The sequence below is a fragment of the Primulina tabacum genome, chromosome 10, assembly GCF_025594145.1.
Source record: "Primulina tabacum isolate GXHZ01 chromosome 10, ASM2559414v2, whole genome shotgun sequence".
Lineage (NCBI taxonomy): Eukaryota > Viridiplantae > Streptophyta > Magnoliopsida > Lamiales > Gesneriaceae > Primulina > Primulina tabacum.
In genome coordinates, this window is record NC_134559.1 from 10,167,086 (window position 1) to 10,239,174 (window position 72,089).

Here is a 72,089-nt window from a genome sequence, read left to right on the forward strand (position 1 = left end):
GGACTTGTGACTGAGAGGATGTATTAGCTTTTCCTTTCACAAAGACGGTGGATTTTGAAGATTCACCAATTTCAAACACATTGTTTCTGAAGCCTAAGCCTTTCTTGTCACCTCTTCCCATCAAAAGTATGGAATCAAGCTTGGATGTACTCGAGCTAAACTTGGACAGTGTCTCAGTTGTATTTTGAAGCTCATCCTTGATCTTGCCTAGTTCCAAATTCTTTTTGCTCAAAATTACCTCAAGTTTGGCAACCACGGCTTTTAGATCGGCGTTCTCCTTCATAAGAGTTGAGTTGAGCTTGTTTCTTTTGATCCTAATCCTCAAATAGCTCTTCATAAAGTTTCTGCACGCTTTCAAGAGTGATTTATTCATCATCCACTTCCAATTCATCATCTACACTCGAATTTTCAGAAGCTGTAGATTTTAAACAAACTGATTTTTCACACATGTTGTGGCCAAGAGTGGCAACACCTAGGGCAACACCTAACGGATTCACCTGCAGCCAGCGATTTTCTGTCAATAATGCAGTCAAGGAGGTATGGTTATCTTCATCAGTAGACTTCTCCTCAACATCAGATTCTTCATCGCTTAGAGAAACATTTTAGCTTTTATTCTTTCGTAGTCTGTTAGAACATTCGTTGGCATAGTGACCAAAGCCATTGCGTTCTCTACACTGCAATTAATCATACTTCTTTGAATTTGATTGTCCTTTGCCTTCATTCCTTGGTTGAAATTGTTGCTTGGCAGGGAAATTTTGTAGCCTTTCAGGTGCTGGAAGACTTGGAAACCTTGATGGTTGCTCAGACTTCTTTTTGTCCCTGATTCTTTTCAAATAATCTCCAAATTTCTTTGTGATATAAGCAATGGAATCCTCACAAAGGTCTGATTCATTGATCTCTTGCGATATTTGAAGCAGATCATTATAAGAGTCATTTGAGACTTGGAATGCAATCGTCTTTCTCTTATCCTTCTTCTGCATGTCCATGTTCATTTCGAAGGTACAAAGTGAACTGATTAGATCTTCCAGAGCCATATGAGATGTGTCCTTAGCCTCATCGATTGCACAGATTTTTAAGTTGAATCTCTCGGGTAAAGAACGGAGAACCTTGCTAACTAATCGTTCATTGCAGATGGGGTCTCCAAGACTGAACGCCTCATTAGCAATTTCCAGTAGGCGACGATCATAATCCAGTATGTTCTCAGATTCTTCCATCCTCATCATCTCGAATTTGGAAGTAAGCATTCTTAGTCTAATTCGTCGCACTCTCAGAACCTTCACAGTGTCTTTGGAGGATATCACATGCATCCTTAGCCGAGATACAATTAGTAATTAATCCGAACATATTCATATCAACTGAGGAAAAGATCGCATTCAGTGCCTTTGAGTTATAGTTAGAAATTTGCACTTCATCAGGTAGTCCAGTCACTTTCTGGTTTTATCAGACTATCACCATCTTCGTCCAGTCTCCTTGGTGGAGTCCAACCGCCTGTAACTCTTTGCCATGCTCTCTCATCTATGGATTTTATATAGATCTTGATTTTGACCTTCCATAGACTGTAATTTGTCCCATCTAGGACTGGTGGTCGAAGTGTTGTATTTGCAAATGATGTATCCATTCAAATAATATTGTCAAACGAAACAAAAATCAGAATCATCACTTAGTATATCAATTGTAGGCTCTGATACCACTTGTTAGTAACGTTGTTCGACAGATGCAAGTATATATAACATTATTAGTATAAGATGTAAATTTGTGTTTTATCAGAATTAAGTGTTGTGCCAAATGTTACAACATTTGAGGCAACATGCAGCGGAATATTAAAGTTTGTAACACAAATTCACTTTAAATAAACAGATGGACAATATTAAATTTGCACAAGTATAAATACTTGTGTGGTGCCTCAGGACAAAAATTAATCACTAGAAAACCGAAACTTCTATACAAAAACCAATCACTAGTGATCAAGACTAAAATCAATTTCCTCAACACGTTGAGAAAATTAAAGCTTTCTAAAAACAAATAATCAGAATAAAACTTATTCAAGAAAGTAACAAAAATGTGAGCCAAAAACTAAATCAGCAAAACGATCTCCAGTCAACTTCGTCAGGGATGTTGTCTGCAGATGTCTCCAACATTCAAGGCAACACGCGATTTCTGCACACTTCAAAACAGCACGTCCATTGACGAAATATTTCTCTGAAATCTATGACGTGCACAAGTACGTGTATATTTGATCGAGAGAAGAGAGTATATGATTGATCTTCAGTTGCCTACCTTGACTATCCTCCTCTTCTCTTATTTATCAAATTCCTTGCTATCAAATCTATAAGATAAGGAAGGTTTAAAATTTGATTAGTAAATCAACTCCACTTTTAAACATCATATCATATCATGATAAAACTTATTATACTTATCTCATTATCTAGAAAGGCAAAATCTCAATAAATATTTTACACAATCAACTCAACAAGGAAAAATAATATTAAGAAAATATTTAAAATAAGAAATTATATCACTTAAATAAAGAAAATAATTTTTTCCTTTTACTCACGTTTTACCTTCTTCTCATTTTTAAACTCCAATAGCACAACAGTTGTTGGTAGATTTTTCTTCTTCTAAGATTGGACAGGTGAGAAATTTATCGACTTAATAGGGTGGATTTTAGGAACATTCACTAGATTGATATTATGTTGTTCCAGAAGATAGCATAGTGGGACTGCAAACCCATGATATTGAGTCTATCCCTTTACCACGTCAATGAAAATCTTGTAAAAGAATGTAAGACCAGTTAACATTTACAAGTGAAGTGATGGTTTCCATGACCATAAATTTCTCCGTTGTCACTTTGTAGAAGGCTCTAGCCTTTCCAACAGAGACTTGCTCACAAAATAAGTGAGTAGCATGTATTCCTACTTCAAGTCTTTCTTCAAACAAGTGAGAGATGACAAAAGAAAGCATGATAGAGAAAATCATACCCTCCAGTGTGCAAAATTTCCTTCCGGAAGCTCAGAACATGCATTAAGACTGTTGGATGATAAGTCGATGGTATCCACGAATAACTTCTGGGAGATGATGATGCTGGCTCCTTGGATGGTGCACATAACATATCCATGTTCAATCTTGACTGATGTGAAGAGCTCATAGAGTATCAGTTTAGATACCCTGGTGCTAAAACCTGGAAACTTGTGTAGGCTACAATGGCCTCATCCTTCATAGCGAAGAATGATTCGAAGTGAATCACAAAGTATTGGTTGAATGGATTGTCATTTTTTTATATAGATTTTGGTGAAACGGCTTGAATTGTTTCGGAAGAAATGTTAGGAAGCAAGAAATCAAAAAGGTATGCACAGAATTTCGAAGTGTGATGAGGGAATAATGAGAGAAAAAATGGAATGTATATACGATTTTATATGATTGACATGACAGCCCACACTTCTTCATGTCACATACTTAAATTTAAAAAAAAAATCGAAAATTCAAAAACTTACTTTATGTGATTTATGTATCAACGTATTACTAAACACATTTTAGATGTGGAGATTAACCAATTAAACAATAAATACATAATTTAAAATAATTCAAACATTTGAACTTTTAAACATATTGAATCTTTCGGAAGAATTAATATATTTTAGAGGAAAAACGGATATAGATATGATGAAATAAAGTTTCCACGAGCTTCAGCCAGAGCAGTCTGAGTTGAATATCAGCTTGACATATTGTGTCACTGGTTCGATTTTAATTTCTCCTAAATTTACACATTTAATTAAATATACTAAACCAAGTATATTATTTAAGTAAGAAAATTTAGCGTCTAGTAGTGGCTTATTGAAGATGTCAGTGACTTGTTGATCTTTCGAGATGTACTCTAACCGGAAGTCCATCTTAATCACATGATCTAGAATAAAATGATGTCATATCAATTGAATGGTCAAAGAATTCAATACAAAGTTGTAGGTGATTTCTATAGCACTTGTCACAGAAAATCGAAGATTCAACAACTTGATCATCATAGTCTCTTAATTGTTGTTTAATCCATAATAATTTTGCACAACTTCTTTCTGTGGCTAGATACTCAGCTTCAGTTGTTGATGTAGCGATTGATGTGTTCTTTTTGCTGGATCACAATATATGTATGTCTCCAAGAAATTAACATGATTCACTGGTGTTCTTTCTATCAATCTTGCGATCTACGTAATATGCATATGAATAGACAATCAAGTTAAAACATGGGTTTTTGGGATACCGAAGGCCCACACAAAGGGTATCATTTAAGTATTTAAGAATTATTTTGGCTGCAATATAATGAGATTGTTTATGATTAGGCTGATTAACCCTCTATACATGGTTATGTCCACTGAAATTTCCCTTTCATTTTTATCTTACTTGATTGATGAGCTTATATGGGTGGCAGCAAAACACAATTCTCTACGCAAAACGCATTTTTATCTTACTTGATTGACTGAAATTTCCCTTTCATTTTTATCTTACTTGATTGTTTATGATTAGGCTGATTAACCCTCTAAGTACTTGACTTGCAAACCCAGAAAAAATGTTAATTCTCACATCATGCTCATTAAAAACTTTTCTTACATCAATTTGGAGAATTTCTCACAGATTTTAGGGTTAATGGAACCGAAGAAAATGTCATCAACGTAAATTTGTATTAATAAGGCATGATCACCCTTGGTGAACTTTACTAGGGTTTTAACCAAAGTTCCAATAACAAAATCATGGTCAAACAATAATTTGTACATTGTATCATACAATGATCGAGGAGCATGTTTTAATCCAGATAAGGCTTTATCAAGTTTATACACATGATTAGAATTAATATACTAACAAAGTCAGGTGGTTGTTCGACATATAATTCTTTATGCAACAAGCCATTAAGAAATACAGATTTAATATCCATCTGATATACTCTAAATTCTTTATAGACAAAAATGTAATGAATATTCTTAAGGCCTCAAGTCTAGCTACAATAGCAAATGATTCATCAAAATATTTATCATCTTCATGTCTATATCTTTGAGCAACAAGTTTAGCTTTATTCCTTACAACTAAGACACTTTAATCTAATTTGTTTCTAAACACCCATCTAGTTCCAACTATATGTTGATTAGAAGGCCGGGAAACTAGGTGTCAAACTTTGTTTCTCTCAAATTGATTAAGTTATTTCTTGCATTTCATCCATTTAGTTTGAATAGTCCACATCCTCATCTATCTTAATAGGTTGAAGTTGAGAAATAAAGACAATATGCATGAATTCATATTTCAATTGTCCTCTAGTTCTAAGAGGTGTGGTTAGGTTATCGATGACCATCTCAAGTGGGTGATTCTTATTCCATCATAGGCATGGTCCAAAGGATTTGGTTCTTGATGTTGAATCATTGGATCTTCATTTGCATCTACAATAAACTGCTCTTGAGGTATTTCTGGCTGGTGATCACTCCAAATAGTGATCCTTAGTCCTTTGTAGTTGATGAATTCAGATTGCATCTTGACATCATTGGTCATATGTCTGGAGCATCCACAGTCCAGATACAAGATTTCTTCTTTGAAAAACTACTTCTTTAATGTTTGCATTCATTCAAATAAGCTTTTGATACCCAAATATAGTCGAGTCTTGGTCGGATTCACTCTTTTGAGACTCATACTTGTATTAGCCTAACTGTTTTATTAGTGTGTATATCCAAAAAGTGTGAGCATGTGTATAACCATGTGAAGTTGTGTGTTTGTTTTCTATCTCACTGAATGTTGTTTAAGTTGTTCGTCCTTCCCATTCAATCTGTACCTCTTTTGAATTGGCTTGCAATTGTGATATCTCCTAGGTGGATTTGGCTTTCTATGAGACGAATTCGAGCTAGTGCGACCAGGTTGAATTTGTATGTATTTTAGCAATGTTCGGCATACTTAAAAATCTTCGGTTTAACATATCGAAAACCTTTATGCTTAGCCTTATTCTCAAAAGTTAAATTTTGACTGGTTTGAACTTCTGTCTGGTCATATTCATATATTGTGTTGGACTGGACAAAGTTTATTGTTTTAAGCTTGTCTTTCTCCGGACACGATTGAGTATTTGTCTTTGAAGTGTTGCAATCACTATTTCCAAACCCTAAGTCATTTATGTCTCCGACTAGTTTTTGCATTTCATGCATCTTTTCAATTGGGACAGTAGACTTGTTATGAGGATTGACTAATTGCAGCAATCATTTATTCTCATTGATAGTTACCTGAAACACTCTTTTCAAATAATCATTCTCAGTCACTAGCAGATTTAGTTTCACCTTTAGACTATCAAGTTCTTTTCTCTGTGAGCAGCTAAAGTCGCTTGACTTATTTGTTAGGCTATTATTTTCTACCTTGACTTTCTCGAATGATTGCGATAGACTTTTAAACTCTTCTACTATGATATGCAGTGCCGTGACAAGATTTGCTCGTGTAAATTCATCGTAGTCAAAGTAAAATACCATATCATTGGCAATCTCCAGCTCGACATATGTGATCTCCAGCTCAACAGCTTCCATGATACATTAGGCATTCTATTCATCACTTTTACTAGACGAAGTTTCTGAGGATGAGGGGTATGAGTTTGAATCTGCCCACTTGTTTTTGTTATTCTCAACTACAAGTACTTTCTGATCCTTCTTCATCTTAAAAAATCTCTTTTTCTTTCTATAGTTAAAACAAGCTTGATCATCATTATCTTGATAATTTTTACAATAAGAATTAAACTTGGATTGATTATTTCTCATAAATTTGTTAAATTCTTAACAAATAAAGACAATGCTTCATTGTTTATCTGGTTAGCAGATTTCTTGTTGAAAGACTCTTCATCGGCTGTTAGTGTAGGTATTGTGGAGGCTAGAGCTTTGGTGGGTTGAGCAGTTGAAGGTTCTTCTTCTGTCTGATCCTTAGCTCGAACTCATATGTCTTTAAATCTGAAAACATGTCATGCAACTCAAGTTTGTTGAAATCATTGAACTCCATCATTGCTATCGTATTCTCATCTCATTCTCTGAGCCACGCTCTCATTATCTTAAAAGCAATTTTCAGTTGGAGTATTCTTTTCCAAGTGAAGCAAGTTCAATTATAATATTACTAAACCGTTTATCAAAATCATTTAAAATATAGTCGGGTTTCATCTTTGTATTGCAAATTTTTTTAATTTCCATGCTCAGCTTGTTCTCATTCGTTTGATCATTTCCCTCCCAAAGCTGGGTCAACTTTTCCCAGATCTCCTTGGCAGTTGAGCAAGTCTTGTTATTGCTGAACATGTTCTTTTCGAGGGCCTTGTAGAGGATGTCTTCGGTCATGTTTTCCAAGTTAGCTTTTTTATCTTCAGTGGTTAATTCTGACCAATGTTTTTCCACAAGTTGTGGTGCACCTTGTTATATGGCTAGGGATGTAATGGCTTTAAGAATCTTCATTGGACCATCGGTAATAACGAACCACATGTCATCATATTATGTGGTTAGGTGTTCCTGCATTCGTATTTTTCAATCATCATAATATTTTTTTGAGAAATATGGATCTTGTTAAAAGATGTCATTCGAATATATGAATATCAGAGTTAAAAAAAAACATGCTCTGATATCACTTGTTGGGATCGATAATTGTTTAAAGGGTTAGAGTTGAACGGATTGACTCTGAACACTTCATTGATAAAGCGGTCCGGTTAGAAAGATCTAAGTGATGATCTTCTGAAGATGTCTACAGCTTGAGCTTCTGATCATGCGATGAGCAGCTTGACTTGTCCAATAGCTGGAACCTGTTAAATATATAATAGCGGCAACCAGACCCTGAAATAGCTCGATGTTTTTATCATTATCAAAACTAATGATATTTCAAACTTTAACAAAATATAATTTATTTTTGGAATCACATTTTATAAAATCCATTCATCAACTCAATTTTACATTATTTTTTAAGAAATCGCATCTTGTTCCTAATAAACATGCCGGAATCAAGAAAATTAACAACGATTACTTTGTCGTAATTGCAATGTACTGCACATCATAGAAGGGGGTGTAAATTTTTTAGATCTGATGTGATTCTTACAATGAACCATACATTTAACATAAACTACAAACTATTTCAATGGCTTTGATGCTTTTCGATTCGAAACTTGAGTGATCATCCTTGTATATTAGCATGCATGGAATGTGACGCCCATGTATAAATTTATACTAAGATTCTTACCTCTTGAAACTTTTGCAAATTTTTAGACCTTAGTACCAAGTAGGCTAAAATTCATCGACAAATTATGTATTTCAAGTGTGTGCAAATTTTGTATCCTCGTGAAACTTTGTGGGTGACAACATGTTAGTGTTAGAGTAGGTGTCCAGCAAACCAATTTGTAGTTTGAACTTTTATTGACTCTAAAGTTAAACAATCTTTATTTTAATAATATTTTACGATTTTATACAATTATGGCATTATACTTTATCTGTATACCCATGCAACCTGTATAGATAAAGTTCTTGAATATACAAAAGGTACCATGAGGTCTGCCTCTCAACGTAAGATCGTGAAACTAATTAGGAAGTGTACTGCATATTCTAAACAGGTTCCTAATCGAATAAGCCGCCAAAAACAAAGATAAAGGTCGTTTGAGCTCGAGACTAGCATCTGTGATGTGAATGCCATGTTTAATTGGCAAGGTGTAACGTACCGTACTTTAAAATGCTTAAAATTTGCGGAAAATAAAAAATTTTCTTAAATAATTAATCATCTCTTAAAATACACTTGTAAATAAAATGCTTGATCAATTATTTGAAATGTAAATGAACTTGCAACAAGTACTTGTTTAAAACAACATCAAGTAATTCGTTAAAATCAGAGTAAATGAGTTCAACATACATAAAAATCCTTAAAACTTAAGCGGTCCTCGGGTTAGTCCTCCGCCCAGTCCGAACCATCTCACTAGTCTCTGCCTCTCGTCTACTCAAACTCGTCCTCACTTGCATCGATCAAGAGTGAGTCTAAAGACTCATCATTTATAAACTGAGAATAGCAAGTAGTATATAATAAATTTGCATGCATTTTAAAGTAGCACATACATATTTAAACTTTGATCATACTTACATAAACATAGACGTGCCATCAATTCATAAACGTGATTGCATCGTACATACTTAAACATTCATAATCATCGTCATTTTGCGTAGGGATATGTTTCCAAGCAAGTGACTCATACATATTGCGTCTGATCAGACTAAACCATTGTACTGGACTGGCAGGGATATCCACTGCCACATACATAAGATCCCTGGTCATGTTTTACCAGGTGGATTGGTCTCTGGTCATGCTTTATCGCTTCCCAATCCTGATCATAACCCGGTCATTCTTTACCGGGGTGGAGAGGTCCCCGAACACGTTCTCCGGCTTCCGAACCCGTTCATAATTGGTCACAAGACAATTCGCATACCTCAAAAACATAAAATATTTTCTTTACACGTCGAACATACTAATACATTATGCATGCCTGCCTAAGACAAAATTAAAATTTTTTTTGCGGAAAGCTTGGTGTTCAGGCGGTAAAATCTTACCGCTCGGGCGCCGTCCACTTGGTTGGGCTCGAAAATCCTAAAAAAACCACATTTTACACAGTTCGAGTAGTCACACAAAAATGATCATCACTCACTCGTTTCTCGTCCGAAAATTATGAATTTATTGTCAAATCGAAGATATCAAAAAGTACTATATTTTATATTTTGAAATTTTTTCCAGAAAACCGACCGAAAATTTTCAGGATTCGAAATGACAGCAGATTTGGTTTTTGAGATCAAAAAATCATTCCAAAATCGTTTCAAACATTTTTTGCTCAAATTTTGAATAACATAAATGGATTTTTACACACAATATACATCAAAATATTTAATATTACAGGATCGATACAAAAAATAAAAGAATATACATGTCTTTGTGTCTAAACGCTCGAAGATAACGAATACCAACGCGGTAGATTACGGGAGATGATCGGGAGACGCTTGCTACACGATTCTTGCTAGAAAAAAGATGTAAATCTCCAGAAATTTTGCAAGGGAAAGGGGTTTAGATGATGGCTACTGAAAGAGGCTCAAGAACTCTAACTTCTCCTCAAATTCAACGTGTATGTGTGTGTGCATATTTGTGTGTGTGTAAAGCGTGTAAGTGTGTGAGTGATGATTAGAGAGATATTTAGGGGTTATTTAGCTTTAATAAAAATACTAATAACCAATTAATATGCTAAATAAATTATTAATCACCCTAATTTTAAATAAAATACAACATGTCAAATTTTCAAGGTTTAAAAAAATCCCCAACTAATCAAATTAGTATTTTGAAAAGCTTAAAATCTTAAAATCACCTAATAACTTAAATTAGGCTTTAAAATGCTTAAAATTTCGTAAATCAATTAAAATATCAATTTTCTTGACTTGAAATAAAATACCATATTAATCGTAGATCGCCTAAATTGTCAACGGTCTCTTTTTCCGATACTGTATCGAATATTTGCCTGAAACATAAAACTCAAGAAAACATTTTAACGTGCTTCAGATAAACATGTAATAATTTAAAATAATGTAAATCATAAATCATGCATCGTAAAAAAATCATTTTAATAATAAATATGTAATTTAACAATTTAATAAATACATGGGTTTACTTGTACTGATTTCGGGCTCTACAATTCCTCCCCCACTTAAATAAATTTCATCCTCGAAATTAAATCTTACCAAACAATTCCGGGTAACGACTCCTCATATCTGCTTCGGCCACCCAAGTGGCGTCCTCCAGCCACTGGACTTTGACCAACTTGGTCACTTTGTTCCGAAGTCTCAGCTCATGTCTGTTTAGAATTTGGACAGGTCTTTCCCCATATGACAAATTTGGAGCAAGCTTCAACAGCTCATAACTCAAAACATGCGAAGAATTTGCCATATACTTCCTCGGCATCGAAACATGGAATATATTGTGTACTCCAGCTAGATTCGGCGGTATAGCTACATGATAAGCAAGTGTCCCAACCAACTCTGTCAAGAATTTCGAATGGCCCAATGAATCTCGGACTCAGCTTGCCTCTCTTTCAAAACCTCATAACCCCCTTCAGGGTGCTATCTTCACGAATATGTGATCTCCTACAGCAAATTCGAGATCCCTTCTCCTCTTGTCACCATAACTCTTTTTGTGACTCTGGGCGGTCTTCATCCTGTCTCGGATCTTGACCACCACGTCTGCAGTATTCTGAACAATCTCTGGGTCAAGTTCTGATCTCTCACCAACTTCATCCCAATGAATCGGCGATCTGCACTTCCTTCCATAAAGTTCTTCGTAGGGAGCCATACCTATAGATGATTAAAAACTGTTGTTGTAGGTAAACTCCACCAGGGGTAGTTTCGATTCCCATTTCCCATGGAAATCGATTACACATGCTCGCAACAAATCTTCCAGTACCTGAATCACTCGCTCAAATTGGCCATCTGTCTGAGGGTGGAATGCAGTACTGAATAGCAACTTCGTCCCCATAGCAGAATGCAAATTCTTCCAAAAGAACGATGTGAATCTCGGGTCCCTGTCAGACACAATAGAAACTGGGATCCCGTGCAATTTGACTATCTCCCAAATATAGATCTTTGCATACTGAGTCATGGAGAAACTCGTCTTCACCGGTAAGAAGTATGCCGATTTAGTAAGCTGATCAACTATAACCCAAATAGCATTAGATCCCCTAACTGACCTCGGAAATCCAACAACAAAATCTATGGTGATAGTCTCTCATTTCCACTCGGGAATAGGGAGCGGCTTAAGCATCCCTACTGGTCTTTGATGCTCTGCTTTCACTTGCTGAGAAGTGAGGCATTCAGATGCAAATCAGGAGAATGTCCTGCTTCATCCCTGGCCACTAATACAGCATCTGTAAGTCCTTATACATTTTGGTACCCCTTGGATGGATAGAATACGGAGATGTATGTGCCTCTGTCAAAATATCATCTCTGATTGAATCAACACTAGGCACCCACATCCTTCTCTGTATCTCACGATACCATTGGACACTACATAGAGTACACTGTCCTTGCCTTAATCCTTGCGTCTCCATTTTTGCTATTGTTCATCTGAATGCTTACCTCTACGGATTCGATCTAGCAAAGAAGCCAGGACTGTCAGATTAGACAACTTGAGAGCTCTACCCTTAGGATAAAATTCTAGGCCAAACCTCTGAATCTCTGACTGAAGAGATCTCTACGCTGTGACTGCTACCTTCCTGCTCAAAGCATCTGCCACAACATTATCTTTCCTTGAGTGGTAGCTAATTTCACAATCGTAGTCTTTTACTAACTCCAACCACCGTCTTTGTCTCATGTTCAGTTCTTTCTGCGTGAAGAAGTACTTGAGACTCTTGTGATCAGTGAATATCTGGCATTTCTCGTCGTATAAATAATGTCTACATATCTTCAACTCAAAGACAATGGCAACTAACTCGAGATCTTAAGTCGGGTAGTTCTTCTCATGCACTTTCAACTATCTGGAGGCATATGCTATAACCCGACCATGCTGCATCAATACTGCGCCTAAATTGAGCTTAGAAGCGTCGGTGTATAACATAAAATTACCTTGCCCTGATGGCATGGTTAAAACTGACGTTGTGATAAGAGCTTGCTTCAAAGTATCGAAACTCTTCAGACACTCGTCACTCCATAGAAATTTAGAATTTTTCTTAATCAATGAAGTGAGTGACACTGCAATCGAGGAAAACCTCTGAATAAATTACTTATAGTAGCCTGCTAAGCCTAAGAAACTACGGATCTCTGACGCGATCTTCGGCTCAACCCATTCTCTTATTGCGGCCACTTTAGCTGGATCCACCTCAATGCCACTGCTAGATATAATATGTCCAAAAAATGATACTTTCTCCAACTAGAATTCATACTTACTGAATTTTACAAACAACTTGCGACTATGCGAGACTTACAAAACTGTACCCAAATGCTGACTTATGCTCCTCATGGCTCTTCAAGTATATAAAAATGTCGTCAATGAATACTATGACGAACTGATCTAGGTCGGGCTAAAATACTCGATTCATTAGGTCCATAAAAATCGCTGGAGCATTCATCAGTCCAAATGGCATCACTAAGAATTCGTAGTGCCCATATCTAGTTCTGAAGGCTGTCTTGTGAACGTTTGCATCATTTACCTTCAGTTTATGATACCCAGAACATAGATCTATCTAAGAGAACATTGTAGCTCCCTGCAACTGATCCAATAAGTCCTCGATCCTTGGTAATGGGTATTTGTTCTTGATCGTTACCTTGTTCAATTCTCGATAATCGATACACAACCTCATGCTTCCATCTTTCTTCTTTACGAAGAGTACTGGTGCGCCCCATGGTGAGAAACTAGGGCGTATGAATTCCTTGTCTAGGAGCTCCTGAATTTGCTGCTTGAGTTCTAATATCTCTGCTAGAGCCAAATGGTACGGTGCCGTAGAGATTGGCACAGTGCCTGGCACAAGGTCAATGGTGAACTCCACCTCTCTCTCTGGTGGAAGGCCTGTGACGTCGTCTGGGAAAATGTCAGAAAAATATCTGACAATTGGTACATCAGATATCGACGGGGTGGGTGCGTCAGGTGTTGAAATAATATTAGCCAAGAATTCCTGACACCCCTTATGTATAAGTCTCTTTGCCTGCATGCAAGAGATCATGCGAGAGAAACTTCTCCACCTGTCTGGCTCAAAAAGAAATTGCTCAATACCCAACGGTCTTACCAACACTGATCTTTTCTGAAAGTCAATTAGAAATTGTTCTTCATCAACCAGTCCATTCCCAAGATCACATCAAACTCTGGCATTGGCAACACAATCAGATCGGCATAAAACAGGTGGCCCTGTAGTTCATGATCGATATCTCTGACCACGCTAGTAGCTGCTAACTCCTCCCCTGATGGGACTGTCACGGAGTAGTTCACGTCGAGTCCAATGGACTACATTCAAATAATTAGCGAATGTCTCTGAGATAAAAGCGTGAATGGCCCCGGAATCTAACAAGGCCTTCGTGGCTATTCTCTTTATAAAGATATTTCCTGAAAGACGTTAGCACGACACATAAACTTATACCCCAAAATACTAATCTTAGCCTCATGCATAGTTGTAAATTTCTATCCATGCATGACCAAAAATAAACACTGTGCTGAATTAAATAGGTTACCAGTCAGTAGGGTCGTGTCTGGGTTCGCCTCCTCGGCATGCATGGCGAACACTCTCCCTTGAGTTGGCTGCCTCCACTGCGGGCAGTCCTTCAGCATGTGATCACTGGCTCCACACTTGAATCATTTGCCCGAGCCGCATAAACACTACCCCATCTGTTGGCGATTGCATTTCGGGCACACTGGATACTCACCAGGCTTCTGAGGAGCCTTCCCTTATGGTATATGACCTTTGCCTTTCGACGGTCCTTGAAACGGCCTCTTTCCCTGCTATCCCTGGAAAGGCCTTTTGAATTGCTGTTGTTGATGCTGCTGCTGCTATTGTTGGGGTGCCTGATAGGGCATCTTGCTAAGCCTGTCATTCTCAATGTCTTTCTGGTCTTGCTCTGCCGCCAAGGCCCTCGACACGGCAACAATATAAGTAGTAGGACCAGCCACTCGAACATCACGGCGCAAGATCGGCCGTAAACCATCAATGAAATGCCTCAGCTTCTCCCGAGCACTATTCGCAATTAGGTGCACGAAGTGACACCCCTTCTCAAACTTCTTTACAAACCCGGCTACACTACTGTCTCCCTGTCACATAGTCATAAACTCCATGGTCAGTCGGGAGCGTACTTCCTCAGTGAAGTACTTGGAGTAAAACACTTCCTTGAAACCCTCCCAAGCAAGGGTGTGCAAATTCACTGACACAGACGCGCTCTCCCACCATAGTCTGGCGTCCCCTATCAACAGAAAGATGGCACATCTGACTCTGTCTGCATCCTGCAGCTCCATAAATGTGAATATAACCTCGATGGACTTAATTCATCCCTCAGCTATCATCGGGTCAATATTCCCCGACAACTCCTTTGGATCCATCCTCCTGAATCTCTCATACACCACCTCTGGCCTGGGCCTCACCCCCGTATCTACTCCAGCATTGTTTCCCTCAAACTGTGCGAAGAACTGAATCATCCATGCAAGCATCTGTGCCTGCATATCTGGCGGTGGGCGAGGAGGAGTGGACCTCTCCTCATCCCGAGCCTCTCTATCCTCTTCAACTGCTCCCCATGCAATCATACATCTTGGAGGCATAATGTTCCACAATTTACTCAACACGTAAACCAACATGCATGAAAATAATATCCATATCATCATAAGATGAACGTAAATCAAACTTAAACATGTACATGCTGAAATCATGACTTTGATGCTTACTACATGAAAGAATTTTTTAAAACTTTAAAACTTACAGACTTGATGCGTGACTTCGTGAGCTTCTCGCAACTGGCAGTAGGCATAACCCTTACAAGAACACCGCTCTGATACCAACTGTAACGTAACTTACTTTAAAATGCTTAAAATTTGAGGAAAATAAAAATTTTTCTTAAGTAATTAATCATCTCTCAAAATACACTTGTAAATAAAATGCTTGATCAATTATTTGAAATGTAAATGAACTAGCAACAAGTATTTGTTTAAAACAATATAAAATATTTCGTTAAAATCAGAGTAAATGAGTTCAACATGCATAAAAATCCTTAAAACTTAAGGGGTCCTCGGGTTAGTCCTCCGCCCAGTCCGAACCATCTCACTAGTCTTCTCCTCTCGTCTCCTCAAACTCGTCCTCACCTGTATAGATCAAGTCTAGTGAATTTAAAGACTCAACATGTATAAACTGATAATAGCAAGTAGTAGATAATAAAGCCACATGCGTTTTAAAGTAGCACACACATATTTAAACTTTGAACATACTTACATAAATATAGACGTGCCATCAATTCATAAACGTGCTTGCATCGTACATACTGAAACATGCATAATCATCATCATTTTGCGTAGAAATATGTTTCAAAGCAAATGACTCATACATATTGCGCCTGATCAAACTAAACCACAGTACTAGGCTGGCAGGGATGTCCACTGCCACATACATAAGATCCTCGGTCATGCTTTACCGGGTGGATTGGTCTCTGGTCATGCTTTATCGCTTCCCAATCCTGATCATAACCCGGTCATGCTTTACCGGGGTGGAGAGGTCCCTCGACACGTTCTCCGGCTTCCAAACCCTTTCATAATTGATCACAAGACAATTCGCATATCTCAAAATCATAAATAATTTTCTTTGCACGTCGAACATACTAATACATTATGCACAAAATTATTTTTTTCAGAAAGCTTGGCGTTCGGGCGGTAAAATCTTATCGTCCGGGCGCTGCCCACTTGGTTGGGCTCGAAAATCCTAAAAAAACACATTTTACACAGCAGTCACATGAAAATGATCATAACTCACTCATTTCTTGTCCAAAAATTACGAATTTACTGTTAAATCTAAGATATCCAAAATTACTACATTTTATATGTTGAAAGTTTTTTCCAGAAAACCAATCGAAAATTTGCAGGATTCGAAATGACAGCAGATTCGATTTTTGAGATCTAAAAATATTCCAAAATCGTTTCAAACATTTTTGCTCAAACTTTGCATAACATAAACGGATTTTTACACACAATATACATCAAAATATTTACTATGACAGGATCGATGCGAAAAATGAAAGAAAATACATGCATTTGCGTCTAAACGCTCGAAGATAACGAATACCGACGCGTTTGATGACGGAAAGGACTGGGAGACGCTTGCTACACGATTCTTGCTAGAAAAAGGACGTAAATTTTCAGAAATTTCGCAAAGGAAAGGGGTTTAGATGATGGCTGCTGAAAGAGGCTCAAGAACCCTAGCTTTTCTCCTCAAATTCAACGTGTATGTGTGTTTGCATATTTGTGTGTGTGTAAAGCGCGGAAGTGTGTGAGTGAGTGATGATTAGGAAGATATTTAGGGGTTAATTAGCTTTAATAAAAATAACCAATTAACATGTTAAATAAATTACTAATCCCCCTAATTTTAAATAAAATACCACATGTCAAATTTTCAAGGTTTAAAAAAATCCCCAACTAATCAAATTAGTATTTTGAAAAGCTTAAAACCTTAAAATCACCTAATAAGTTAAATTAGGCTTTAAAAAAATATCAATTTTCTTGACTTGAAATAAAATATCTTATTATCGTAGATCGCCCAAATCGTCACCGATCTCTTTTCCTGATCTCGTATCGAATATTCGCCTGAAACATAAAACTCAAGAAAATATTTTAATGTGCTTCAAATAAACGTGTAATAATTTAAAATAAAATAAATAATAAATCATGCATCGTAAAAAAAATCATTTAAAAAAATAAATAAGTAATTTTACTATTTAATAAATGCATGAGTTTACGTGTACTGATTTTGGGCTCTACACAAGGCCATGTAGATTTCCATTCATAGATACGAGTGATCATATGATGATGCACTGAACAAACCTTCCTCGAACTGTCCAAGTGGTTCTCAATTATCAAATAGAATAGTCTGCGGTTATGGTTGTATATCATTAGTCCTTTGACCCGGGACAATGTAGGGGCTATACATACTAGCATGCACTTTTATCCGTTTATTGGATCTATTGAGGGTCATCAGGTAGCGAGGTTGTGTGTAGTTTCGAAATACGTAGGAGCAAATGCATTGTAGTCAGGGATTCATCGTTTTCCTACGGGTAAAGATGTCATATGTGGTCTGATGAGTTAATAGAGCAAAACATGTGCAGTTTGGAAAGGTGTTTCCTCAGTTGCGCATACCATGAAACTATTACTCAAAGATAAATAACATCGTTATCGAATTCATATGCAACTCTAGATATACCAATGGTTGCAGATTCGATCGGGATATATGAGTTGAAAGGACCGTACTGCATGCTAACCATGACTAAATGTTCTTGTAGACACTATCAACGATATCTAAAGGATCATGGGGTGATGCTACTAGACGTTCTTACCATGATCCTATGGGTGCAATCAGAAATAAGTTCTGATATTCTTGATCAAGGAGTTGATGAAAAGCATGAGGTTAATTAGGGTAAGCCCGAATAAGAATAAATGTTATTCTGAATCACATTGAGATGTGAACCAACGGCTAATGTATCCCTTAATCATTGAGAGCTACACAAGTATCGGATTCTGTGTTCCCGTTGAGAAAGTCAAAGTTCAAAGAGTTAAAACTCGGCGACTATAGTTTGATGGAGATTAAACAGGATGCTTATAAAAGAGTTTATAAGTTGGTTCCATAGGATGGAAGAAATGGAAGTTAACTTAATTGCTAATTAAAGAATGAGAGTAGAACTGCCTGTTTTGGTGAATGAGTTCCTATACTGATAGCCATCCAATATGGTAAATAAAAATTTGGATCTTCAAAATTTTCTTTTTTATTGTATGAACAAGACTTGTATACTTGATACATCACAAGTCTAGGTGAACAAATTCTCGGCCACATCCTTTCTCCCAACGCCGCGCCTCCGTCGCTGCACCATCTCCGGATTTTGGAAATTTGAGGCTATAGTCTCAGCGCACAAATCGCTTGTGATTTCTAGTGCAATCCAAGTGAGGAAAACGGTTTCCGATCGTGGACCTAATTAAACGATCAAAACTGGAGTTCAGTTCGTAAGAAATTACAAAAAGTCTATATACGCTTAAAAACCGAAATAGTTTGGAGTCCAGCGTTTTATACAAAAAGTATAATTCTAAACGTCCTATGAATGACCTAACAAACGTACGATGCCCAAAGACCGTTTCGATTGTCGAAATATAAAAATTTTAAACTTTCAATGCGTCTTGAATACGATAACATGATGTCTCAACAAATAGCTGCGATACATAAAAGAATCCATTATAAGTTACTATAAAAGCGTATTACTCAGAGATGGACACTCTTTCTCACATCAACAAAGTAAATTATTCATATTTTCAAAAGAAAGCGACCTAACCCAGAGTCAGCCAAATTTTGTAAGCAAGCATTGTTTCGAAAAGAATGCAGGTATTGTAAATATGAATAGTGAGTCATAACTTCTCAGAGAAATATAGTGACTCTAGCAAAGGTCTTTTACTACATTCGTACTTGTACTCAATCTTCAGTATCCCGTTCCAAGAATCTAAAATATATGGAAGTCTAGATTCGTGTTCGACTACAACAGACTCGATCTCACGGTGCTGGCCAAAACAATAAGACAGAATGCATAACTTTAGTTGATAATTGAAGCCAAAGCTTTTTAAATAAAATGGCACACACAGCTCTAACGGGCTTTTAGTTCCTCCTCAAATTTAAGCAGTCTTTCCTGGAGAGGCTTCAAAAATGATTTCAAATCCTGACTGATCCGCTGCTTCTCTTGGGGCTTAAAATCTTTGTCTTCGCTAAGTCGTACTTCAACCTGCAAAATAAGACATAAATTTCACCAAATTGGGATCTTGTTTCAATTGGCTTAAGAGAAAAGAAGATGAGAAACTTTTATAGTAGTATCACTGTTCCACGACCACATGGGATTGTGAGAAAAGTTCTCAATGATTTATATCAGTATACATAAATCAACAATTTACAAAATTGTTGCTAATTGATCTTATCCCATAGAGTCTAGCTAGAGCAGAGCCTGAACATTCCATTTCTCTATTGTTCTGAGTTCCTTCCAACAAGGTTAAAGCATTTATGTATAGTTTACCTGCAAGTCATCTAATTCACCAAAAGTGAACTCAGGAACGTCTAGGTGCCCTTTGACCTTCTTATTCTCACCTCCGATATGCCATTCCCCTAATTTCATTTTTTTTCATAAATGCAGATGTCAGAGATAGTACGGGGGGAAATGAAAAGGCATGAAATAAGAATTCAGAATTTCAGATCAAATCCAAAATAGTGAAATTTTAAGAGTTACCTTTCACATTTAGTGTCAGCTCATAGGTGTAGCCAACACGTTTTTTATTTCGAACAGTGACCAAGAAGGCCTGCGTCACACATTTAGACATGATAAATAATTCTGTTGGTCGATCTCAAGAGTCAGGGAATCAAATAAATATCATCTCAGACATCTAATAATTTTGCAAGAACTAACATCACCAAAGCATTTTATAACTTCTGTAATTTCTGCTCTGCCACCAGAGAACTCCAAGGACCCCACAGATACGAGCAACTCCTACAATCAAAGAAGAATATTATAATGCAACAGCACAGGGTATCGAAATATTGGCAAACCCTATGTAGTTTTTAAACTAGAATAAAAAGTTGGAAATGAGTACTGAGGATAAGCCAAAATGGTTGTGTTACATATGGGTGGTGGCTTCAAGAACTTGCACTGGATTTCAAATAACAATTAAAAATCTTAAAAGTCAACAAGTTTAGCATATTTGTTTTAAAAAGATGGTTTTTCCAAGATTATATAAATTTATTTTTGATACGCATCACAGTATCTGATATCATCATCAATGGATATCACATTTTCAGTTCAACCTATCATCTTAAATCTTAGATAAACACAGAGACTGATCCATCCCACCAATGTCGATTACAATTGGCAGCAAGTTCACATAGAATTTTTTATAAAATTGATGGATATAAGAAAATTTACTTGTAGTTTGTGACAAAATCAATATATATGTTAGAAAAGGTTTATAAAACTTAATATATCCAAACCTTAATCCTATCACTTGCCCATGTATTTAGATTTTTCTCCTCCCATGTTCCAGCCTGCAAACAGAAAATAAAATTTAGAAGTATGAAACAAACAAAAATGGTCTTTTAAAATCCATAGACAAACAGCAAGGCAATTCTTATTGATTTAACAGAAAGCATGAGACCTAAAGCCTGAATATTCCTTTGGCTAACAACAGAAAACCTAGACCTATGGCATCAAACAATAGCAACTGCAACTTAAAAATGCACCCAAGGTTACGCTAGGCAGTGCAGGCAGGTGCAGACGCCTATATTCTGTTGCCTTCCGCTTTCTCTGGGTCCCTTTTCCTGATCTTGGGATGTGATTGGGATCAGACAGTCACGTCCCTGTTGCCCCCTCCTTGGGGTTTTTTGGTTATTATGCTGGATTGCGTTTGCCTGTTGTTTTTGCCTACCGACTTGTTTGCACATTGACTTTCCAGTAGTTTGCGTTTTTTTTGGACACAGCTCTCGTACATATTTTGACGGATTTGCGCAACCCAGGATCGATGCTTAATGCTTGTTGAAGGATCTTCCTTTGACCTTTCCTGAGTTTATAGTTGCTGCTGCCGATATCTGACTTGCACAGGATGACCCTCTGCTCTGCTCCTCTACACTGTAGTTGTAGATCTTTTGACTATTTCGCATTTTATTTAGGGCTACCAGTGGATTTATTAACTCACGTTGCCCTAGTTTGGCTGTTATTATGATTTTATTTTTATAGCATTTTGAGGAGGTCTTGACCTAGTCTCCCTCTTCCTTTGGGTTTTTCAATTAAGCTCTTTTATGTTGATAAACCCTCCACCATACTGGCGGTGTTTTCTATAAAATAAAATAAAAATGCAGCCAAGGCTACAAAAATGGATGTTGAAGGGTCAGTTACATGGGCCATTACACGTATTGCATATGGAGGACAAACAGATATTAATTGAATATCCTTGTTTACGCCGTAAAGGATTCAGATAATATATGGCCATTGGCCAAGAAATAACCAACACCACGGACCATCCAAAAAAAGAAAACGGAAAATATAAAAGTCCAAGCGGAAAAAATGGTCACGGCACCAAAAAGGACTCCAAGTCTCTGTAGACTGGAAAGTAAATAAATGCAAAAATTCACATTCATTGATAAAACGCAAAGGAGAAAGAGATGAATGACCCCCAAGGTAATTCAAGTTCTTTATGGGCAAAAACAGCTATCAAGGGACATTTCCATGTCCTTGTGCTAGTTCAGATTGAAATCTAAAAGTATCAAAAGATCATCTTTATATTTTGAAGTCTTCATTTTAAACTATCAAGGATACAGCTAAGCATATTCTTGTAAGATTCTGAATAATCAAGTGTTGTAAAGGATTCTTTCATCCTTTGTATCATAAAAGAGAGCCATAACTTGCTAAACCTATGGGATTTCGTAGCAACAAAGATTGAAAAATTCTTTTTTTCTTTAGACCAACATATTCAAACATTTTAACACTGCTTCGGGGGGGATTGAGAAAAGTGCAAATTCAAATCAGCAAAAGTTTTGTTACATTTCACAAACATTACCTTCGATTACCAACTAACACCAACTGAAATTCTCAAATACTTGAAGCCCACAAAAGAAATCAACAAAGCATCAAACAGAACAAACATGAAAAATAAGAGCTCGTGTTCTATGTAAAAGCATACCCTATTCCAAGCAGACCCGAGATGGGTTTGGCTGGTTTGCTTGCAAAAATCCGCCGGGTCAATCTTCTTGGGCGTGGGCAAAGGAGCAGCATCGCGGCCAGCCTCCCGCACCCAGTACGTGTAGGAAGCTGATTCCGCCTCCTTCTCAGCCGAAACCGCCGCCGCGCCTCCCTCCATTCTCACCGATCAAATATGGATCAAATGTTAATCGAAATGAATGGTAGATGAGGCAGTTGATGGATGATTACAAGAAGATAATTCGAAATTTAGATCAATCAGCTTGAAATGGGATGATCTGAGGCTAGGGAAGCAGGAAACCAGAATGCATGCCGCCGATTCCAAGATTTGTGGTGCGATTTTGACTCGCTGCGAATTGCTGACCAAAAAATTGTAGTGCTGACTGCTGAGGGTTTTCTGGAAGTTTCGAGTCGGTCTGTTTTCGGCCCAAATTCAGAATAGAGGGTTGAACCAAATTGAATAGGCTTGAGACGGTCTCACGAATTTTTATCTGTCAGACGGGTCAATCTTATCAATAATCACAATAAAAAGTAATATTCTTAGCATAAAAAATAATATTTTTTAATTGATTACTCAAATAAGATATTCATCTCACAAGATACGACTAATAAGACTGTCTCACACAAATTGTTGTCAATAAAAATTTCCACAAATTTTGATTTATTTGAGTGAAATAAAAAATTAGGTATAGTAGTTTTGTTTTGCATGGAAAATTGAATATGTTAGCAAATGTTTAATTAAAATTTTGTATTATAAACATTGGATATTTATGGAATATTAAAACAAATACACCAAAATTAGTTGATTTTAATATAAATAATAATATATCAACAATCGGATACACGTGTTACATGTGTAAAATAAACATAAATATTATGAAATTTATGTGTGATAAATATATTTTTTTTGTGAAAAAGTAAAAATTTATGGTAAAAAGTAAAAATCTCAAACTCTCCAAATTTACCAAACTACACACTTTATAATATTTTTCTCTCTACTCAATTGTATCAAATCTTTACAAATTGAGACCTATTTATAGGATTTCTTTGGAAAACAATCCAAAAACAATTTCATCATTACATACATCATCACACACTAATTTTCAATATTCAACACCTAATTTTACCTAATTTTCAACATTCAACATTATAATTGTCAACACAAATATTTTTCATATTTTCAACACTCCCCCTTGTGATGATGATCATTATACAATGATGTCCTCATTACGTGATTTTGTACTGCCTCGTTAAAAACCTTACTAGGAAAAACTCATTGGGATAAAAACCATAGTAAGGGAAAAAAGTTCAGTCACGTAAACTCCCCCTCATGTTGACATTAACAATTCTTCACAAATTTCGTAGATTGCGCATCTCAATATTATATATGTGTTTTCTTAATATTGTCGTAGGAAGTGCCTTTGTGAAGAGATCTGATGAGTTTTCACTTGATTGAATGTGACGAACATCAATACATTTATTCTTCTCAAGCTCCTTGGTGAATGCGAAGAACTTAAGAGAAATATGTTTAGTTCTATCGCTTTTTATGTATCCTTCTTTCATTTGAGCTACACATGCAGCATTATCTTCATATAGTATCACAGGCTTCTCGTCGAATGATAATCCACATGAGATTTGGATATGTTGGCTCATTGATTTTAACCACACACATTCACGGCTTTCTTCATGTAGTGCAATAATCTCGGCATGATTTGATGAAGTTGTTACAAGCGTTTGTTTCTGTGAACGCCAAGAAATTGTAGTTCCTCCACGAGTAAATACATATCCAGTTTGGGAACGTGCCTTGTGTGGATCAGATAAGTATCCAGCATCGACATAACCAATTAAACTTGGATTAGCATCTTTTGAATACAAAAGTCCCAAGCCTGTCGTTCCTCGTAGATAACGGAATATATGTTTAATTCCGTTCCAGTGTCTCTTTATTGGATATGTGCTAAATCTTGCCAACAAATTTATGGCAAAAGATATATCAGGCCTTGTACAATTTGTAAGATACATAAGGGCACCAATAGCACTTAGATATGTTACTTCTGGACCAAGAATATCTTCATCATCTTCACATGGACGGAATGGATCCTTTTCTATGTTTAATGATCTAACATCCATTGGAGTACTTAAAGGATTTGATTTATCCATATTAAAACGTTTAAGGATCTTTTCTGTATAATTTGTCTGGTGAACAAATATTCCACATTCTTTTTGTTCAATTTGTAAACCCAGACAATACTTGGTTTTTCCAATATCCTTCATTTCAAATTCTTCCTTCAAGTATGACACAACTTCTTGAATTTTCTTATTCGTTCCAATGATGTTTAAATCATCAACATATACAGCAATAATTACGCATCCGGATGTTGTTTTCTTAATGAAAACACAAGGGCATATTGAATTATTTACATATCCCTTTTTCATCAAGTGATCACTTAGTCGATTATACCACATTCGACCGGATTGCTTTAACACATATATTGATCTTTGTAATTTCACAAAATAACATTCTTTGGGTTTTGAACTTTGTGCTTCAGGCATCTTAAATCCTTCAGGGATTTTCATATATATATTACTATCAAGTGATCCATATAAGTAAGCTGTAACAACATCCATAAGACGCATTTCTAAATTTTCAGATACCGCCAAGCTAATCAAATACCGAAACGTAATTGCATCCATCACGGGAGAATACGTTTCTTCATAATCAATTCCAGGCCTTTGAGAAAAACCTTGCGCAACAAGTCGAGCTTTATATCTTACTATTTCATTTTTCTCATTTCGCTTTCGAATAAAACCTCATTTGTATCCAACAGGTTTTACACATTCAGGTGTAAGGACTATATGTCCAAAAACATTACGTTTATTTAGCGAATCCAATTCAACCTAGATGGCTTCTTTCCATTTTATCCAATCCTGCCGATTTTTACATTCACCAAAAGATTTTGGTTCATGATCTTCATTATTATTTATGATGTCGATTGCCACATTATAAGAAAATATATCATCAATTTCTTCTATATCTTTTCGGTTCCATATTTTTCCAGTATTAATATAATTGATAAAGATTTCATGATTCTCGTCAGTTTGTGGTTCTGACAGAACATTTTCATCATCATGTGTTTCTTCAGGAACATCATTCTCTATTTTGTGATCATCATGTGTTTCTTCAGGAACATCATTCTTTATTTTGTGATCATCGTGTTTCTCTATGAATTTTCTTTTTCGAGGATTTTTATCATTGGAACCGAATGGCCTTCTACGCTTCAGGCGTTTAATGACATCATGAGTATCTTCAATTTGTTTCTTCGTAATTTCAATTCGAGCAGGGGCATTTGCAGCATGTATATATGATTTAGTTACCCCTTTTGTGTCTGCAAATGCATCTGGTATTTGATTTGCTATTCTTTGCAAGTGCACAATTTGTTGTACGTCTTTTTCACATTGTTTTGTTCTTGGATCCAGTTGTAACAATGATGAAACAGACCATGTAATTTCTTTTTCGGTATGTTTCTGTTCTCCCCCTAACATTGGGAAGATTTTTCCTCATTAAAATGACAATCAGCAAAACGTGTTGTGAACACGTCGCCTGTCTGAGGTTCAAGATATCGAATGATTGATGGACTATCATAACCGATATAAATTCCAACCTTTCTTTGAGGTCCCATTTTCTTTCGTTGCGGTGGTGCAATAGGCACATACACCATACATCCAAAAATTCTCAGATGAGAAATGTCTGGTTCTTTACTAAATGCAAGCTGCAATGGGGAGTATTTATGATATGCACTTGGTCTGATGCGAATTAATGAAGCAGCATGTAAAATTGCATGTCCCCATATAGAAATAGGGAGCTTTGTTTTCATAATCATTGGTCTAGCAATCATTTGCAGACGTTTAATCAATGATTCAGCAATCCATTCTGTGTATGTACATGAGCAACAGGATGCTCAACAATGATTCCCATAGACATACAATAATCATTGAAAGTTTGGGAAGTAAATTCATCAGCATTATCAAGTCTAATTTTCTTGATTGTATAATCGGGAAATTGATTCCTCAATTTTATTATTTGAGCAAGTAATCTTGCAAATGCAACATTCCGAGTTGACAATAAACATACATGTGACCATCTGCTGGAGGCATCAATCAATACCATAAACTATCTGAATGGTCTACATGGTGGATGGATTGGTCCACAAATATCACCCTGAATACGTTCAAGAAACATTGGTGATTCAGTTTGGATTTTGGCTGGTGATGGTCTTATAATAAGTTTTCCAAGAGAACATGATTTACATTGAACTTATTATTCTGAAAGATCTTCTGGTCTTTCAGCGGATGACCGTGTGTATTTTTTATAATTCTTCGCATCATTGTTGAACCAGGATGTCCTAATCGATCATGCCAATTGGTTAATATTGAAGAATTATCAATTACCATGTTTGATTCAATGGGACTTATATGTGTATAATGCAATCCACTAGGGAGCATTGGTAGTTTTTCAATCACATATTTCTTTCCTGATTTATATGTGATAAGACACATATACTTCTCATTCCCTTCATTCATTGTTTGAGTATCATAACCATGGGAATATATATCATTAAAACTCAACAAATTTCTTTTCGATTGTGGTGAATATAAAGCATCATTGATCAAAAATTTTGTACCATTAGGTAACAAAAATTGTGTTTTACCACATCCTTTAATCAAGTCTACAGGACCTGATATTGTATTCACCGTTGTTTTTGTTGGTTTTAGTTCCAAGAAATATCTTTTATCTCGGAGGATAGTGTGCGTTGTACCACTATCGGGTATGCAAACTTCAGCTTTGCTTATAGCATTTTCCATATTTGAACTTCAAAAAAAAATATGCAATGAAATAAAATTACTGACAATACATATGTAAATATAACACATATCATAATTGTACAATAAAATATTATTATATGAATACATGAAAAATAAATTATTGTACATTTATATTCTACCATTATATTGTTCATTTTCAGAGAAATCATTGAGAAAATCTGTGGCATCAATATTGTTAATTTCTATCCCACCAACATATTGATCATTTCCAGATAATCATTCATAAATCAGCAGCATCAAAATGAGTTGAATCACTCAAACGGTCACTTCGTTCAGTGAAGTTGGTCTCTTTTTCTTTCCCATTTATCGATTCTTTATAGAGCTTGCAAAGGTGCTCAGATGCTCGACAAATACGAGACCAATGTCCTGGAGTGCCGCATCTGAAACAATAACTTTCCAATCTTTTCGAGTGATTTTCATTAACACTCATGTTCTCATGATGCCTTTTCTGTGGATGGTTCGTGACGCCCTTTTGAGATGAGTTATAAAAATAACTATCTCTATTGTCTTCAAAACCACGGCCTCGACCACGACTACGATCAATTCCACGTCCACGTCCACGACCACGACCTCGACCTCGACCAAAACCTTGTCTTTGGATTTGATTTTGGTTTTCAGGTTTAAATTCATTTTTACTCACAGCATTTACTTCTGGAAATGCTGTTGATCCAATGGGTCGGGACTGATGATTTCTCATTAATAGCTCATTGTTCTTTTCCGCCACAAGAAGACAGGCGATGAGTTCAGAATATCTCGCAAATCCACGCACTCTATATTGTTGCTGTAAAGTTATATTTGATGCGTGAAACGTGAAAATGTTTTTTCAAGCATTTCCGATTTTGTAACCTCATGTCCACAAAATTTTAGCTGCGAGATTATTCGATACATCGCTGAATTATAATCACTGACTTTCTTAAAATCTTGGAATCTTAATATATTCCATTCATCACGGGCGGTCGGAAGTATAACTTCCCTTATATGTTCAAATCTTTCTTTCAATCCTTTCCACAGAGCCATGGGATATTTTTCGATGAGATATTCACATTTTAAACCTTCATCAAGATGTCGACGCAAAAATATTATAGCTTTTGCTTTTTCTTGTGATAAAGATATACCATTTTCTTTAATGGTCTCGCTTAGACACAATGACTCAAGATGCATTTCTACATCGAGAGTCCATCGCATATAATTTTTTCCCGTGATGTCGAGCGCAACAAATTCGAGCTTTGTCAAATTTGACATGGTGGTACTAAAAAATTACGATGCATTTTATTAGTTAATGAATATTGCAATACAAAGTAATGGATAAACAACAAGTACAAGCATTTGTAAAAATAAAAAAAACACACGAGGAGGATATTCTCCGATAAATAAAAGACTCGTGAGTATGATAACCAAAATAATTAAAAATAACCTTGAGAAAGCCATCTTCTTTTTTCGTCGAAAATTTGATGAAGAATAATTTTTAGAGAATAGGAGAAAGTTGGAGTGATTGAAAGAGTTTGTGAGATCATATTTATAGGGCAAAAACTAGCCGTTTTGTTACCGTTTATGACCGTTGGTGTACAAAAAATTAAATGTATGTATTTGTATAATTTTATGGTAATAATATGGTGTATATAATATTAGTCATGTTTAAATAATTATGTATATCATATCACATTATTATAATGAAGTGTCATAAGTTATTTTGTTTAAAAACCTTATAGGCTTTTATACTTGTCGTATCCCTTACCGGGAGTGTGGGATGTCGTCTTAACATCCTCCCAGGATTTATAACAAGTTTTTAAAAAATTTATTTTTATTATTTCTAATAATAACATTATATTATATATTAAATATATACACAATAAATAAATAACAGTAAAATAAATATTATTACTTTTGTTACCTTTTTCTTCTGTTTGGAGCTTGGAAAAGTATGGATGACTTTTAGAGCTTCGTGCTGATGACGTGTTGTGAAAAAGTAAAAATTTATGGTAAAAAGTAAAAATCTCAAACTCTCAAAATTTACCAAACTACACACTTTATAATATTTTTCTCTCTACTCAATTGTATCAAATCTTTACAAATGGAGACCTATTTATAGGATTTCTTTGGAAAATAATCCAAAAATAATTTCATCATTACATACATCATCACACACTAATTTTCAATATTCAACACCTAATTTTACCTAATTTTCAACATTCAACATTATAATTTTCAACACAAATATTTTTCATATTTTCAACATTTTTAAGTATTAAGTTTGGTTAATTTATTTTTACTTAATCATCACGATACGATTGAAACTGATCAAGAAAATAAAAAAGTTAAAGAGATATTTAAGAAAAATAATTTTTAAAAATAGTTTTTACGTTTATCTAACTAATCTTTCTCAATATTTGAAATTTATTTTGAGATAGATACTGAGTAAAATATGGAATTGAGCGGTCAAAAGACATTTTTCGAATTATAAAAAAGTTTCACCAACATACAAAAATTGATTAGTATAAAAAGTTTTAAATAAGTTATAATGGATAGATGGGAAATTTTGATAACGATCATGCCAAGGCAAAAACTTGTGTGAGACGGTCTCATGGGTCGTATTTTGTGAGACGATCTCACGGGTCTTATTTTGTGAGACGGATATCTTATTTGGATCATCCATGAAAAAGTATTATTTTTTATGCTAAGAGTATTACTTTTATTGTGAATATCGGAAGAGTTGACCCGTCTCACAGATATATATTCGTGAGACTATCTCACAAAACACCTACTCTGACCAAGTTAGTAAGTAGGAACTGATGGATAGATCTATGCTAAATACAAGAACCGCAATTTCCTTTTCATGTCTCAAATATATAATTTGGTGTCTACTTTTAGTACTATTTTCTTTATTGTTTTTTCTACTATAATTCATTAAATAAATTAATTACTTCCAACAATTTTTTATGTACAATCAAAAACACTCGTTAAATGAGGATAAAGTGTAAAAAAAATTTACATTTCCAATATTTTTTTAAATCTGTGTGAAATATTCTTAGAATAAGCTTATAAGATACGTGTGTTCGCGTGTGCACGCTTTTTTGACATATGTGATTTAGAATCATATTTAAAAACATAAAACTAGTAATTGTGATATATGTGTTAATACTCAAATTTATAGAGATATGCTTGAAAGCAACATAAATTTAGAGTGATTATAAAAAACAAATTTGTTATCATTAGTAAAAGATGGATATTATTTATGAAATAGGCTAAGGTTAATATTTTGTATTATAAGAGAACCAGATAGTTTTTCGTTTAACTGATTATAATACATTAACATATACAGCTATGGTATCGTTTGTTTCGTGATATAAGACAAATAATATGGAGATAAGTAATATTTTTTAATAATAAAATATATAAAAATGATAGTTAACAAAAAGTTTGATTTGATAGATTAGTTCGATTAAATTTGAGATAATGTGATATTACTGTTTTGTCTATTTGAAAATATTAATAATATTATTTATTAAGGGTAATATTGTAATTTCAATTCAATAATTTGATTAATGTGAGATAAATGATTGATGATTTCATTGATGCAAGATAAATGATTAATAGATGGATAAATATTATGGTACACCAAACATGAGATTATATTGGATAAAAATGAAATGACCCTTGCTTTTTAACTTTAAATTTCTACTAAATTTTTTTTTATTATTATAAGCAAGATTTCGAAAATCCACAATTTAAATAATTTAACATTTCCATAAATCAAAATACTTTAACATACGAAATTTCAAGTAGCATAAAAAATCCCTAAATCGTTAATTAACCAAAGATCTTACGTCGATCTTTAACAAGATCCACTAACATCAAAATAAAGTATAAAATAATATTTCTAATAACTCATTAACAAAAATCTTGAAATCTTTTAATTATCAATCTAATGCGGAAAATAAATGGTCATCGAGAGTGTACTGCCGGACTCGATCCACTCAAGCGTCAGCGTCTCCCTCAATAACATCATCACCTGCAGCATTCAACCCTAGTGAGTCTAACGATTCAGCACGTTCTAAACAAGAGTAACAAATAATACATATACAAGCACACGCACTGAAAATCATACTTTTATCTAAAATACTTTTAAGCATAAATAAGTCGTAAATCGTAACTCATAAAGCTTTCAAGCATTTATCATTTTGGGTGAAGTTTGATCCTTGAAAGTGACTAGCCTTTTATCCTCTGGTCGACTGATTAATCTTAGCTCACCATTGCGCATGGGGACAAGCACTAGGCACTATTACGATCGGTCGGCTCCCTAAGGGGCCTTGTCCTGTAAACGGGCTCTCTATAGGGCCTTCTACCTCACGATATTTCCAAAAATCATATATCATCTTGTTCACAGTCAATTCACATCCTTCAAAATATTTTTTCTTTCCTTTTTATTTCATAAAATATCATGACTTTCCCAAAATAGCACTTTTACGGTAAAAATTGCACAGCTTTATCATAAATCACAAAATTCCATATTTTCATCAAATTCATCATAATATATATTTTAACATGTGTTATGACCCTTCGAGACACTGCCAAGTCTTTTCGTACTACCCAAGTGTAAAATGGTCATTTTGCTCTTGAACGTAAAATTTCTTGTTTTTGACTTTTCTTACTTTCGCTGACTCTAGATCATCCCAAATAATTATTTAAGATTAAATTAAATTTTTTAATATTTTTATTTTTCTTAAATTCGAGGCTTTCGTTTTAATTCTTTAATTACTAATTCGAAGTGCATTTAATTCCCGAATTATTTCAAACTTTAATATTTTCTTCCCAAATTTTAAATATAGACTTTTTATCCCTAAATTACTCTCGTGAACCATGAATCGACCCCCGTGGACCATGGTTCGACCTTTTCTTTCCCTAGCCCTAGTTCGAACCCTAAGTTAACTCCATCGAGCCCTCTTTCGTTTTTTCTTGACCATGGTCGAGCCACCTTGAGACATCCCTTGACCAGAACTCCTAGGGACCCTATAGAACCCCCTTGGACCATGCACGAGCCCCCCACAGCAGCATCCTTCTCTTCCAATTTCTTCGAGTCGCCATGGACCCAGCGGCCCCAGCCTCTGTCCCAACCCTTGATCATCATCCCTAGACCCTACTGGACCATGCCCTAGCCCCTGCTCGCCAGCCTAAGCCAGCGCCGAGCCCTACGTGCACCTGCACGTATTCGCAGAGGAGTCCCTACTCTAATGGACTCCTCCTCTTCCTAACCTATACACACAGCCTTCACCAAGCCCCTGACCAGCCATGGCTGAGCCCTGGAGCCCCATCCCTCATAGCCGATCCCTAGGACTCATGAAAACCCACAAACCCTAGGTTCTACCCTTCCACCATGCACAGCTCCTCCCATGATCGTAGAGCCCTCGTATTATCCCTCAAACGACGCCTTCCTAGCCCTTTAACATCCTAAATTGGTAGCATACTCGTTGAGAATCATAACACGTTCATATATACGTAAAAAATTTCAAAATTTTAAAAATAATCGTCAAAATGTTACGACATTTAAACGCCAAAATTTTTCATGCAAAATAAACAAAACATGCATATTATGGATTGAATGATTTTTCAAGGGAGTTTAGAAGCGTGCATTTGCGTTTTAGAACGCTGGAAAATACGATCGTCGGCGTGGGGTGTGAAAAAGATCGAACAGGCGTCGAAGACTCCTAGTTTTCTTCCCCTCCAATGTTTTGAATTTTAGTGTGTGTTTTCGGTTGATTATGGTGTAAAAGACCTAGGTTTTCTATTTTATAGATTTTGATTTGCATGTTAATGGGCTTGGGTTTTGAGCTTTCAATTTAGGAGCAATTGGGTCTACTCATCCTAGGTAAATTTAGGCTCAATAACACCTATTTAATTGAAAAAAATAAATGTTTATAAAAATTAGTTTTCGAAAATAATACATTTGATGTTTTAAAAGTCCTTCGTTTGTCCAAAACCGGTTTCCCGAATAAAATCGAGCTCGTCTCGTAAAATATTTTGAATTCTATCATTTTTAGAAAAATTTAATCATATCAGTAAGCCTTGAAAATATTTATTTTATCTTGGTCGTCCACGATCTCCTTTCCTCAGCCTATTATCGAATATTCGGATAAAATGCTTCAATTTCATGAAATCATGCACTTTAAACATTTAAGCATGTAAAATATATCTATCAAGTATTTAAAATCAATTAAGAAAAATAAATATGTAATGTAAATCATTTGTATACATGCAGTTTATATGAGTTGACTTTTGGATATTACAAAAAATGTGAATAAAAATATAGATAATTAATATAATAAATAAAACAGTATCTATATGTACTAAATGAAGAAGAAAGATGAATAAAAAAAGAATGTTAATTCAAACATCGAATTACGTACGGTGAGACCAAAGATTCCTTGACCGGGCACCAAACCCATGTTGTCTTGAATTTAAATTACATTTGTGTGACTAGTATTTAATTTAGGGAGGAAAAAAAAACCTCATCCCCATTTTATCAATAAAAAAAATTACTGTAAGTTGGTGTGGTTAGACAATAATTATTAATAGTAAAAACTTTTGTGAGACGGTCTCACGAATCATATTTTGTGATACAGATTTCTTATTTGGGTCATTCATGAAAAAATATTACTTTTTATGTTAAGCGTATTACTTTTTATTGTGAATATCGATAACATTCATCCGTCTCACAGATAAAGATCCGTCATACCGTCTCACAAAAGACCTACTCATTATTAATTATTATAAATTATAAAAGTTAAAAGACATGCAAACTCTTTCCATCAAAAAAGAAAAATAGATGAAGCAACTTGTTAGCTATGTTAACCGTAAAATAATCGAAAACAAACTTTTTTCGATATTTGTAAGAAGTGCAAAGTAACCAAAAATGTAGTTCTCAGAAGGTTGTTAGTGATGGGAAAAATAAGTATCCCAACAATTGCAAGAAAATGCAAAATTCTCCGAGAAGCTTTAGCGCTAGATACCGATATGTGAACCCTGTCCTAAACTTAGGAATAATTGTACAAATCAAGTTGCTATCATCAGATTCGATTCGGGTTCGTACATGTTTTGACAATTTTCCTAGGCTGACCCCCTCTTCCTCTCAGGGTATATGCTGTGGTAGATTTGGCTTAGAAAGAGAATCTTCAATACAAGAAAGGTCGAATGAAGACTCTTCTTCCCTTGTTGGTGTCCACTGGAGATTCGCCTACGTAGCATTACAGCATCCAGTAGCGTTAGTTGATCTTCGGCTTCGGTCTTCTGGGCTTTAATACGATCCAGAGTACAACTGCAACAACCAAGAAGGCAGGTATCGTGGTCATGTCAAACTCTACATCCACTTTTCTCTGCTTGGTGCAGTGAATTGGATGGAGACTTGCAATGGTAGAATTCACATAATCAGCAAATCTGCAAAATAAAAAACGAGAATAAGAGAGGACACAATCAAACTGGAAGTTCATAGCAAAATCCCCAACTATAATTCCAGTGACTCACAAGAAACACTCTAAGCTTTAAAGAAGAAAAAAAACTATAATTCCAGTGACACTAAAAATATGTAAAATTTATTATGGGTCAGCATTAGATTCGCTGAAATAGATTACATTGTTATAGTTATTTCCTATAGGAGATTCATATATGATGTCAGTACTCTAGGCTTCAGGGTTAACCAAGCGAATTCTTATAAATCCTCTCAAAAAATAAAATAAACTTTTTCATTATAGTACTTCAGGGTTAACCAAGCGAATTCTTATAAATCCTCTCAAAAAAATAAAATAAACTTACTCATTATAGTACTTCAATGTCATGAGAGTATGTTAGGTTTGAAAAACTAATTGTTCAGTTTGCCTTAGATTAAATTTGACGTATGGCCACTATTAATAGCCCAAGCATGTCAAACATTTGGGCGCCGCCTCAACTCCAAATAAAATTTAAAGACTAGGATTAAATAAATTATATAAAAAAACTAATTTAAACAAGACATCATGGATTAAAGCAAGATGGTAATTCAAACTTGCTGACCCTTTAGACGCATCCTCTAGAGTGTGCAGCAGTCTTAAGGCATCAGTATAACTTAGTTTCCCGGTAACAGTTGAAATCTGAAAGAATACCGAAAACAAAATTTATACACAACTATCCCAAACTAATTATGAAAAAAGGTCAGGAAAATATTCGATATAATGCAGTAAATGACACTTACTCTTTTCCAGAGACTAACAACATACTTGTACTTGTTCATCAACTCACGTTCATGGGAATAAAATAGTTTGAAAGTCTGTTCCGCTGGTTCTCATTTAGTCAAAGAAAGTATTTTCTCGATGAAACTAAATTTAGGAGGAATCTTCATTATAAAAAGCCAACATATACTCTTTAAACCTAATTCGATTTAAAACCCACACATTATTTTCCATGACATCATCAGAGTGGTTAAATAAAATGGCTGATGAACGGTGTGATTCCCAAATTTGCAAAAACTCTGCCTACAACCTACCTTAGTCGTGCAAATGGATGCTTAATTAATTTTTTAACAAGAAAAGGTATCAGGTGCTATTAAAGATCTTAATACAGCAAAAAAGGATACATGTACGCTCCATGACAAGAAGATGAATGGCTGAGTTCACAAGTTGTATGGTTTCCTCGAGAGTTGTTAATATATAACTCCGAGCTATGGTATCAGACTGGAACTGGGAGACATGCCAGCCTTGGGAGGTAACAGACAATGGGTTGCAACCTACTGACCATATCCAATCCTGTTGCAAATTGAGATGTGTTAAAATAAATGTATTACGAATACAGTAGATAAATATCCAACTCTATTCCCCAATATAGAGTTGACATCATCATGTCTAAATGATATTAACAAGCAAACAAAAAAAAAATCCAACAAAAGTTTTACAAGAAACGTGAAGTATGATGCACCATCACTTCAGAGCAGAGTTCAAACGATGAGTGAAAAAAGGTGGTACTTGGTCATTCTTATGTGACTGGAAGAGAATGAAGAGAATTTAGCAAAGCCAGACATAATGTACAAACGAGAACAAGGAGATAATTGAAATTTATGTTCTAGTAAATAATTCTGCATGACATATACAATAAATTCAAAGGTATATCTACAAGGAAAAAATTTCTCTCAAACCCCGAAACAGATAATAAGAAGGCTGATAAGAAGGTACAGACAACAAACTAATGTTGAAACATCAGAGTCAATTTTGAGTGACTTCCAAGTTTTAACAGGGGAAACTAATTCTCGGTGACTAACTCCATTCTTTGGGGTGTCCAAAGTTTCTCTATTATCAATATCAAATCCACTAGGACAAGCAGCTATAATAATTGTATTGGTAGCATGAATTATTACTTCAAACAGAACCACGTAATTATGCATTACAAAAGTACAATCATACAGACAATTATGCTATTATCCACCCTAGACCTACTGAGTTAAGAAGCAGATACCTAATTGGTACCTAAGCACCTAAACCATAAGATTTCTAGAAGATCTAACCCATTAAAAGGACCAAGTATGCATTTAGGAAATATGTATTTTTTTCATGTTCACTTTAAGATACCATTTCCACACAACTTAATATCTAGATAGGCCTAGATCCTTGTTTTAACTATTTTTTCAAACCTTGGAAGCAGAATTTTCAATCTTTTCTAGGAATGTCATAAATCAGGGTAAGCTGTGGTAAACAATTTACAACCTCAATGGCAGATTCATGGGCTTGACTGTAAACAAGATGAAGAGGAAGCAATCCAGCCAGGTGTTCTGAAACAGCAGCCACAGCAGCTTTTGTAGGTCTCCTGTATAATAGTAGATATTTTAACTTTTTGTGCGCCAATAAAAGCTTAACTAAAAATTTCAGGACATTTTAATAAGCAGCAATTTCCATGGCTTTTTTGGGTTGTCTTTGCGGAACGCAGAAACTAATTGTTTAAATTATTAAAATGCAGGATTAATCTTTGAGAGATGCAGACACTAATTGTTTAAATTATTAAAATGCAAAAGAAAAAAGAAAAAACAAACCCAAAATTTAATCACTGATTAAGCAGCTAAAACTTTTGAGTAAGTTCTCAAAAAAAAAAAAAATTGAGTAACAATTATAGTGGGTGCAATGATCAAACTTCTTCTGCGTTTAAAATAAAAAGAATATGATTAGGTGCTGATTATTAGAACTTGATAGAGATTCAAAAGGGACTAACATCAGGCAACTAAGAGTGTGACTACCATGAAGATATATGCATGACAATCTCGCCATCAGTGCTTATTTCTTCCATGTTGACACACAAAATATCAGTGTAGGATGTCTAGATAATCTACATGCTCATGTAACTTATCTAATAAAAAATATTTCAAATTTTAGGAGTAAGAAATGAAAACCATCAAGTACAAAGCCAGCAATCATAAAATATGAATCACTATTGTCAACATAATTCATCACCACTGTGCATTAATTTAACCTCATGTCCCAGATAAGTGACCGCCCATTGCATTGCAAATGGCTTTCCCTTGATGATGACTCCGACTGAACAACAATAACCATATCAGACAGTGCCTTTGCTTGATAGTGCTTGTCAATTAACAGAGCATCACCATGAATGAACCAAAAAATAGGGATTTCCAGCATAGACCTTCTATGTGCATGTGAGCCTACATCATCAAAGAGAAGGTATAAACTAACAAAACATTTTAATCTAACTTGAATGACACAAATGAAAATTTTTTGGCTGTTGCCAACAAAGGACAGTTTGATATAACACAATTTAGGCAAGTTAACATTTTAGGCATTTATAAATGTGCAACTATCAACAGCACAATCCTTGAGCATATGTTCATTATTTTACCTGGCTGATGCAGTATATAATTATATAAAATACTCCAGAATTATAATGCAACAGTAGAAATCATTTTTAACAGGCATAAAAGCAATCCATGTTCAGTTTGGGGTTATGCGAGCCTATTCACAATCTGTGGTTGAGAAAATTCAAGATTTTCAATGTCCAACAATGTATATATTTTGGATCAAAGAAGTTCAATTTTCAAAAAAATTGAAGCAATACAAGAAGTTGGAAGGCTATGCTTGGAAGTTTAAATTTTTATTAGGCATGAACAATTATGTATATTAGTTGAATGTTGTTTTGTTAGTTTATATTCATCAATTTTGTTTATTTTTTCTAATTTCATTATTATTTTTATAAGCCAAGAATTACCATAATAAAGCTCATTTACTATCTTCAGGTAGGTAGTTTTGTATAAATATATCTTTTAAGTGAGATTTTTAAGAAGAAAAAAGGAATTCATTATAATCAAATTGTAACTTTTTCTCCAAGCTGAGATTTTTTTCTCTTCTTCTTCTTAAACAAAGAACTTATCAAGATGTGATCCTTATGGCGTTCTAAATATCAACTTATCTATGGCGTCTTCATTAAATTCATCTTATACCAATGTTCTTGTTACCTAAGTTGTTATGGTAGCGAATCACTAGTCTCGTAAGAACTTAGATCAAGAAGAAGATAAGATTTACGCAAGAAGTAGATAATGTTATTCGACTAGAATAGATTTTGAATTACAATCATACGCATAACAGAAGAAATATTTAGATTGGATCAAATCTTTTTATATATATGGTAGGATTACCAGAAAATTGGCTGTGTGGAAAAAGGCTTTTTTGTCCAAAGGGGGAAGAGTAACATTGATCGCTGCGGTATTGAATGCATTGCCTATATACTTTATGTCACTTTTCAGGGTACCGAAAGGAGTAGCGGCGAAGATGGAAAACATAATGAGAAATTTTTTGTGGGATGGAAACGAGGGTGAATCACACTGTCATATGGTAAGGTGGGAACAAGTTTGTAGACCGAAAGAGAAAGGAGGATTGGGGATCGGAAACATTTGTTTGAGGAACAAAGCACTTTTGGGAAAATGGTGGTGGAGGTTTGGCGTTGAAAACGAACCGCTGTGGAAAAGAATAATAAGGAGCAAATATGGGTTACAAGAAAATGGTTGGGATGCAGGGTTGGCGATTAATGTGACGTTTAGCGCTCCGTGGAAATTTATCTCAAGCACTTACCCGACTTATCACCAACTATTGAGATTAATGGTTAGAGGGGGGACTAAAATCAGGTTTTGGGAGGATATTTGGTGGGGGGACGTAGCTTTCCGGGATTTGTTCTCTTCTTTGTTTCGTATTAGCTCGGCTCGTAACTTGCCAATATCTTATTTCTTTGCTTTCGACAATGTGTCAAATGATTACTCCTGGGATTTGCATTTTCGTCGGCTTCTCCGAGAGGAGGAGGTTGTTCATTTGTCTTCATTGTTAGGTATCTTAGAAATGGTTAGGCTTGTCGACGGGGTAGATGATTTTAGAGTGTGGGAGGGGGATCCGTCGGGGAAGTTCACAGTCAAGTCGTTTTTCCATTCATTCTTCTCCGCGAATAATGGTGTCCAAAACTTCGATTTTAACAAATTCATTTGGAAGACACCGATTCCTTCAAAGATTAAAATTTTTTCTTGGACGGCAATTCTTGGTAAGTTACCTACATCAGAGTTGATGCAAAAGCGATGGCCTAACTGTGCTCTCTCTCCCAATTGGTGTGTGTTGTGTCGTAATGAGATGGAAACGCAGGATCATTTGCTGATTCACTGTAAGCTTTCAATTGAATTGTGGTCAAGGGCGTTGAATGAGCTGAAATTCGTTTGGGTCGTACCGAAGACAACCGCTGATTTGTTCAATACGGATCTCGGCCAATGGGTTGGTAAAAGAGGAAGAGTTTTTTTGAGGGTGGTGATCCATGGCATATGCTGGGGCATTTGGCTAGAAAGAAATAGAAGAATCTTTGAAGATGTGGAAGCCAGTGCAGAAGAGTGTTGGGAGAAGATCAAATTCAAGATAGTCAACTGGATTGGAATTAATAAAGATTTTCAGGGTTTATCAACACTAGATCTTTTAAGGGATTGGACTTATGTGTATTGCTAATTTTGAGTTTTATAATTTCCTATTAGTGGACCACTAGTCCACTTCATGTAACTGAAAAACTATTTCAAATTAATATAAGTAAGTTTCTTATAAAAAAAAGATGTATTCCAAGGATTATTGGACATAATTTATAAAAGTTAATAATTTTTATATGGTATCAAAGCCGGAGGGTTTTTCCTTCGGAAAAAAAATGGCCAACACTGATTCCAGCTCATTGACCGATGGCGGCATCTCAAGCCCATCCTTGGCAGCCAAAAACTCCTCTTCTCTCACGCTCTTTCCCAGTTTCAACTCCTCTCTGTCCATTCCAGTCACAAACTCGATGGCCACAACAATCTCCAACGGGCGCAATCGGTAAAAATTGCAATTTGTGCCCGTGGCAAGTTAGGTTATTTAACCGGCGAATTACCCACCCCGAAGTCTACTGACCAGTCGTACAAATCCTGGTTGGTGGAGAATTCTTTGGTTCTCACATGGTTCATGAATTTAATGGAGCCCCAGGTAAGTCATCATTACCTCTGGTTTGAGACAGCTAAAGACGTGTGGTATGCGGCCCGAAGTATGTATTCAGATCTGGGCAATGCTTATGTTTCAAAGCCGGTCAAACCTAAAGGAGATGAAGCAAGGATCGAAATCTGTCAGTATTTTTCAGATTTGCAAGAACTCTAGCAAGAACTTGATTTGTTCTTTGAAGAAGACCATGCCTGTGTTACAATGCACATGCAGTGTTAAACTGTGGAAACAGCTTGAGAAAGAAAGGGTTTTTTGATTTTCTTGCGGGTCTCAATCGCGATTTGGATGAGGTGCATGGTCGCGTGGTGGCCCGGGATCCTTTCTCATCTCGCATAAGCACCCGTCCTCTGCAAAATCTCACTTTGATTCAAAGTCTTCCAACCGCCCAATTTGTGAGTGCTATCATTATCCTGGCCACACACAGGATAAGTGTTGGGAAATTCATGGCAAACCACCAAATTGGCAGCCGAAGGAGGATGTCAAAGCTTCTCAAAATCTACAACAGGGAAATCTGGTTCCACTTCCGCGCCTTTGACCCAGGGACAACTTGAACAAATCTTCAAGTTCGTGAATCAGTCTTCGGTCACCTCGCAATCCCAGTCCAGCCCCACTAATGGATCTTGTTCTATAGCAAAATCTGGTACGATTTTTTCAGTTCAAAAATCTTCTCCTTTGGACACTTGGATCATGGATTCCAGGGGCTTCTGACCACATGACAGGTTGTTTATACGTGTTTTCTACCTATATTCTTGTACTCATCCTACCAATGCTGTTCCTCGCCTGATGGGTCTGTGACATAGGTTGATGGAATTGGTAAACATAAAACTGTCTTCAACCCTGGTCCTTCTTGCAGCCTATCATGTTCCTGCGTTAAAATGCAATCTAATCTCTGTCGCAAAACTAACCCGGTATAATTTTTTTTTTTTGATAGAAAACTAATTTTATTATAATAGTTTGAATTTACACCATATACACGGATGAGTAATCCGCAACGTTACAAGAATTCTAACTTAAAGCACCACTCTAAGACATCATGACACAAATCTCACGACCATACAAATTTCCAATCCCTGACTAAATCCGAAATACATAAATGATTGTACTCCTGCAAGTTTGTCGTCCAAGATGCGACTCTGAATTTTATTTTCTCCCAGACTTGATCGACGGACTCCGAAACATCTTCAAATATTCTGCTACTCCTTTCCAACCACAGGGACCAAAATATGTAGTGTATTATCAAATACCAGAAATTGCTGAATTTTTTTGCTATGGGACACCCGGAGTCTGAATAAAAAAGATCTTTAGCTTGCCTCGGAAAAGCCCATTGAAATCCCAGCTCTTTTAGAGCTCTCATCCAAATACCTCTAGAAAATGAGCAATGCAGAAGTAATCCTCATGCTTTCGACATAAGCAACACCACTGCGGGCTTAAAACGCAATCCTTCCACTACATGCAGCTTCCCCAAGGCCACGATCCACGAGAAAATCTTAATCTTTTGTGGGACTTGTACTTTCCAGATAATATGAACAAAAAAATGAACAATGGGAAATTTGAAATAGGGAAGAAAGAGTTATAAAAAGATTTAACAGAGAACAACCCTGAAGGGTCCTCCAACCAAACTCTAAAATCCTCAATACTCATCTGCAATCTGACACTCTCTAAGACTCCTAACAGGATAGTGAACTCACCTAACTCACCCTCAGTAAGATCTCTTCTAAACCTCACATCCCAAATGATAGAAGAACTGCCCCCACTATTGACGACATCTACGAAATGACGGATAGATTTGTTGGTTGAAATGCAAATATGAAACAAAGACGGAAATATGATTTTAAACGAGACCCCTCCCTCCCAAACATCCTCCCAAAAACGAATGATATTTCCCTATTTTGGCACCTCCCCTAATAAGTTGATGGAAAGCCTGGTAAGACCGAGAGATAAACTTCCAAGGACTTCTGAATGTCGTTTTCTCCGCCAACCCCAAGTCCCACACGTTTTCCTGTGGCCCATAGATGTTCTTAATAACTTTTTTCCACAACGACCCCCTTTCCACTGAACATCTCCACCACCATTTACCAAGAAGAGCCTTATTCCTGAAGCATATATTCCCCAATCCCAAACCTCCTTTTTCTTTTGGTTTACACACCTCCTTCCATCCGACCACATGGCAATGGTTCTCTTTGTCATCACCATCCCACAAAAAATCCCTCATCAGTTTTTCCATTCTTGTAGCCACCCTAATTGGCACTTTGAAAAGGGACATGAAATAAGATGGCATCGCACAAAGCACGGCCTTAATCAAAGTAAGGCGACCCAACCCAGGATGGTAATTGTGTCGCTAAATTTCTGCTCTCTTCGTGTCAATTTCAGTACCCACTATCGGGGAAGACGACTGGCAATGCTAGAGTTCATGATGACCTTTACCACTTCAAGGCTGATTATAACAGAAGTCGACTTCAAGTTGAGTCTAGCAATGTGTCTTTATCTGTGTCTAGTGATCAAGAATAATGTCGTGGCATCGAAGGCTTGGCCATCCAAATTTCTCTTATTTACAAAGATTATTTCCTCGTTGTTTGGCAATAAAAAGTTTACTTCGTTAAGTTGTGAAATGTGTCAATTTGCTAAACACACTCGCACATCATTCCATGCAATCCCACATGAACCGTCCACCCCTTCTCCTTAATACACAATGATATATGAGGACCCTAAAAAATTCTCACCTCAAATGGAAAAAGATGGTTCCTCGGGTTTATAGATGATCACACACGAGTGACTTGGGTATATCTTCTTCACGATGAATCAAAAACAAGCAAAATGTTCAAAACCTTTCATAAAGTGATCCAAACCCAATTTCAAACCCAAACTCACACACAGACAATGGGAGGGAATATTTTAATCCGTTCTTAGGGAATATTTAAATGAACATGGTATTATTCGCCAAAGTCCGTGTGTTGATACACCCCAACAAAATGGGGTTTCGGAACGAAAGAATAGAAAGTATCATGGGCTCTTATGTTTACTATGAATGTTCCCAAATATTTTTGGGGGATGCCATATTAACTTCTGAATATCTCATCAATCGTTTGCCAAGTCGCCCTCTCATCAGCTTCGATTTAGGGGGAGAAAAAAATGAATCTAGCTTCTGGAATAATTTGAGCGTACCCTTACCTGCTGGCCTTCACATGTCACTCCATATCCGGGCAGCAAACTTTCCAGCCCTACCTCGAACAATAACAGCCCTTCCAGATTGGAAATCGAGAAAGAACATAAGCCTAAACATCATGTCTACTCTCGAAGGAAAGGGCCACAAATTGGAAAGGAGGTAGGGAACTCTCCTCATTGCCAAACGGATTAACCAATGGTGGAGGCACTTAGGAAAGGTGTTAGATCATGCACTCAACATCCTATCTCTCAGTTTGTCTCGTATTCAAAACTATCACCCTCATTTCATGCTTTTACATCAAACCTATCTAGTATGTTTATTCCAGGACTGTCGAGGAGGCCATGATTATTCGAATGGAAAGCTGACATCCTTTAAGAATTTGAAGCCAAGGACCTCATAGCATTGAAATATTTATTGGGAATGGAGATTGCGACAAGTAAAAAGAAAGAAAATACAACTTGGATCTCTTGGAAGAAACATGGATGTTGGGATGTAAATCTTCGATTGAACTTGGTAACAAAGAAAAGATGCTTGAAGGAGGATCGGTGGACAAGGGGAGTTATCAACGCCTTGTTAGGAAGACTTATCAACCTTTCACACACAAGGCCAGATATCGCATTTGCAGTCAGTTTGGTTAGTCAATACATGCATTCTCCATGTCAGGGCCATCTTAATGTTGTGTACCGCATTCTGAAATACTTGAAGCAAACACCAGGAGATGGGTTATTCTTTGCTAAGATCACTTATAGGAGTTTAAAAGGATTTACAGATGCAGACTGGGCTGGTTCAATTGATGATCGAAAATCAACATCTGGGTATTGTACAGTGTTATGGGGAAACTTTGTCACGTGGTATAGTAAGAAGCAGTTTGTTGTGGCTAGGAGCAGTGCAGAAGCATAGTATAGGGCTATGGCACATGGAATATGTAAGCTTATTTGGATTAACAGAGTAATGGGAGAGTTAAAGATAGGATTTGAAAATTTTATGAGACTTTACTGTGATAATCCAGTTCATCATGATCGAACTAAACACATTGAAGTAGACCGACACTTTATTAAAGAAAAGATAGAGGGCCCAGTTGACATTGAATATGTCCCTACTTCCTAACAACCAGCAGATCCATTCACTAAAAGACTCAGAGCAAACTCTTGAATTTCTTGTTCACAAGTTTGGCCTCATAAACATCTATAGTCCAGCATGAGGGGGAGTGAAGTAATAATTAGATTAGATTAGATCAAATCTTTTTGTATATGATAGGATTGTGACTAGATATAGATTGATTCTTATACCAAAAATCATGAGATTTTGATTTGTATTCTGAAAATATAAAAGAGGGATGTATTCAAAGAGTATTGGACATAATTTATAAAAGTTTTTATTCATTTTTACAATAGCCCTTCTCTTCTATCTAATTTCCTTATTTATACTAGTTGTTACAACTCCTAGCAACTAACTCATATAACTGTCCAACTCCTATTTGTGCTCTTTCCTCCTTTGTTGTATCAATACCCGCTTCGTCGAGAGAGAAAAACACCTTGTCCTCAAGGTCTGAGCTGGCAAGGATAATGGAGTTAGAGAGAGAGAAATTCAGAATTAGTCCAGCCTGATTCCTTTCCCTATAGATAAAGGTAAACGAGGGCAGCCTATTTCCTTGGATGTCCAGGCAAAACTCCATGCCCGTAATTTCCTCCCCAAAGATATCACTCATTCCCATAATCATCATAAGGGTAATTGGACCGTATTTCCTTTTTCTTTTCCCAATTTTATTGTTGGGCTACCATAAAAATATCCCAAAAAGGAATTGAGATTAAGATTTCCCATCCGTATCAGAAACCCCCAGTCTTCCACGGCTTCCCTACCAGTGTTGGTTGCAACCAAGCTGAATTCGGAAGTCCATATGGAACCACTGATTTACAACCACTTGACCTATGCAACCATCCTTCTATGAGGCCTTCCCAATTTTTATATAGAAATTTCTTTGCACTTTCCCATACGGTAGAGCCAACTGATTTTTGACGCCTTCAAGCAATTATCCGGTATTGGGTGATGGCCTGAAGCGATGGTGTGGCCATATATGTCCACCTGCTTGAAAGCTCACCCATGTATCAACTTGCTCGACGCTTACAATTAACCGGTTTTCCTTATCACTGCTCGAGTTTGTCATCCAATATTTGCAAACGGATCTTCAATTCCTTCGCTCAATTTGTAAGAAATTCAAGGCTATTAGTTTGTTTATCAAGCAGCAGCATGTGATTCTCTTGAAGTGTTGCAAGTTCGGAGAGGATTTTTTCGAATTTCCATGCGTGTGTCTTCTCCCATGAAGATCGAATCAACAATTTGAGAAACGATGTTATAAGAGATGAGAATTTGACGAGAGCACCAATGTTATGGTGGTGAGATCGCTAGTCTCCTGAGAAATTAGATCGAGAAGAAGAAAGGATTGAAGCAAGAATTATTCAACTAGATTAGAGTTTGAATTACAATCATAGGCATAACCCTTCCTTTGTCTCTAATTAACTTATTTATACTAGTTACAACTCCTATTGACTAACTCATATAACTGCCCAACTCCTATTTGTGCTCTTTCCTCCTTTGTTGTATTCCGCGATTTTGCATGGTTTTTCTAATACCATTCTTGTGTGCCAATGAATTGAGTATATCAACAATGTTGTATGAGGGTCGTATCATAGGGCATGCTACAATTACAACTTTGACACAAAAAATATGCATAACAAATCAAATAAGATCTTGGTTGATCCAAAAACACATGAAAGGTCTTGACATCAAACCTTTCAAGGAAGCATGATCATTTAGCCTCTGCAACTGATGCTGAAGAATAGATGAATCGAGATAAGAACGGACTGTCTTTCTATAAGTTCCATTCACAAGTAACAAAGGAACAGCAGCTGCTCTCCTAGCCACTGAGAAAGCCATTGCCAAAGAGGGGTCCTCTGAAAGTGGCAACCTGTAAGACATCATACCCATAAAACATGACTGTACGGGTTTTATAACTAAAAAAATCACGAAACAAGAAAAAGCAAAAAAAAAAAAAAAAGCAGGGGAAAGTGATTTCCAATTTGTATGTATTTAGTTCTGGCATAGAAAATTTAGTGTTTAGCACTTTATGCAGTGATAAGATTTGTATAAAATTTTAGTCAGTGAATCATATATACAAAACTCGTATAAGAAGAATTCATCTAGGAAGTCGAACTAGGGAAGTGAAGGGCTGAAGGTGGTTAAATTGAGAAAAACATTTTTTTTTTACAGGAAACATAATATCATATAAATTGAAAGTTTCTTAATACAATAATAGCGGGTGAGAGGTCCGTAAGATTAAAACGCAAAACTTAATCTTCAAACCATTACAAACTTCCAATCCCTAACATCTGACACTGAGAGATGATTAAGCCCTTTGATTCTTGTCATTGTAGTCGCAACTCTGAACTTAATTATCTCCCATAATTCGCTTGCGCTGGCATTTTTGTCGTTGAAGATTCTGTTATTCCTCTCTATCCATATGGTCCAAAATGTGAGCTGAACTATGACATACCATAAAGTCCTTGCTATGCTCCGTGAAGAGAAACCCGGGTCGATAATAAACATGTCTCTAGCCCTCTGTGGAAACACCCATTGAAATCCGATCTCTTGCATAACCATACTCCATAAACATCGTGAGAATGCACAGTGCACCAACATATGATCCTGATTCTCTTCGTTATTTTGGCACAATGAGCACCATTGAGGGCTTAATGCGCAAGTTGGCCATCTTCTTTGCAACGAATCTGATGTAGGAAGTTTACATAGCGCCACAGTCCACGAAAAAATCTGAACCTTTTGTGGGACAGGGACTTTCCATATATGATCATGATAAGGAAAAACAGGAAAGTTCTGGATTGGAAAGAAAGAATCGTAAAAAGATTTGACCGAGAACAAACCCGTTGAATATCCCAACCAAACCCTGTAATCCTTCAGACCTAACTGAACCCTGACCGAATCTAACACACCTGATAGAATAGCAAACTCTCCCATCTCTAAATCATTGAGATCCCTCCTAAAGCGCACATCCCACCTAAAAGATTGTCTACCTTCTACACTGACCACCTCTAAGAAGCATTGGATAGGTTTGTTTGACAATGTACAGATTCTGAACAAAGAAGGAAAACGTTCTTTGAAAGAAGGACCCTCTCCCCCCCAAACGTCCTCCCAAAAACGAACAAAATTGCCCCCTCTCAAGACCGAACCCCACATAAGATGAATTGCCGGGAAAGTACGAGAAATGAATTTCCAGGGACTTCTGAAAGTAGCATTCGTGGCCAATCCCAAATCCCACCCGTTGTCTTGAAGGCCATAAATGCTATGAATCACATTTTTCCATAAAGTCCCCTTCTCCTTTGATCCTCTCCACCATCATCTTCCAAGAAATGCTTTATTCCTCAAAACTATATTCCCCAAACCTAGCCCTCCTCACTCCCTCGGTCTACAAACTTGCTCCCATCCAACCACATGACATTTTATATCTCCGTCCATACCGTCCCAAAGGAAATCACGCATCATCTTTTCCATTTTTTTGGCCACCTTGATTGGAACCCTAAACAAGGACATGTAATAGGAAGGCATTGCGCTAAGTACTGATTTTATAAGTGTAAGCCGGCCCCCTTTTGACAAATACGCTTTCTTCCAACTCGCCAATTTTTTCGACATCTTTGATAGCACCGGTTCCCAAAATTCGAAGGTCATAGGCTTACCTCCCAGTGGTACTCCGAGATACTTGATTGGCCAAACGTCATTCTTACAACCAATGGCTTGCGCCAAGGCAGCCACTTCCTCTTCCTCGAAGTTAATCCCCAAAATGACGCTTTTTTGAAAGTTAATCCTCAGCCCGGATTTTATTCCGAAAAGTTTGATTATTTCCACAAGAGCCATCACTTGCCTCTTTGATTGTATCAAAAACAATGAATCATCTGCGAATTGAATATGTGAAGTTTCTATTTTTCCTTTGCCAACCACAAGTCCCCTCACCTCATCCCTAATCTTAGCCTTATCCACCATCCTCCCCAAAACATCCACAACCAAATTAAATAAAAAAGGGGATAGAGGATCCCCTTGTCTAATTCCTCTTTCTCCTTTGAACTTTCTCCTTGGCTTACCATTGATAAAAATTGAGAACGAAACATTAGACACACACCCTCGTATCCACTTCCTCCATCTTTCTCCAAACCCTTTCTTATGTAATACAAAATCGAGAAATCGCCAATCGACGTTATCATACGCCTTTTCCATATCAATCTTCAGCACCCAACCTTTCTTTTTCTTTTTGCGATATTCCTCAACCACTTCAATAGCAACGAGACAACAATCCAAAATTTGTCTTCCTTTGATAAAAGCACATTGGTTCTCGGCGATCGTATTCCTTACCACTTTTTTAATTCGGTTGGTCAATACTTTGGCTAAAATCTTGTACAAACTTGTTGTCGAGCTTATGGGCCGAAAATCGATGACCTTAATCGCATCATGCTTTTTAGGAATGAGACAGATATATGTTTCATTTGTGATGCTATTTACCACTCCGCTTTCGAAAAATTCAACGAAGACTTTCATCAGATCCTCCTTAACTACTTCCCAATTCTTTTGGAAGAAGGCTAAGGTGAATCCGTCCGGTCCTGGAGCCTTGTTCCCATCACTCTCAAACACAGCTTTTTTGACTTCAATTTCCGAGAAGGGTATCTCCAGTTCCTCTGCTTCAGACATATCCAAAGAGCACCATTCCAACCCATCCCCAACCCCCTCTGATCTCCTGTAGAGATGTGTAAAATAGTTAACAATGTTTTCCTCAATCTGTGTCTCATCCACAATTACTGACCCATCCTCCAACTCCAACTTATCTATTATCGACTTATTCTTTCTGTTAGTTAGCAAGGAGTGAAAAAATTTTGAATTTTGATCGCCTTCCCTTAACCATCTTAATTTTGCTTTTTGACTTTCCATTTGAAATCTTTAGAATGTAGCATTTTCCAGCTCACATCTTACCTCCCTTCTTTCCATCTGTAAAGATCCAGTCCATAAACCATTGCTTTCTAAATCATCCAGAATTTTTATCCTAGAATTCAGTTCTGCAATTCTAATATCCACATTGCCAAAGACTTCGTTGTTCCATTTAACCAAATCACTTTTCAACTTTTTGAGCTTAGACATAAACTTATATCCTTCCCACCCTTGAAAAACCCCTTCGTTCCACCAAATCTGCATGAGGTCCTTGAAATTGTGATGTGACAACCAAACATTCTCGAATCGGAATGGAACTGGTCCCCATTTCGACTTAGTGGTATCAGAGAGCACCGGGCAGTGATCCGATGTAATCCTTGGAAGCATACTTTGCCTGAAATTAGGGAATATGTCCCTCCATCCATTGGTAACAAGAAATCTGTCTAAACGACAACAAATTGGTGAAGCCCTGAAATTTGACCACGTGTATTTTGCATTCAGCAGGGGAGGTTCATGCTATCCCAAATCTCCTATCAAACTGTCAAAGCAAAACATACTCGCGGTGGAGGAAAGACTGTTCAATTTTAAGAAAAACATTTTTTATCTCGCTGAAAAAGTTAACATTCTCGGTCTTCATCTCTTTTTCCCTCGACTAAAATTAAGAATTTGGGCACACTTAGAAACAAGAATTTCGATGTATTTTCTACAGGACAGTTTTACATAGTAAGGGAGCTATGCTTCTGTTGCACCCTCAACCTCAGCCATATAAACCAACAAATTATTCTTTATCTAAGCAATTGCTTGGTGTTTAATATTCCAGTGGATTGTGGATATTAACTTGGTGAGAGAGCAAATTACATATCTAAACTTAAAGTCAGTCAATGACATGATAGAAGGTAGTTTTGCAAGAAAAATATTTTTGGATCGTATTAAAATAGATCTACTACACAATTCCTGTTAACAGATTATTGACTTTAAATGCAACACAATGATGAGTCGATGACTAAATTTATAAAATGGACAAGACAGATGAAATTTATTCGAAACTACACGTCAGGAACAAACAAATTATAAATATGACTTACATTTGCGTACTAAACATAGGTTGCTGAGAAGGTAACAGCAGGGAGGAAAGCCCGTCCTTGAGACTCTTTAGATCAAGGGGTAACTGTTTAATATCCCTAAATTTCTGTACATATAAAGACAAAAAATAAGTTGCCATACACACTCCCAGTTTTACCGAGTACTCAATCATCCACATTTCCTTTACCTCCTGTGTAATAAAAAAAAGTTGAAAGGAGATTTTCTCATGATAGTGGAATGCACCATCAGCAAGAGAAGGCGATATTATGTGCCTCAAAGAACCCCACAATGTTGCCCCTAGATGTGATAGAAAAGTATCACGTGCAACAGTATAATTTTGGAAGTCCTGCGAAGCCAGAAGGCAGTCAGTGCCAGAAATTGTCTTGTGAAGATATGCATCCATTGAACAGTTCTTTCAACAAGCAGCCACTGTGAAAAGATAGTGGAGAAATCAGAAATCCAATATCTGGTATGAAATAGCTTACCTCAATAGTATCACCGAACAAATTCCAGTTCTCCACACGCTTCAATGCATCTAGGGCTTTTTTCTTATGACTTTCACCATGTTCCTCACCCTCAAAAGACTGTAGCTCATTTTTCAAATCTTTCATGCGTGCATCAAGCTCTGGCATCATGATGAGTTTTAGTTAGAAAATAGAATCCAAAACAGAATGCAACAAAATAGTTCAAAAAAAATGTGGTGCCGCAATTTTCACAAGTATCATGGTGAAATTAATAACCCAATGAACAACATAATGTTGCTCACTAATACGAATTCCCATGTCCAAAAGATCATTAACCAGTTGTCAAAACAACCAAAGGTGTGAAGACTGAGAATGAAAAGACTAGGGAAGGAAATCTGTAAAGCAAGAACAAAAAAAAAAAATTACCTTCGCAAAGAGTAAGCTTGACCTTCCTTCCCTTACAATGTTTGAAAGCAAAAAGCTCATATATGTCGATTTCTGCGAGCAGGATATCTACGGCATGATGATCTTTCTGTAACAAAAGATAACTTGCTAGGGTTCAAGATTCCACTAAAATAATAGCCCGTCGGTCTCATCTCCACCCAAAACCAAACATGCAGGCAACATAACGCACATAAGCACCATCAATTACGTTATTCTTTCACAAAAAACAAAGATTAACAAAACCTTCAAGAACCCTGATAACAGTGTATAACAATTAACAAGGAAGAAGAGTTACATATCACAATCAAAAAGGCACATGCTACACTCATTCTTTCACAAAGACATGACGAAAGACGTTTTTTTTTTTAACTTTTCATAAAATTCAGTGACCATGACTCTAATACCCCATGTCGTCTCTTACCCCATTTAGGAAGCGAAAGAATATGATACTCGTGGCCCAAAGAGCTCCATGACAGAGAACTCGTTGTTAACAACAGTAACTACAACCGCAGATGTTACAGAGATGGTTTTAGAAATTATTACGACTATCTAGACATGTCTAAAGTTTCACATTTAAGCCTCTCCAACTATATGCATTTATGTCATGACGTCAATTTCATCCATCATGTTAATGATGCAAACTAGAGGCAGATATCCTGTAGTCTTCTTATAAAAAGGTTCATCGTTTGTCAGTGAAAATATTTCGACCATTTAATACCTGAATACAACTTAATTATACTATTATAATACTATATCTGGGGTATATATGCCTACTTTTGAGGTGAGATTGATACCTACGATGGCTAAAAATGAGTTCAAAGCTTTATCCAGTTTCAGAAAACAAAACTAAATGGTTACTCGATTTTATCGTGTATATCCAGTCAACAAATTAAAAGGAGTTGACAGTTAAATCCATTCAAACCAATTCCATAATATGCAATAAAATGGCAGAAATAATTCCATACATCACCAAAAACAGCAAATTTCTCCTGAATTGCCTCTTGCAAGCGATCTTCAGCTTCATCTTCTGAAATTTCTGGATGCATAGGAAATACTGTGATAATTAGATGAGTTGAAGAGAGTGTGATGTGTTCACCATCCATAATTAATAACTAGCAAATTGTCCTATATTTTGGCCACTACCAATCTTGGAAAATATATGAGAGGACTGGACTGGATAAAGCTAAAGTCTCGTAAGCCGGCCACACCAAATAGTTTTTTATTGTCCAAATACTTCTATGTCTATTTTCAAGTAAAGCAAGTCTGAACAGCCATCGTTCTATCAGAAATAAAATGCAAATATTAGAATAGTAAAATTCCATATTTTGCATAGGCACGTAAAAAAGCCAGATGCTTTGCTCCATTTGAAATTAATAGCCTCGAGGAAATTAGCAGGCAGAAAAGCCATTACCAAAAGAGTAATTGATTTGACAAGTTACACCTCATCAAACATAAATTCACTTGACCACAATACCTGTGACCGCACCAATGGTTTTTTCTACATTTGGTAAGCTTTGTTCAGTGCGGACACCTTCTCCACCAACTGAAGGTCCCCAACAAAAAGGACCCGCAGTCAAGTCAATAAATGCCCACCTAATATAAAAATTATCTCAAATTTAACTCTTAGCAAATGAAGAGATAAAATACTAACTGGGGTGAAGAGCGAGAATTCACCTATGCTTCCCAATCCATGTATCAGTGAGGCATTCAGCGTGAAAGCCACTGAAATCCCCAGACTTTAACTCTTTCTCAAGTATGAACTTTAAATCCTCACTTTTCCCTTTTAGCAACTGAGGAAAAATAAAATAAAAATAAATAAACTAACTAGAAGACTTAATTACAAAATGTTCATGAGAACATTCAGAATCTGATCTTTTCTGACATTGCATTGAATATTCAAGCATCTGCCTTTTCTTAGCACCAACATTTGTCTTTACTAGCACATGCTGGTCACAAAAACAGAAACTAAGAATAAAATGTACCTGCAAAACTTTGCTCTGGATTATTCCAGGTGTGTCCTTCCCTTGATATAGTTTCTCAATGTCGTTCAATGCATTCAAGCATCTATTATACCACTCTATCTGAACAAGAGTACAGCGAAATGACATAGAAAGCTCTATAATTTCCTCGAAATATAGAGAAAGAAATATATAACCTTGTGGTCATTTCGTAACATTTGACTTTGCCATAGATAAATTAAAAACATGATGAAAACAAAACATTCTCGATGATCGCACTTAAAAGAAAATTGAACAAGGGTCAGATGATTAAAGCTAATATGGTCAATAAAAAGCTTCCATTACTTAAAAAATAAAAATAAAAATCTTTCATTGTTGCAGATAGCAAATTTTGGCCAATCGATCAAAATAAAAACAAAAACAAAAAAAAACTCTTGTTTAAAAGAATTTCCTTTGCATTTTGTGCAGAGTCAAAAAGCTCTTGAATTTGTTGCAAACTAATGTGTGTGAGTAGTTGCGAGTGTTAAAAAATATTTCCACTATTTATGTCCCAGATAAATCATTATCATCAAACTTTAAAGGAGGAATATGACGCACCGTATCAGTCTCCTCAATTGAAGTCCAGGAAAATTTTGCCATTGGATGCTTTTCATACAAGGGTCTTGTTATTTTATCAAGATCTGACAAGATTATAAACAAATGCAAAATATACTTCTTATCAAGTCAACAGGAAAGTAGAAAAGGATCCCAAAATAAGTTTTACACACCGGGAACATTTAAAGCAATACTCCCAGACTGAAGAATTCTTTCTTGCAACGTCTTATTCTGCAGAAATCAATGCCATCATGGCTGATTCAATAAAATGTGATGAAAATCGCATTGCACGCATGTTTCACAGTAAATACATGGAACTTGAAGAATTAGCAATAAACTAGAAATGAGTTAATTGCTCAAGATGAAACACTAATGAAGGATTAGAAAATGTTAAATGTGAAAATTTTCAAGTTTGGGACAAAAATTCAATATAACGCATGATCAAAGAGGACCAGGATAATCTATAGTTTGTAATCAATCTCTAATTTAGAAAATAACAATAAAAAAATCATGCAAAGGGCACCAAATTTTTGTATGGCATACCTCCTTAAGCAAGTTTACTTCAGTCTCTGATAAGCCTCTCCTGGATAATCAAAATTGAAAAATAAACCCAAAATAGGAGAAAAAACAGGACATCAAATGTATCACATAGTATCAAGGCAGAAACAATGAAGTGAATTAGTCTATAAACAATTAAAGGCTATATAAAAGACGCTGTTCTTTTATTTTTTTTGTTATAAAAATTAAAAACACAGTTCAGATACACGCTTCCAAGCATCAATTTATACCACAGGACTATTTTGGTCTTTAACTATCATGCATGATGATGGAATGTGATTCTCAGTCATGCAATGAACAGAGTGACTGAAACTTGAGACAATGTCTTGGCATTAACTACACATTAGCATAACTAGCTTTAAAGGCTAATTATGGTTTTGAAAGATGAAGAATGAAGCAGACAATACCAAATTAATTTTTAAATCTCAAATTTATTGCGGTTTATCTCTTTGTTTTTATGGGAAGAAAAGGGGGATATTAATTTTTGGTCAATGCCATGCAAGACTAAAAAATCTTGAAAAATGGATATCTATGTAGTCATAACTTTAATAACTAAATGAATAAAGTAAAAATTGGTGGCATCTTCCATGTTGGAACTAAGCTACGACTAGTTCCAACTTAAGATCTTCATTAATCATGCCAAGCTGTTCTTTCATTTGCCAGTTTTGGGCAGGAAAATCTATTGACGCTTCAAAAGTCATACCATCAAAGTTGGGACAGATGCAGAACATAAAAAGAGAGAGCAAATTAGTTTCGTGGATGAAATACCTATGCCCATATAATGTGACATTAACAAAAACCCTCATAAAGATAATCATATACAGATATAAAACTCTTTGTTCAAGGGTCATTCTGTAGATTCTCCGCGCATCAATCAGCATGAAAATGATGATAATGTCAAAAATAATTTTATGACAGCACCAAAAAGTGGCAAAAGGATAACTTTAGTTCTCAAGATTTTTTATTTCTAGACTTACCTATAGCCATACTTGGCTCTTCCAGCATCACGCTTTGGGTTCAAAATAAAGATGTTATATGCATTTTCCAATTGTAAATACTCGACAAGAGAGGAGAAGAAACCATCCATCATATCAACATCAACTTGCCATAAACCTGTTTTATCATCCCTTTGACGACAAACAAAATTAAAATGATGAGGGAGACAAATTATGGCATGAAATTTAAAAGATCATAAATTTCACCTAATTCCTGGACACTAAATACCTGGTACTGGACACATCATCCCTGCGGCCAAAGATATCAATCGCACGTTCAAATATGGATGTGACTTTTTCACCCATTTGAATGGCGTGGACAGAGAAGCTACAAGAGCATTTAACATAAAATAATTCGATAACCATATATACTTCCAATGGAAGAAAAAATTCAAAGGTTCCAAATCTGTTGTATAGACTATGGAACGGAATGGAATAATCCATGTAGACAGTACTTGTTATTTATGTGACTGATGATGGGAAGATGGTGGTGAAGTTCTGGATCAACATTAATCTTGTAGAAGGGCACAAGAACTTCTCCAATTTGGGGAATCCTGGTGTGTTCAAATATATGATCGATTTTTGTGAACCAGCGTTCTAATTCTTCAGCATTTAGCTTAAATTCTGAAGAATGAAAAAGGGACAAAGTTAGGTGGAAAAGAACAATTATTCTACTAACTTCTGGGAAAGTCAAAACTCCAAAATTTTAACATAGCATCCCCACGTACCTTGGTTCCCCTTTCCTTCAAAACCAATAAATATGAAATTTACAGGGACTGGGAGATGCACTGAGTCAATTTCCAAAAGCTTCAAATAATTCGCAATATTGCCTAATATTTTAGGAAAAACATTACCTTTAACTGGGGATAAACAGAAATAAATTCATTGTTATCAACTATTTATGGGGTAAAATAAACCATGCCCAACTAAAAATATTATGGCTTGTAATAAAACTGAAGCCACTGAATAAACATGCTAGAAAGAGAAAACACCGGACAAACTGTGGATTATATTATGAATTGGCAGAGTCAAGAGAGCAAATGACAGCGTGCCAGGCTATATGGCCTTTGATCAACTAGGGGAGCACAAAAGAAAAAAGTACCGGCGACCTTTCTACAAAATATGCAGTAAGAAATTAACAAACTGATATCTTGTGCAGCAAAAAGTAAGTCCTCTTATTTGGCGAGAAAACCCAACGCTAAGTTGCCAATGCAAATGGTACATTGCTACTAGATCTGAACTCTAATATGTTTTAAACCTTCCCTTCAAGGCTTGAAAGAAATGAACTTTCCACACACGTATATAGCTATAGGCTCATTTCTCGAGGTTTATGAAAGTATAGTAACCACAGATTGTCCACACCTCATACAAGCCCCATTTAGAAGATATTGACAAATCCATTATGAAAAGGCAAAATGAACAATATTTTCCATTCAAAATAGTTTTTTAATATTTTAACCATTTGGATTGCACTGCCAACTAGAATGGCGTTGATATATGCTACCTTGGGAGATAGATATCAGCAAGCTATCCATAAATAAATTGAAAATTAATGTAAATGCCACAATTTCACAACATGGATGACTACACAAGCAACCAAGTACTTGCAGTCACTTTGAACGAGGCGAATTCAATCGACCAACAAGGCCGACATTATTAGCCTGACATCTGAAATTTTACCTGCTGTCAGAGGATCACCTTTGACATGTTATCAATTGTATCTCAATTATGTGCCTCCTGGAAATTTCACCATAATCGAGAGCCTTAACAAGGAAACACCCAACCCTCCACAGAAATAAATAACTTAAGCATCTGAAAAGAACCTTTGTGACATAAAACTTAAGACATTGAATTCAAGTAGTAGCAGCTTCGTCAAAGGAACAATAATAAATAATTCAATCAAAATGGACAAGATAAAGTTAAAGTGATACAAGCTTGTGAACTGAGCTTGTTGTCTGAAGAGACATATTGCCAAACAAATGACTACCTGCCTTCGTGTAGTTGATGATACTCAATTTGCCCATGTCAGAGGATTCCAAATCATCAAAATCTGGATCATCAGAAAATTCGAATGGCATCACAGTAAAAATAATAATGATAATCATATGTGCTTCAATGAAGGTATGCAAACACATGCATGACAAATAAATATCGACTGGTTACAAAGAAAGTCATACCACTGCGTATCACAGACTCGCTCCAGAACCGACTCTTCTCCTTGAGGTTGAACAGAGAAAATACTGATGATTTTCCACTTTTACGACTCTCAAAAGAAGAACCATTTGACCTATCACCGCAAAACTGAAATAAAAACCATACCAATGATTCATCAACTTGTCATTATTGCCAGGAGATGTATCAATCTACTCCACTCTTTTCACATTGACTACTATCTGAATCCTACCAAACAATGCAATTACCTTGAGCACAAATACAGATACAAAATTTTACAATTGCACATTGATACGAGACAGTAAGGGGATGGTCCAAAATCCAAATTGTGAAAAATTAATAGATTCCAACAAACTTGATAAACAGTTGAGGAACGAATTGCAGTATACAATAGCAAAATAACTAAAAAAATATGATAATTGATCGCTAAAAGATCACTCACCACGAGGATAATCAGTATCACAGAAAAAATTTGAGCAAGTTTATGATTAAACATCGAGGCCGATCCCCTCATTTGATACTGAAAACTTTTCAACAAATCCCCGACAGAAAATTTAAGCAAAAATCATAAACCCAGAAATCGAAACTCGGGTAGCAACCGATCTGGGGTTTTGCGAGAGAGCGACGAGTGTGAAGGATTCGGCAAGGACCATCTGACTTGAAAAGCGTAAATTTGTTAAAATAAAAATATAAATAAAATTTATTTAAGCAAATAAAATATGAATTATTATTTATTATTGATATTAGTGCACCATGCACGTGTGTAATATTTTTTGGTTAAGTAATTTGATTTATATTTGATAAGGCTATGCCTAATATCATAGATGAAAAAATTAATAAATGATCAGACTGTCATTTGAATTGATTATATTTAAATGGAGTATGTCTCTTATGAGACGGTCTCATGGATTTTTATCTGTGAGACGGGTCAACCCTACTGATATTCACAATAAAAAGTAATACTCTTAGCATAAAAAGTAATATTTTTTCATATATGACACAAACAAAATATTTGTCTCATAAATACGACTCGTGAGACCGTCTCACACAAGTTTTTGTCATTTAAATAATAGTCACATCATAATTTTAAAATTATTGAATGACTAAAGTACAATTTGAAATGTTGAAATAAAAAAAAAACAAAATAATATAATATGTACATCATATAAGAATATTTTTGGGATATAAAAGATGATATTTTGTTTCGTCACTATTAGTGAGATTCTTTATATATAGGCATATACTAAGATAAATATAAATTAAATTAATATTTTTATTTATGATAATTAAATTTATAAATTAGTTTAGATTTAAATATAACAAAAGTGGTTTTAGAAATATTTACTTTTCTATTATTTTTTATCTATGAACTATGATGATAATAACTAGCATAATTCACATGTGTTGTGTGTGTGCAAATGAAATGGATTTTGATAATTTGAAATTATTATATATAAATGTGAAATTGAATTTGAGATAAATAATGAGAAGTTGAAAATTAAAAAATTTGGAGAAAATGTGGGTGAAGGATTGGGAAATATGAGATAGATAATTATTTATTCGATGGGAAGTCGAAGAAAATTTTGCTCTGGTTGAGAAATTATCTAATATTTTTTTCTTAAAAAGAGAAAAAAAATATAGATAGATAATAAATTTTTTTGTTTACAAAATAAAATTTGTTTTTTGTTTCGATCACAAAAATAATATATACTTTAGGAAAAATTGCAACTTTAATCCAGTAAGTTGGTTTGTTTTGGGATTTATTCATCTAACTTATCAAATTTGGTTTTCATCTGGTAACTTGGGTTTTTTTATCATTGTTTGATCAAAACCAATAAATCTATCGAATATGATTTATTTGACACTGATATTATCTTATGTAAGGATGACAATGAGGGCAGGTCTAGACAAGTTTGGTTAAACTCATTACCTGTCCTACCTTACTTTAAACCTACCCCAAAACTCAAAGGGTCCAATCCAAGTTAAACCCGTTGAACTCGCTAAAAGTTCTATATTTTTAAATTTTTTATCATTATACAATAATTTTTTATTATACAATAATAAATCATTAAATTGACGTTTCAACTTTATATTAATAATATTTAAGAGCAAGAAATATTATCACAAGTTAAAATCTATTAATTTATATTCAACACTTAACAAAATAAAAATTATCATTATATATTTTTATTTAAACACATCATTATAAAATAAAATATTATGCACTAAAATTAGGGATTAAGGTCTACATTATTTTATAACTAAAAAATATAAATAAAATCTTAATAATATATGTATATATATATATATAATAGTGTCAGATGTGTTTAATATGGGGTCGGGTTTCGACCGGTGGAGGAGTGGTCACTATTTTCAATCAATACTTGACATAATCAAGAGAGAAAACCAACATTCTGAAAATCTGCATGACGGACAGTTGCATACTTGTAATGCTCCAACTATCTTCTCAAAGCATCCAACTCAATTCGAGTAAAATCTTGACGATATAATTTTTGAGCAAGAGTATAAACATCCTCAATATTAAATGATTTAAACACATCATCACAACATTGAATATGTTAATGTGATAATAATGTTTGATTGTGATATTATTCTTCTACTGACAATAACTTATTGTTCCTTCCAAATATCGAGCACTCGTGTTGTGGATTTAAATGTAATAGCTTTCAAAAAGAAAATAATAATAATAATAAGACATGCTAAAATAATATGTCTTAACAATCATGTAGTGCAAAATAAGATATGCTAACATAATATGTTTTAACTTTTTATTGTGCCAATAACGAACTGGACATCTGACAATCACCCATTGAGATTGGAGCACCTCAAATGCCCGTTCGACATCTTTTCTTTCAGAATCTTGTCTTTCCTTAAACAACCTTCTCTTGGGATCCTCCGGACAAAGAAAAGTCTTCATGAAAGTAGCTCATTCCGGATATATTTCATATGTTAGATAATAACTATTCGTATATCGAGTGTTGTTCACCGTAAAATTAATCTCTGGATAATTTCCTTACAAGACATTATTAATATGATAGATTTGTACAACACGTTAATATCACTACATAAACCGACGATCCGAAAGAATGCATAAGATATCCACGAGTCTTTAGACGTGACAATTTCAAGCATGATTGATGGTGACCTATGACCTACTATAAATTGTCATTTCCAAGAAAATGAGCATTTTTCCATTCCCAGTACAGTACAATCAAGGCAGATCAACATAGCAGGGAAATCGAGCCTCTCATCATGCATTTGAAGAAGACATTGAATATAATCAATATTCGACCTTCTCAAGTATCGATCACCAAATATTTCAACCATATAATCACGGAGCTTGCAAAGAAAGTTAATGTTAGTTAATTCACCCATAATTAGGTACTCGCCAACATGGTCAGCATGAATTCCGTAATCCAATTGATGAATCACATCCGTGCATTTTTGTAATGGTCACAAAACTTTTCTTCTTGCAGCATCATCCTTCTGCTGAAAATACGACGAACGATTCTCAAGTGCATTCACTATGCGAAGGAATAATTCTCTTTGTATTCAAAATCATATTCGAAATAGTTGATATGGATACTTCGGGTTTGTGGAGAAATAATCATTAATGGTTCTCGCGTGCTTACTTCGCAATTTATTTGGATGAACTTTCTTCTTTGTCATATGTTGTTACCACTTTGATATGGTTCATGTGTTTGTTGGCTTTTTTTAAATATCAATAAAATTAATTCTTCACACAGATCATAACCTTGGTCATCAACATGAACTTTTTTTTTATTTGTGGAGCTAGACTTTGAGCTAGAGCTGTTCGAATATTGAGATATTTTGGAGAAAATAAATTTAAGTTTATGCATTTGCGAAAATGGTATATTCTTAGAATGAAGAATGCACAGTACAGGGTGTCTATATGTATGTATGTATATATAATGTTATTGTCATGCAACGACTGTTTCACAATGATTATTTTGCAACGGCTACTTTCCAACATATTTAAACTTACATTAACTAGCTAGAGAATTACATTTATTGACTATAGAATTATATTAATTGGCAGGAGAATTACCTTAATTGCAAAAGGAATTACGTTAATTAAAAATTACATTATTTGAAAATTACATTATTTGAAAAGAGAATTATGTTAATTGAAAGGAGAATTACATTGATTAAAAATGAAATGATGCTAAAAATTTAGGGTTGAGCACACATTTTAGATATTTCATATCTCCATAATATCCTAACGAAGGTGTTTACTGTTTATGAACGATAAATTGTTTCTCTGTCATTTGCGAGGTGTCCTTGTAACATATTGCATATTCCTTTAATTAGTTTAATTTCACGATTCTTAGCTTCAGATTTGGATAAAGAATATTTTGTTTTAATCTCCTATACTTTGATTTGTTTTTGTTTGAGATTAAATTCGGCCTTTTTATGTTTGTATATTCAATACACTTTGCAAATAAGTTGTTTTAGTTTACTATCATATCCTCCATGGCCGATTTGACTTTGCCTTTTACCTTTCTTTTTTATGTCTTCTGACCCATTGGGCGGGTGTCTTCTTTGTTTAGGTCCATGTATAGACTTGCATCGTGGTTGAAAGAGGTGATGCTTGCCCTCGACTGTGAGGTCCTTGCTTTCTTCGCACCAACAAGGAGATCAGTGGATTATGAAGTAAATATTGGACGACCTTTTACGATTCTCAACACATGCTCGAGATTAAATGAAATATCATTATGGAAGTTACAATATATCATCATCAATATAATCACTTCAATACTAATTGTAGTGCAATTATAATTTGCGTTGAAGCGATATACTTTTTTTATTATATTCTGTCAGTGCGATCGTATCACAATTGCATTCTGTTGGGTGAACCTGCGGGACGATTCTTATTATAGTAGCTTGCAACACGTCCTCATAAAGCATCTGCCTTCTGATAATTGACGATGATTGTGTCTTCTCTAAAAGTGACAATAGATCTCGTTAAGACCTTGTATTCAACCTTTCTCCGGGTTGATCCGTTGCTCCAACCCTCGGAACTTGAATCTGATTTTCCAAATTTGCGAGGTCAATTGGGGATTCACCTTAATAGAGCTGATTCTCTGGATAGAAGTTAGAGTTCTAGGTTCTTTTTTCACCAGAGATATAGAGGGCATACCATTTGCTTGTGGATTAGAAAATCCATAAAAAGAAGGTGAAATGAAATAATTGCTCATATTTTTCCAGTATCAAGTGTGGTCGTTTGATATGGAGCTCGAGAAGGGGTGGTTATTCAAATGATTCAAGGAACTTCCAAAACCTTGGAAATTCAGAACAAATGGGAAATTTGCAAATTGAAATGGATATTGTGTAGAATAAACAAATTGAGAATATTGATAACTTGGTAGAATTTGTGTATTTTCAGAAAAATCACTTCGTCCGGAATATTTGTATAATTCACAAGAGTTCTAAAAAATATCATGTTTGTAACGTCATGAAAATTTGAAGTCCTAATGAACCACATGCATGCAAATTATTAAATTTTATTTGTATTCTATTAAATTATTTCAATGCATTAAATGCATGTTTATTTCATGAATATGTGTTTTAATTCATGGTTTATTAAAGTTTCATGCATTAAGATTTTAAGTTGTATTTCGCGCTCGAACGAGGAACGGAGACCGAGGATAATCACGAAATTTTTTTTGAATAATTAATTATTTAATATTTCGAAAATGAACTTTGGTTGGGTATTTTTACCCGCCGGATTATATTTTTAGCCGGTACGCAAATTTTAACGATTCGGAGGACTTTTGAGGGTTCAAGCAATATTTTCAAAAACGTACTTAAATGAAATATTTTTCGGGAGTGTTTTTGGGCTTTTTGGATTTGCTTTAATGCTTAATGGGCTCAAAACCATTTTAATCCTTTTAAAATTCAATTTAGGGCCCATTAGTGCTTTGTATAATTTTTAAACACTATATTATACAAACCCTAAACCTACTCCCCACCTAGCAGCCGCCCCTACCATCCCAACAGTAGCATTCTCTCGTGATTTTTCAGCAGCACTTCGGCCATTGTGTGCTTCTTCAAGAAAGCTTCCCCCTGCCTCTCCGTTTCACGTCCCACGCGCGTATCTTCAAGATTTTGTTCATTTAATCGATAAGGCAAGCCATGTATCCCCTTTCTCATCATTCACAAATTATTTATGCTGCTATGTGTGTGTCGGTTGTGTTGAGTTCGTGAGTCTTGCATGTGTAGTGCTTCTTCATGCATTGATTGTCATGATTTCACAAATGGTTGCATATAACTCACGTTTTTATGAACTTTGTGCAAGGGGGCTGTCGAGGGGTTGCTAAGGGACTGCTTATGTTAAGGTATATGTTGTCTAAGGGTTGGAGTCGAGTAGGGCTTGTGATTTTTGCATAGGCCGAGGGGTGCGTCTTGATTGATTGAATCGGGTGTGGCTAGATCGGATGGTTTGAAGGCTCGGCTATGCAAGGGTCGATTCTAGCCCCGGACCAGACCCTGGTGGGGCTGAGTCATGGCTTAGGGTGGCTCGAACATGGCTGGGGTTAGAGGAGAAGTAGTTCGTGTGTGGCTGAGCCGAGTAGGGTAGCGGGTAGGGGTTTCCTTGGTGGCTCGCGGCTGTTGGCTTGATACAACGTGCATGGGGATGAGTCCTTGAGATGGTTCGGTCCAGTAGGGTCCTAACATGGTCTAGGGAGGGCTGGTCCTCGAGGGTTAGGTCTAGGGTTGATAAGACGACGAGTTGGTGCGACTAGGGTTTTGGGTCGTTTGTGCGATGATATTCCAGCAGCTCTTGGGTCTTGTTTCGTGGGTCTTAGTGGGCTGTAATGTGTGGTTTTAGGGCTGGTTGGGTAGGGTTGAGTCATGGTCCAAGTAAGGAAAAATTGGTTACGTTTCAGGTCGATTTGGGTTTAAATCGGGACCCCAGTCTAAGTTTTAAAACGAATGGATTAAATTTTAAAACGGGCTCGACTTTACTTCTAAGAAATATTTTTAAATATATTTTGATGTGTTTTAAGGAGTTTGGTAAGCTTCGGGCCGAAATTGTGAGGTCTATGGGTAAAATGGTCATTTTGAGGTTTCCACAGGCAAAATGGTCATTTTGCACTCGAGTCGAGTTTTAGTCCTGGCAGTGCTCTGATCACAAATTTAGCATTTTTTTAAATATTTATGTATCATGTTTAAAACTTTTTACGCAATTATGAAAATACATTGCATGTTTGGTTTAAGGAAAAATTTCGTATATGCATGATTTGAAGATGAGATTTGATTGTGACTAATACGATGACATTTTAATACGATGATATGTAAGAACAAGGCTCATTGGATGGGAATACTGTCGCTATGTCCCCACCGCCGGGTACCGCGGTTATATGTAGATGGATCCATCGTCTAATACGACGATACGAAAGTCACAGCAGATGAACGGAATTCAAATTAAGAAAACGAACATGTATATGTTGATATGATAATATATGTTATGAATATGATTATGCTTTGACATGTTACAATTTTGCATACGACTTTTTAATATCATGAATTGTATTGTGATTACGGTTCATTGTTGCATGTTATGTATATGTCTGTGATATAATGTTATATGTGTGTTGAGTTTTTAGACTCACTATGTGTGAATGATGAAGGTGAGATTTTCGATGAGGAGACTGGAGGTGATAATGACTGAACGGGCGGAGCAGGTGGCACACGCTAGCCCAAGGACCTTGTATTCTTCCGCAAGAATATGATTTTATGGGAACACGTTTAAACAGCTTTTTCAATTGTTGATAATTTTATTTTGTTGAGGGTTTTGACAGATTTTAATATGCTTGACGTTTTATATTATTAAACGCTAATTGTTAAGGTTGGTTGCTCTTTTCATAATTTTAACTGTAGTTATTTTATTCAGCAGTGAGTTGATTTTACGAAATGCATGTTTCGAATTTTATGGATTTATGTAGGCATGGTTTCGGCCATTGCATTTTCAAAAAAAATGTTCAGTAGAATTTTAAAATGAGCAGTCATTACAATGTTATTTTCATCCTTTTAAGATTTTTTTAAAAAAACATGATTTAAGAAATAAATAATAAAAATAAAATTGAGATGATGAGGATAGTAGAAAAAATTTGACCACGATTTCTGATTTAATATTGAAATGAAATGAAATTAAACTGACAAGTATTTATAGATGAATTATATTTTTTATTCTCATAACCGTTAACTATCCGATGTGATCTTAGAGCTATTGACTGCCATCCTTAGTGAGTGGCCAAGCCGAGAATCTGCTCTTTGAAAGCTTGAACGGTGATATCTATAATAAAGAATACATGTCTCAAGGTAAAAAAAAAAGTTCCAGGCCCAAGGTAAGTCAATTCTTTTGTTTAAGGAAGGATCCCAATTGCTATCGATTTAGCTCTTAGAAGAAGAGAAATTTCATTTTGAAGAGTGTGCATAAATAAGAAATATTCTCTCTTTCTCGTGCTTGAGGAAGCGAGTGACCCCCGGTCTTATTTGAAGATAGTGAAGTGAGCCTCGGATAGGCAAGTCACAGAATTTCTATCTCTAGAACCTATTATAAGAGCAGGGGCATTAGAGTTGGAGCATTCAACTGAGATTCTCTTAGTGGTTAGCTCTTGGTCAGCGGTGTCAGAATAAAATAAGCGCAGATATGTGTGTATATATAAATATATATATACATATATATATATATATATATATGTATATATAACATTTGGGAATTTATTAAAAAAATAGAAAATTTGGTGAGGACGCCAACCACACAATGATGCATTACCATCTTATTTCTTCATTGACCACTCATGCCATTTAGTTGGAAGTTGAAGCTTTCCTACACATTCTTCTACAGACCGAATCAATGATGATCATTGGATACATGATAAAGCAACGCCGTCAATCTTATATCTCATGACATGGTCCAGAGTCTTAAAGGGTACAAAAGAAAAATGAAGCATTCATGCAGTGACAAAGTAAAGATCCATTATGTCACACCGCTTTTGTGGTTGAAATTCGTAAGTACATGTAGTATGAATACATGCTATGATAGAGTTCACACTCAATTTGGCATGTCACACTCAAAACATCATACAAAACTAAACCCAGTTGTTACTAAAACTATTAACATATGCATTGTGAAACTGTATCTACCTGCAATTTGCATGTTTGGCTCTAAACAGACTTTCTGTGAAGGTGGACACACTTCATGGTCAATCTAATTAGATCTCATCTTAGCATATATGCTAAGGCGACTACAATTATATTATAATAACCTTCTTTGATCTTCTAAGCAAGATGAGATCATTTACAAGTATTATTTATGTGTACTCGTGATCTTCAAGTCTCATCATGCTTGCTAACGAAGCGCCATAGTGATTTACTGTGTGAGTAGTCATATAAAAAGTCTAGTGACATTCTCATGTGCATAAAATTCCTCTACAAATAAATAAAAATGAATAAATTTTATTAATAAATCATTGTAACTTGTAAAACAAGTCTTAAAAACTCATAGTGATAACATGACAAAAGCATAGACATCCATGCTAGGGATAATAAACAAATCATCGGTCATAATGCTAGTATGAGTACATCTTAGAACATTACCATCTTTGGAATCAAAGAGATTATGCGGGTTGGGGATGGTGGGAAAACTTTACCGATGACGCTGAAAGGAATGTGATAGTGCTTTAGGCATATCCCACGTTGTCAAACCACAAGAGAGATGTTGAACATTTAATTTGACATATGACAACCTCTAGTGATGTGTTTTAATGCTGTGAGATCTTCGAGCCAAAACAAACAATATCACTAGTAGGTTGGACCATTACATTTGGTATCAAAGCGAATCCGCATGGTATATGGATGGCAGGGTTGAGTCATGCTAGAGGGGCGAAAGTGTCTTAGGCATATCCCACATCGCCAAATTACATGAGAGATGTTGGGCATTTAAGTGGGCATGTGACAACCTCTAGCGACATGCTTTAAATTGTAAGGCTCTTGGATCAAAGTGGACAATATCATTAATGGATTGAGACATAACATTGATATCAAAATTAGTGTGCATTGGGCACCACATGTAGTAACATGTTTTAAAGCTGTGAGGCTCTTGGACAAAACCGAACAATATCAATAGTAGGCAGACGACCCCACATTGGCCGGAGATGGTGGAGCAACATCGACGAAGACATTGAGTCCTGAAAGGGAGGGAGGTCAGTGTGCCTTAGGTGTATCTCACGTCGACATACCACAAGAGAGATGCTGTGAATTTAAATGAGCACGTGACAAACTATAGGTACACATTTTAAAACCGTGAGCGGATAATATCATTAGTGGGTTGAGCCATGTCATTTATATATGAGATGCCCTTGAGACAAATCAGATAATGTCATTAGTGGGCTGGACCATGACATAATAAGAGCATGGTGCATTGGACGCCACATGTATTGACATGTTTTAAAGCTGTGAGACCCTTGGACCAAAATGGACAATAACACTAGTGAGCTGTGTCATAATATTTGATAGTGGATCAACTCTATGTCGACTTGAGATGTTAGGGCAAACATCAGCGATGATGCTGAGTCCTGAAAGGGGGCAAGAGTGCCTTAAGAATATCTTATGTTACCAAACTATGAGAGAGATGTGTAAATTTAAGTAGGAATGTGACTACCTCTAGTGACACGTTTTAAAACGGCGAGACACTTGGACCAATACAAACAATATCATTAGTGGATTGAGCCACTGAATGTGTAAACGAGCCAAGTTAAGTATGAGTACTATACTATTCGAGCCTGACTTGATTTTTATTCTATATGCTCAAGCTAGAACTAGATCGAGTAACCAAACTCAAGCTCGAGCTCGGCTCATGTAAATTTAAAGTTACTTGAGCTCGTGCTTGAAAATCTCAAAGTTAAGTCTGAATTCCAAAATATAGGGCTCACACTTGACTCGAGCTCAATTTTAAAAATAAAACCGAGTCATTTTATATTCATTCTATTATAATAACCCAAATAAATATTTTCAATATAATATACATTTTAAAAAGAAACATATGTGCGCGCGAGTGTGTGTGTGTGTGTATATATATATGTATATATATATAAATGTACACAAGTATAATTTATCTGAAACTTATTAAACAAAATGGTAGCATTCCTCGTAAAGATATATATATTTTAATTACTCGAATAGCTCGCGACATACTCGATGAGATATAATTAAAACTTGAATCAACTCGACTGAGAGATCAAGCTACTCAAACTTGACTCGAGCTCAGTCAAATCAAGCTCAAGTCGAGTTTTGACTGAGCTTCTCAGTGCTACTCACGAATAGGTTGACTCACTTGCACACCTAGACACGACACATTTCATTTATTACTTGTATCAGTTATTGTGTTGTATTTATTCACTTGTAAGCTGCCATGCTGCGTGATCTGGATGTTTAGTGTGTTGTAATTCGTCATGCCTTGTGTCTAGAAGCGTAGTTGATTTCTTAAGGCTTTAAACCATCATGTTATGTGATCTAGATACATGCTAGTTATACATTCTCGAGTTTTGGAAGAAGAGAGATGGTAAGAAGTTTTTGAACTTTGAACTTCCATAAACAAACAGTATCTCCATATTTTTCTACACTCACTTTCAGCAATTTAATTTCTACAAACTTACTTAAGTATTTATTTATTTTCATCTCCTTATATTTATTTTGTTAAGCCGTCAAACTCTAACTCATAGTATTTCCGCATCACTTTGAAAGCTTAATCACATAAACCTATATAAAATATATTCGAAGTTTAACAACCTAAAATCACCTTTGGTCTAAATAATTTTAAGTTGAACAAAATTTAAAAAAAGTTTATTCACATAATCTAAACCAAATTTCTTGTTTATTCGATCCTAACAAATAAACTTCCTCACTTTTCCATGACGTTACAATCTCCCCCACACTTCTACAGTCTCTTCTCTTTAGATGCACACATCTCATTGTTGGTCAATGAAGCAAAGATTTTGTAACCTAATTTTTAGAAGGGTAAATTGTCTATAACTCCCCAAACCCAAACTCAACTTTACCCAAACTCCCTACACACCAAAACATTTCTTTATACTCCCTAATACCATAAAATTGACAAAATTAGCCTTATTCCCTATTTGATTTTAATTGATCCCCGCGCTTTCCGAAAATTGTATCAGAGCTTTAGGTTGATTTATTTCAAACACATGATTTATTATTTGCAAAGAAATAGAATGTTTGTTGAGGAGAATTTCGAAAAATTATGAATCCGAGTTTAGGTTCGAGAAAAATAATTTACAAGATTTATTCCAATATTTTGGAATATACACAAGTTCATCTAACTATTGTTAGATATCTGAACCAGAAAGTGATACATCAGCACCCTCAGGTAAATTCTCAGGTAAACTTATGATTCAAGCAAATAAGTTTCTGGAGATAGTACTAGACTCCTCTAAGTTCTCTTTAGATCTTAGAGAAATCCAGAAAATAGTACAAAATTATGGCAACATGCTATATTTTGTACTCCAACGAGTTGAAGAAATCCTTAAAACCCAGGAAGAAATTCTTGGAATATTAAAGGATATTCAAACAAGAATTCAGAAACTAGAACAACAACAAGGTTCTAGTAAAAGAACTTTAGGAGGATGGTTACCACTATCATTTGGCACCGAACCTTTGTTACATGAATAAGGGAAGGCCAGAGTGGTGTCAAAATCATTGAGTGAAGAAAAAAAGATGATCAATCTTATTAAATCTGTCTCAGAAAAGAAATTTATCTGATGACAACTTTAGAGAGGATTGGTCTGGAGGATCTACAAGAGCTTGCGGAATCTTTCGCAAATCTCAAGGTTGTAGATCTAAAGATGAACACAGCAGGAGGTGAAATACCTGCTATAACCTGGTCATCTACATAGGAACCACCAAGGGAAAGTGTGGGATCTCAGAATATTAATATGAGAGAATCCCAATCTGATTTCCATATTGGTGGAGGATCACACCCAGCGGGTACAAGGATAAAAAGAAGTCAAATTCCCTTGCACCAAACACCCTACGGGAAGACTGTTTTAGATCCTATACATCCTTACGGGGTTATGCTTAACCTTGATGTATTAGATTTCAAAAACAGAGAAGATCTCATAGATGACTGGACATCTGCTATGAGAATCGCAGCAGGAACACTTGATCTCAACAAAGAAGGATTCATTAAACTTCTAGAAATGAGTCTTATGTGATCAATGAAAATTTATTGGGACATGACTTCATTAGAAATGAAAGAGTCAGTCCTGGCCGGAGAATCTCTAAGCGAGATATCTGGAAAAATGGCTACCCTAATTAAAGCACAATTTATAGGGGTAGACTATTTTAACAGTACAAGATACAGAGAAAAGGAAGAAATATACTCAGGCTCTATATAGTCTTGAATTACATGATATATGTTTAGTGGATGAATACATTATGTTATTCACTAAATATAGATGGAATTCAGGAGTCGAAGAAGATTTAGCTATGTAGCTTTTCTTCGCAAAAATGCCAAGTCCCTGGAGAGAAATGCTCATAAGGGAATACGTACCTGGAAATCCATATACGTTGGCAAGAAAAGCCTCTTTCCTTAAAGGAAAATTGGCAGAATGATGTCATATGGCAGCATTACAAAAGAATTACAAACACTTAAGGGGTATCAACAAAAGAACTCCTTTGTGTTGTAAGGAAAATGATATTCCAACAATTATTGGAAGTAAACCACAGAAGCATAAGAGGAAAAGTTTTATGACTCATCCTTATGCTAGAAATGGAAGAAGTTCTTGAAAGCCAAGAACTGTT

The 72,089-nt window shown here is 35.7% G+C and overlaps 2 protein-coding genes across 2 annotated transcripts; both read right to left on the reverse strand.

Annotated features, from left to right (window-relative positions):
- Window positions 1-19,097: 19,097 nt before the first annotated feature.
- On the reverse strand, window positions 19,098-22,841 carry LOC142505774 (uncharacterized). The gene is made up of 6 exons (XM_075618885.1): window positions 22,405-22,841; window positions 20,720-20,773; window positions 20,142-20,222; window positions 19,965-20,034; window positions 19,755-19,843; window positions 19,098-19,469 (listed from the first exon to the last, which is right to left on the reverse strand). Exons 1-6 carry the CDS (start codon window positions 22,579-22,581, stop codon window positions 19,335-19,337), a joined length of 606 nt encoding a protein of 201 aa, XP_075475000.1. The 5' UTR covers window positions 22,582-22,841; the 3' UTR covers window positions 19,098-19,334.
- Window positions 22,842-34,161: 11,320 nt separating this feature from the next.
- On the reverse strand, window positions 34,162-58,897 carry LOC142506176 (uncharacterized). Its single transcript, XM_075619346.1, has 25 exons — window positions 58,663-58,897; window positions 58,226-58,349; window positions 58,036-58,098; window positions 56,777-56,878; window positions 56,504-56,672; window positions 56,278-56,376; window positions 56,031-56,180; window positions 55,039-55,078; window positions 54,669-54,726; window positions 54,499-54,581; window positions 53,926-54,024; window positions 53,618-53,733; window positions 53,418-53,536; window positions 52,909-52,979; window positions 51,926-52,031; window positions 51,521-51,660; window positions 51,223-51,381; window positions 51,038-51,141; window positions 46,760-46,935; window positions 37,779-37,968; window positions 37,022-37,121; window positions 35,902-36,070; window positions 35,521-35,603; window positions 35,343-35,419; window positions 34,162-34,730 (listed from the first exon to the last, which is right to left on the reverse strand). The coding sequence occupies exons 1-25, from the start codon at window positions 58,732-58,734 to the stop codon at window positions 34,559-34,561; spliced, it is 2,841 nt and encodes a 946-aa protein (XP_075475461.1). The 5' UTR covers window positions 58,735-58,897; the 3' UTR covers window positions 34,162-34,558.
- Window positions 58,898-72,089: the final 13,192 nt, after the last annotated feature.

What these genes read in the sequence shown, in the direction of transcription:
- LOC142505774 (XM_075618885.1), bottom strand. Translation starts at nt 22,581, where the DNA reads ATGGAGGGAGGCGCGGCGGCGGTTTCGGCTGAGAAGGAGGCGGAATCA. An exon ending in GGGCAAGTGATAGGATTAAG is followed by an intron (nt 20,223 to 20,719) that starts GTTTGGATATAT and finishes CTTTGATTGTAG; the next exon opens with GAGTTGCTCGTATCTGTGGG. An exon ending in GCTGACACTAAATGTGAAAG is followed by an intron (nt 19,844 to 19,964) that starts GTAACTCTTAAA and finishes AAATGAAATTAG; the next exon opens with GGGAATGGCATATCGGAGGT.
- LOC142506176 (XM_075619346.1), bottom strand. Translation starts at nt 58,734, where the DNA reads ATGAGGGGATCGGCCTCGATGTTTAATCATAAACTTGCTCAAATTTTT. An exon ending in TCCAGAGCAAAGTTTTGCAG is followed by an intron (nt 53,734 to 53,925) that starts GTACATTTTATT and finishes ATTTTTCCTCAG; the next exon opens with TTGCTAAAAGGGAAAAGTGA. An exon ending in CCCATGAATCTGCCATTGAG is followed by an intron (nt 36,071 to 37,021) that starts GTTGTAAATTGT and finishes AATTTGCAACAG; the next exon opens with GATTGGATATGGTCAGTAGG.